Source organism: Furipterus horrens, unplaced genomic scaffold (genome assembly GCF_987537825.1).
Source record: "Furipterus horrens unplaced genomic scaffold, mFurHor1.1.pri manual_scaffold_13, whole genome shotgun sequence".
NCBI lineage: Eukaryota > Metazoa > Chordata > Mammalia > Chiroptera > Furipteridae > Furipterus > Furipterus horrens.
Window position 1 is genome coordinate 51510212 of NW_028327183.1, and position 70834 is coordinate 51581045.

Sequence of the window (70834 nt, forward strand, 5' to 3'; positions counted from 1 at the left end):
CAAACCTGAGATTAACAGTCCTGTGCTCCCCAGAGAAACTATAAGATACTGTATCATGAACCGAACGCCAGGCCGACGGGCATGTATTTCCCATTGAAGAGTTCTGGGGTGGAAATGACACCATCAATTTGCCACCATGTTTTCTATGGCTGAAGGAGAACTTGACACCAGGATTTTTCTGTTCAAAGAAAGACACAGGCAAGCCCTGGACCTGTGTTGATTCTTAATTTCTTTAATATTCACAGCCACTTAGAGTCGGATGTATGATTTGTGTTTACAGAACGAGAAACTGAAGAATGGAAAAACGAAGTGAACTTCTTGATGACAATGCCTTAGGAAGTGCTGAAGCCTGTACTTGAGCCCAAGGGTCTCCAACCTAGTTACCTTTCTTCTTTCTGCTCTGCATTCAGATGCTCTTCCAGTGATTAATGTGAATATCGCACAAGGTCTCCTCATGCTTCACCAATTAGTTTCTTACTCCTTTCCCCCAGAGAGGCTGTTATGCCTCCATCCAAAACCGAGATCGGACTGATTCCTTGTTTGCTGGTTTTCTTGATTTCTGAGTACATGCAGGTGCTGGTGGCCTCCTTGTTCTGAAGCTCCTGTGGCTTCCTCCCATGAAAGGTGATGTTAGAATACTGGACGTCTTGCTCCTCTCTCAACAGAGAGCCATCCTCTGGGAATGACACTTGGTCTGGGGGCCTCTCTGGCCCAGGGTTTTGCTGGAAACCCTGAGTGAAGGGGAGAGAAGAGAGTCAGAGAAGAGTAAGGTAGACATGGACCCAGGGGGAAGTTGGGCAGACCCAACAGTAATTCATTCATTTTCATATTCCACACAACTAATCATAAACTCAACTATTTGCTCAATCATTTAAAATTTTGTAATACTACGGTTGATTAGACCATATTGAGGGCTACTAATCACATTTCATCCTCACAGAAATCAAGTGTAAATGATAGTCTTATTATTTCCATTTACAGATAGAGAAACTGAGATGAGGAGAGGTGAGGCAAGATGCCCAGAAGAGTAGAAAGTAATAGTTTTGTGGCAATGGTTCTGGCAGGCTGTACCAGGCAGAGAGGTGAGGTGGGCTAAATGGTCAGCAGGGCTGGGGCAGGAGACTGACCGTTGGCTCCAGGAGATGGAGGGGAGGTCAGCTCCCAGCTCTCTGTTCAGCTGACCACAGAGGTGCAGGTTTGGTGAAATGCTGGGAAGTTCTGTCTGGACTTATTGAATGGATGTGCCCAACCTGGCTCCCTTCACTGCAGGAGAAGACACCCTCATCACTCACCAAGGAGACTGTTCCTATGACAGTGTCTTCATCATTTCTGACCTCTGGTTTCCTGGCTGCTTGCTTCCTTCTGGCTTTCACTCTAAGGGAAGAAGTCAGAGCCACAATGGCTCAGACACAGGTGGGCAGGCTGCCCCCACTCCCTGGTAACACAACTGAGCATCCAGACCCTGGAACCAGACTCAGAGATCCTCTTATTTGCAAGTGTGTGCTCCGTCCCCTGGATGACCAGGTGTTTGGCTAAGACGAAACTTACATCCCAATATGCCTCTATACAGAGAGAAACTTATTCACGAGAAATCATACAGTGTTAAGGATTGCCCCAATGTAGAATCAACCCAACTGTCCTTCGATGAACAAAGAGACAGATAAAATGTGCCCTATCCATATCATAGAGTCTTATTTGGAAATAAAAAGAAATAAAATAAAGAGACAGGAATCTTGAAAATATGCTAAGTGGAAATAAATCATTCACAAAGGACAGTGTATTGTAGGATTCCATTTCTATGAAATGTGGAGAATAAGCAAATCTAGAGACATGGGAAATAGATTAGTGGCTGCCTGGGGTTGGGAGGAGAATGAAGGCAAAACAACAAAGATGGGATTTTTTGTTCACTTTGTGTTAATGAAAATATTATAAATATGATTGTGGTGACTGGTGCACAACTCTGTGACTGAACTAGAAGCCATTGAGTGGTACACTTTAAACATACAGGAATTCTATCTCAATAGAGCGGCTACCCTATCCTCCCCGCCACCCCCAAAGATCTTTGTGTATGTACTCAGCTACACCTTGGACTCAGGTCCTCCATCTGTACCCCCTACAACAAAGCTTCCTGTACGTCCCCGGGACACAGGCTCACATGCGAAAGTAGATGAGACACAGACACAGCAACAGCAGGGCCATGGCACCAGCACCTCCAAGAGCCGCAGGAAGGGCTCCCGACACGGATGCCGACTGCCCTGCAGAGAAGAGGGGCATGAGCTCAACACTCACGGGACTCAGTGTCTTGTCTTCTCACCTCCTTGCAGAACCCGGGGTAGGTTCTGTGCAGACACTAAACGGAGGGTCCGGTCTTAGCAATCACGCCCTTCCCGGCCGCAGCCCCTCTCCCCGGTACCAGCTCCTCTCCGACCCCACCCTCTCTCCCTAAGCCTCTGTCCCCAGCAGGCCCCGACCTGGCGGCGGCGACAGCAGCAGGACAGAGGCGCTCTGGGCCCCGTGGACGTTCCCGGCCTCGCAGCTGAGTCGGAGGCCGGCGCCGAGCCCCGTGCGGAGGCTCAGGGCGCTGTGGGCCCAGGGCCCGGCTGAGCGGGAGGTGACCGTGTAGGAGCCGTCGCTGGGGGTCCCCTCCAGCAGCCGCTCCCCCAGCCGCCAGCGCAGCGAGGGGGGCGGCTGGGCTTGGGAGGAGCAGTTGCAGCGCAGACCCTCGTCCTCCTCCCAGGAGCAGGCGGGTCCCAGCAGCTGCGGGGGGTCTGCGGGGAGCGGGGAGAAGGTCAGCGGTGCCTCTGCCCCCCGGGGACCCAGGTCACCTGCCCCCAGGGGTCCCCACACTCACAGTGCACAGAGACGCTGAGAGAGATACTTTGGGAGCCCAGCGGGTGCCGAGCGCGGCAGGTGAGCTCTCCTTCTTCCCCCGACCCCACGCGAGGCAGCTCCAGGATCGCGGTGCTGGAGATGGGGGTGGCGTTCAGGGCTGGGGGACCCCGGAACCAGCTCAGCGCTGCAGGAGGGTTGCTGTCAGCCACACAGAGCAGCCGCGGCGCCTCGCCCTCCGGGATGGGAAGGAATGTGGTTTGCAGGATCTTGAGGGCTGGGGGAGAGAAGTGAAGGGAGTGGGGCGGTGGAGAGAGGGAGATGCCGCTATGGAACACAGAGGGGCAGATGCCCACCCATGGAGGTGAGGAAGGGAGGGTGATGACTTTCAGCCTTGCATCTCCCAAATCTGATCCCATTCAACTGTTCCCCCCTCAGCTCCATGGCGGCCCCAGGAGCAGGTCCCAGCACCAGAGACTGAGGTTCTTTCCTACCTGTGACATTTCTGAAGGACATGCCTATGGTGAGGTTCTGTGGGGCATCTGGGACAGAAAGACATGGCCCAGCTTCAGGGGGGAGGAGCGGATGGAAGTCACCCCAACTCAAGGAGGGACGGTTGGAACCAGGAAGGAAAGATAGGTGTTCTTCGGGCCCCCTTCCCGCCTGCACTCAGATCCGTGCACGGGTGTTCTCAGGGAGATCAGCCTCCAGTGCACACACACACACACACACACACACACACAAGCCAGTCCCACTGCCCCCAGGGAACCAGCCATCCCTCCAACACTCACAGGAGACATTGAGCCGGATGGTTCTCTGCGTGGTCACCCCAGTTACTTGGTGTGTCACCTGACAGGTGAGGTGGCAGCTGTGGTGCCAGGGCCTCGGGGTGAAGGTGAGCACAGAGGAGCGGAGGGTCCAGGGCTTCAGAGTCAACAGCGGCTCCCGCCCAGGAGAAGCTGAGAGGACGTCTCCCTTCGCAGGACCCTGGCAGGCTGCAGGTCAGCTGCGTGGGGCGGCCAGACTCCAGGGGCTCCGGAATGTGGATGTCTGGTTTCTGTGTCAGGTCTGAGGAGGCAAGAGGGAGGTGCTGGGGCCCCAGGGTTAGGTACCCAGACTGAGACCGTGCAAGGGACCCGGGCCTTGGTGCCCCCGATCACCCAGGTCCTGTGTCTCATATGAGCACCCGGGACTCAAGCCCTGAATCACAGAATGTCCCAGGGTCCTCTTCCTGTTCAAAAATGGGCTCACATGTCTCAGCCAGTGACCCTGGCGTACCTGTCACCTGCAGTGTCAGCGTCTTATCCTGGTAAGTATATTTCACAGCACTTCCTCTCTCCACTTGGAAGACGTAGGTTCCTGAGTCACTCCTCCTGGCGTCTCTGATGCTCAGGGAACAGTCGCTGGTCGTGGGGTCCGCGAGGAGGAATCGGCCGTGGGTTTCTCTCTTCACTGGTTTATTTGGGTTGTTTGTGGCCACAGGAGAATCATAATCTGTGTTGTCCCCACGCCGGTACCAGTAGGTGTAGGGATTGCTTATGGAATACCACGAACTCCCGGGGTAGGAGAAGGAGCAGGGCACGTGGACGCACAGACCCTCCTGCACACGCACCGATTCCTGCACTCGGAGCCCATAGCCTTGCTTCTCCTGCAGGGACCCTGGGGGGACACAGAGGCTCAGCTGTAACCCCTTCCCTTCCCCCACCTGCCCGTCCCCCGTCCTCAGCCCACTCACCCCCCCACAGCAGGGGCAGCAGCAGCAGGAGCACCATGTCTGCATCTGACAGGCAGAGAGGGTCCCGGTCCCCGTGTCGGGGAGGGGAATGCCCCGCTGTGGGGTGGGGCCGAGGACACCCCAACAGGAAGCCATGGGTGACAGACTGTGGCCAGGCCTGGAGGGGGAACTTGTGCTCAAGAGTGATAGGGGTGCATTGAGGGCTGAGAAATCGTCCTGTGTCACCTCTAACCTGAGCCTGCAGGTGATATACTGAAGCCTCCAGTGGGTGACAGGCTCGTTCACATGTGGATCTGAAAGTGATCGCCTTGTAGCTGATGTTTAAGTCAAGAGGTAGGTCGCCCAGGGGCCGTCATGGTCAGAGCTGGTCCTAGTGAATCCAGGCTCCCACTCTCTACCCAAAACCTTGAACGTTCTGGAAAAAGATGAGTTTAACTTTTATTTAGATCACCAACTGCTAAAAGAGAGGAAGAAATTTAATCTCAACTCCAGTGGAAGGTGGAACCCCGGGGAAAGCTGGGTCTCAAAGCCCTTTGCTCTGAGCGTTTTGGAGACATGAGATACACACATGTTCCTCTTCAAGTGTCGGAGGGCCTGTGGGACAGCGATGGCACACAGACACCCCCCAAATCAGGACATGTGCAGGCAGATCTGACCCCATTCAGCTGGGACCCCAGAGGCACAGCAGCAAGTTCGCCAACTTAAAACTTACCCAGTTCCATCCTCAGGGCCCCTCACGCATGCGTCCCTTTTCAAAGCTTCAGCAAGGGCTCCAGGGACGTGTGGAAATAACCTTCAAGCCCACTGCTCTTCCATGAAAGAAAAAACTTAAACTTTTCCCAAATATGACAATGATGTGAAACATTTCACATGTCCCAGTAACAAGCGGTGTGATTGAAAGATCGTTTCTTAAACTGTACAGGGGAAAAAGAACGTCAATCACTTGTGCTGCCGGAAATGCTGAATTCTCTTCTATTCTTTTATTATATGAGCATAATATTAATATTTATTACTGTGCGACAGAATTGTTCTCCTATAAAAAGGCAAAAGGGAGTATCAGTCAAAAACAGGTAGAGAGCATGTTTGCAGGTGTGCCAGACAGGAATGCCACACTATTAATAAAAATAGTCTCTCATTTTCTGAATTCTTTATATTTTCATTTTCAGCATTTTAGTTTTTCTTACTTGATGTGATGTGTTTTCTCACTTTAGAAAAGATCATAGGTGCCACATGTTGCTTTTTTTCTGAAGCAATGATCTCAACATTGGTGTAAATATCAGACTCCACAGAACCGGGGTCTGCTCCTGACACAGGGAACACGTGAACCAGTTCCACTCCACTCACCCCGGACTATTCATGTTTTCAAAGAAGATGATCTTGTGCAAGCAAAGGACTAAAGGAAGCATCATTTCCTTCGATGTGACCCCACAATTCACATCACCAGGCGGTCTAGCAAATCTCAAGCTGGACTATAAAAATGAGAAGAAAAAAGTGTTGGCACGAATATTCAGAGAGGAGAACACCCTTGCACTGTTTCTGAGAATGTAAATTGGGGATCATCGTGTCAATCAGTAGGGGACGTTTTTGATAATTACTAAAAAGCTGCCATAATATCCAGCAGTTCCACTTCTGGGTATTCATTTGGAGGAAATGAAAATACTAACTGAAAAAGACGTGTGCACGTCTATGTTCATTGCAGCATCGTTTACAACAGCCGTCTTGTCTGCCAATAAATGATGGGTGAAGAAAACGTGCACAGATACAATGGGATGTTTCTGTGCCATAAACAAGGAGGAAATCCTCCAATTCACATCTACTGTACACAAATGGAACGTGAGTGCATCCTGCTACGTGTAGTAAATCAGACAGAGAAAGACAAATACTGTGTGATTTCACTAGGATGTGGAAACTTTAAGAAATGAATCCATCTCACAGACAGAATAGATGGTTGGTGGCCAGACAGAGGGTGGCATTGGGCAAAATGGGTGTGGGGGTCAAAGGTACAGTCTTCGTTACAAAATAATTAAATCATGAAGACATCAGGTACAGCGTGGTGACTGTAGTTAATAGTAGTGGGTATTAGTATTATACTGGTAACTATAATGAGGTAGTTAATGATACTGTGTTGTACAGTTTAAAGTTACTAAGAGAGCCCTGGCTGGTGTGGCTCAGTGGACTGAGTGCTGGCCTGTGAAGTGGAGGGTCGCCGGTTTGATTCCCGGTCGGGGCACATGGCTGGGTTGCGGGCCGGGTCCCTGGGTGGGGGTGCACAAGAGGCAACCACGCATTGATGTTTCTCTCCCTCTCTTTCTCCCTCCCTTCTCTTCTTTCAAAAATAAATAAATAATACAGATAAATAAAATAATAAAATAGTACTACTCTTTCAAAATATATTAGTGAATAAAGTTTCTGAGACATAAGATTATTTAAAGGTCTCATTACAAGAAAAAAATAGTGGAAACTATGTGGTAATGGGTGTTAACAAGACATGTTGTGGTGACAACTTTACAATATATATGCATATCAAATCATTAAGTTATATGTCAATTATATCCCAATAATACATATATGTACTTAAAACAAGAACTCAGACTGGCTGCTTGGGTGACATTAGAGTGGCCCAAGTCTTCCACACAGAGTTCCACTTCTGCTCTGTTTGTGTTCCAACACCCTCATAACAAACTCTTCACATTGAATTCCCGCTGCTGGCCCTGGCACATGTGGCTCAGTGCATTGAGTGTCAGATGTGAACCAAAAGGTCTTTGCTTCAATTTGGGGCACACGCCTGGGTTGCAGGACCCCAGCTGGTGGCGTGTGAGAGGCAACTGATCAATGTATCTCTTGCACATTGATGTTTCTCTCCCTCTCTTTCTCCTGCCCCCTCTCACTGCCTCACTGAGAAAACCAGACTGCGCATCTACCAAGCCTGCGTACTCAGCACTCTCCTCTATGGCAGCGAGACGTGGACCACCTACGCAAGGCAAGAAAGGAAACTCAACAGCTTCCACATGAGGTGCCTGCGACGCGTCCTGCATGTCGCCTGGCATGATAAGGTCCCCAACACTGAGGTGCTGAAGCGAGCCAATATGAGCAGTTTGCATGCAGTTCTTAGCGAGAGACGCCTCAGGTGGCTCGGCCATGTCAAAAGAATGGGTGCAGGCCGTATCCCCAAAGACCTCCTCTATGGCGAGCTAGCAGAAGGCAAGAGGTTGACAGGGCGCCCAAAACTGCGGTTCAAAGACATCTGCAAAAAGGACATGACACAATGCTCCATCAATCTCAACACATGGGAAGTTCAAGCAGACGACCGCCTAGCCTGGAGGCTCGCGGTCAGGCAAGGTACGTCACGTGCAGAGGCTGCGCGCAACGAGGAGGCGGTCCAGAAAAGATCGAGGCGGAAGCAGCGTCAACAGCAGCAACAACGGCCATCTGCCTTCACCTGTAACAAGTGTGGCAGGGATTGTCACTCCCGAATCGGACTGCACAGCCATTCTCGGCGGTGCAGATAGACTCTCGGGAAGCTACGCCATCGTCTCTCGAGACGGACGGCTGCCGACGACGACATAGAGATGCACTTGGGGGCTTAATATGAAAATTAGCAAGGGCCTTAGAGACAAAATCGAATTCCAAAAATCAAATGTATTTTTCTATCAGCACAATAAACAAAAGGTAGGATTTTATAAAGGATGCCATTGACAAGAGCATCAGAATTTACAATACACCTGAAATATATCTGTTCATATATGTACAAAATAAAAATATAAAATGCACTTTTTCAGTGAAAGAGATGATAAATCTGTTTGAAGGACATTAAAGATGTTACTAAATAAAGAAATATGCGTGTGGATGGATAGTAAAACAATACAGTGTAGAAGTCCACTCTACCGGGATGAATGTGCAGAATTAAAGCAACATGTCACCCAGTCCCCAAGTTCACTTTTGGGAAACTTGATACCGCTCTTGTAAAATTTATATGAAAGTAAATTTTTCCAAATGCAGCCAATATAAACACAGAGAACAAAGTATAAGGACAGGCTCTGTAGGACTTCAGGACCCAGTAAAGGCTTACAGACAATAAGGCGGTGTTGCATTCACTGACACGGTGTTACACCACTAGACCACTGGGACGGAATAGGGCGTCTAGACCTAGACCACAGGAAATGTCATGCAGATAGAGGAGGTGATGCAGAGAAGTAACAAAAAGATAAACATCAGTTTTAGTTTTTCTTATGTATGGATTTTATTTTTTATTTAATTTTTATTTCATATTCCAGTACAATTTGGTCCCCTTATACCCCCTGCACCCAGCAATCACCGCACCGTTGTGCATGTCTATGAACCTTTTTCCTTTATGCTCAAACAACCTCCTCCCTCATTCCTCCCTTCCCTCCACCCCTCCCACCCCTCACCCACTTGCTGTCATCCTGCTGAGAGAGAGAGAGAGAGAAATATCAACTTCGTGTTTCACTTACTGATGCATTAATTGATAGATTCCTGCATGTTCCCTGACCTGGGATTGAACCGTGAACCTTGCTAATTGGAACAATGTTCTAATCAACTATGCTACCAGGCCAAGCATGATAAACATTTCAATAACACATGTGGGCAACTAGGCAGCCGAATGCAGTTGAATGAGATTGCACCCCTAGCTCCCACAATGCAATAAAATCAAGTGCAGATGGATTGAAGATCTATTGTTGTACAAGAAAAAGAAAATAGAGTTGTTAGAAGATAATAGAGCAGAGCTGTCTGCATGAATTTACAGTAGGGAGGGATTTCTGAAGAAGACATAAAAAGCACTAGTTATAAAGACAAACATCAAAACTTGGACTATGCTAAAACTACGGACTCCTCCTATAAGGCACCATAGGCAGACTTCTGGCCAAGTTGGAGGCGTAAACAAACACGCTGCATCTCCCTCCACAATTAAGAAGTAATACAACTACCTCAAAACTACAAACAATGAGAAGTTCCAGAAAGTCAAACTGCATGGACGTCCAACAAACAAACATACAAAGAAGAAATACTCATCCAGACATGTAGGAGGGGCGGAGCCGGGGCAGAGAGGATGCGGTGTGGTGGTGGCAGCAGCAGCAGCAGCATCAGGCTGGTGGAAAGCACAGTTACGTGTTTTAAAAAGTCAGAATGGACACCTGGGGAGCATTCTCAGCTCCTCACCAGACCACAGAACTCACGGTTCCAGCACCGGAGAAAATCAAGCCTCATTGCTTCTGACTGTGCAAACCAGTGGGGGTTGGGATGGAGGCAGAAGCAGCTGGTCTCTCAGCAGAGTCCGCTTGTTTAAAGGGCCCTCACCACCCTAGAATGTCCGCAGACCCACCCACTCTGGGAACGATGGCCAGGGCAAGAGCTACAGGGGTGCCAGTTCCATACGGAAGTGGGAGAAGTGCCTGGAAAAAGGGGCGAGTGCTGAACAGGCAGCATTGTTCCCTCCCAGACACCTCCCCCACATACAGCACCACAATGTGGTGAAACAGGTTGCTGTGTACTGATGAATACCTTAGGCTCCGCCTCTTACAACATAACAGGAGCAACAGCTCTACCTTAAACACAAGAGGCAAACAAACACGGGAGCCCGGCAAGATGAGGAGACAGAGAAGTATGGCCCAAAGGAGGGAGCGGATCAGTGTTCCGATGAGAGAAATGAGTGACGAGGAGATAGCCAACCTAACAGATGCATCGTTTAAAACACTGGTGATAAAGATGCTCACAGGCTTGACAGATATGCTTGAGTATGGCAAATGCATAAGAAAAGAAGTGAAGGCTATGCTAAGTTAAATGAAGGAAAATCCACACAAAACCAATGATGAAGGGAAGAAAATCAGGATTCAAATTGATGATTTGGAACATAAGGAGTAAAAAAACAGTCAACCAGCACCGACTGAGGAGACAGGCATTGAAAAAAATGAGGAGAGGCTTGGGAATCTCTGGGACACCTTTAAACATGCCAACATCTGAATCATAAGGATGCCAAAAGAAGAAGAGCAAGAAATTGGGAACTTATGTAAAGAAATAATGAAGGAAAACTTCCCAAATTTTGTGAAGAGAACGGACATACAAGTCCAGGAAGCACAGAGAGTCCCAGACGAGCTGGATCCAGAGGGGACCACACCAAGACACATCATGGTTAAAATGTTGAAGCTGAAAGATAAAGAGAGAATCCTAAAAGCAGCAAGAGAAAAGCAAAGAGTTGCCTACAAAGGGGTGTCTATAAGACTCTCAGCTGATTTCTCAAAAGCACTTTGCAGGCAAGAAGGGACTGGCAAGAAGTATTCAACATGGTGAAAAGCAAGGACCTACAACCAAGATTACTCTATCCAGCACAGCTATCATTTAGAATGGAAGGGCAGATGAAGTGCTTCCCAGACAAGGTGAAGCTAAAGAGTTCATCATCACTGAGCCATTATTATATGAAATGTCAACGAGACTTACTTAAGAGAAAAAAGATCAAAACTATGAACACTAAAATGACAAGAAACTCACTTATCAACAACTGAATCTAAAAATTAAAAACCAAATCCTACTAAGCAAACTAGAATAGGAACAGATCATAGGTGTGGAGATGATTTGGATGGTTTTCAGATGGGAGTGGGAGGGGGGACAGGTGGGGAAATGGTGCAGGGACTAAGAAGCATAATTGGTTGGTATGAAATAGACAGGGGAAGTTAAGAATAATACAGGAAAGGGTGAAGCCAAAGAACTTACATGCACGACCCATGGACATGAACTAAGGGGAGTGGAATTGCTGGAGGGAAGGGGGTAACTGGGCAGAGGGGAGCAAAGGGGGAATAATTGAAACTATTGTAACAACATAATCAATAAAATATACTTAAAAAAAAGAAACATAGGCCGTGCTCAATCATCAGCCGTCAAGTGAGAGAAAAACTTTACAACACATGTAAACATTAAAGTATCACTCTCAAGAATAGGAAAATATTTCTACACACACACACACACACACACACACACACACACACACTGGATTTGGAAGGCTGACTGCAAAAAAATGAATGTAAACTATTTTGGTTTCCAATGGGGGGGAAGGTGGGGAGTTGCTCCCACACCACCAAGTAATTCAGCTCAATTCTGACACTACCTACCTGAGGACAACCTCAGAGTCCACAATTAAAGCTTCAGTTCTTAACGTGTCCCCCCGAACCCAACGTCAGATGCCAGTGTCAAGTCCAGTTCTCACCTGTGCCTTCAACACACCAGCTATGAATCAGGGTCCCAAGACCTCCTCCTCTTTGAATTTATTAACTTGCCAGAATGGCTCACGGAATGCAGAGCACATCTTACTCACAAGGTCACAGGTTTGTTATAAAAGAATATGACTCGGGATGGAGCAGATGCAGAGGGCAGGGTGTGCAGTCAGGGGCGTGGAGCTTCCGTGGCCTCTCTGAGGTCCCTCCCGCCCAGCGCCAACGCGTGTTCACCAACCCGAGCGCTCCAAACCGCGTCCTTTTTGGTGTGTATGGAGGCTGCACGACATAGCCATGATCAGAAATCACTGAACGTTGGTGAGTGGTTCCACCCAGGCCCTCCTCCTGTCTGGTTCCCTCTGGCTTTTGTGCCACCCAGCACGGGAGGCTCCTCTCACACTGGAGATTGCAGATGTGGTCCCAACACTGCCCCATCCCCTAAGTCCACGTTCTGTCCCCTGGGTCAGGAGTGACAGACAGTTGGGGCGGTGAGAGGAGAGGAAGCTGTGACCACAGCCACAGGCACGGATGGAAGGACCTGCACCAGGCAACCAGGGCCTCAGAGCAGAGAGGAGGCCGGGCTGACCCACCTCTGAGCACGAGGCCACTGCGAACACAACCGACAGCCGTGACTCGGGGGAAAGGAGCAACCACTGTCGCATTCCAGAAGGGCCACAGAATCCATCTCAGGGATGGGAGTGTGTGTGTGAGTGTGTGTGAGTATTTTCCATGTGAACTAGAGAGAAAATTATTTGTGCAGGTGAAATTCACATGACATAAAATTTCTGTGCTGATTTCGGATGTGTAGACTGTGGGGCTGTTTATCGCGACACTTCCCCCATCACCGTCTTTTCCGCAGGGCTCCCGCACTCCTTCCCCACACCGCCTGCCATGCAGGGATCTGTGGGGGGCGATTAGAAATGATTAATGCACTGATGGGCCAAATAAATCCTACAGGCAGAAGGGTGTCTATTATTTTTAACTTAAATTTTATTTTTCAATTTCAGTTTACATTCAGTACTATTTTTTATTGGTTTTGAGTATACAACATGGTAGAAAGAGAATTGTATACATATTTTTTTATTTACTGATTTGAGTGAGAGAGGAAAAGAGAAATAAACATCGATGTGAGAGAGAAACATCGATCGACTCCCTTCCACAGGTGCCCCCATCTGGGATCTAATCTGCAAACTAGGCATGTGCCCTGACAGGATATAATACCCACAACTTTCGGTGGACAAGACAGCGCTCCAATCCAGGGAGCCACACTGGCCAGAACAAGAATCACGTGCTGTGAGAAGTGATTCCCCTGATATTTCCAGCACCCCCCGGGCACCATACCTAGTTGTTTCATTATTGTATCTATGTTCCTTATGGCGATTCTAAAAAGGGTGTCTCTGTAATTCAGATTCTCAGCCAGGGTCTGGCTCATTCAAATCCTGGATGGAAAACCAAGGTCATGACCTCTCTCTGCTGGACACGGTGACATCCACATTTCCAGGTTCCTGAGTCATCTCACCTGAGACGTTCTGCCTGGGAAACAAGCCCCTCCTGGATCCCAGTTTTCTGTTCTGACATCCGAGATGTAATAACCTCAGAGAATAAAGATTGTATGGTGATCCTTCAGGACATAAAATTATTTAAATCCTGTTTTGTGTATTTTTGTATCTGGAGTCGGCGAGACCCACTAGAGCAGAGGAATGAATTCATTGCAAACATGAGCTGATGTGTCAACTGAAATCCACAGGCCTAAGGGTGTCTCTTTTGTTAATTTAAGTTTTATTTTTGATTTATAGTTTACATTCAGTATTATTCTGTATTAGATTCAAGAACACAACATGGTCATCAGAGAATTATATACTTTATTATTTAATTATTTTTATTTATTGAATTTTGAGAGAGAGGAAGCAACAGAGAGAGAGAGGAAGGGAGAACGAGGGAGAAACAGAAAAGCATTGATGTGAGAGAGAAACACGGATCAGCTGCACCCACTGGGGCCCCAACTGGGCATCAAACTCACAGCCTAGGCATGTGTCTTGACCAAGAAGGAAAACCACAGCCTTTCGGTGTATGAAATGATGCTCAACCAACTGAGCCGCACTGGCCAGAGCAAGAATCATGTACTTGAAAAAGTGATTCCCTGATATTCCCAGCACCCACCGGGCACCACACACAGTTATGACATGTTGTCTGTGTCCCCCATGCTGCACTCTACATCCAGGTGACTATTCCGAAGGGTGTCTCTTTAATTCAGCTTCTCAGCAAGGGTCTGGCTCATTCAAATCCTGGATGGAAAACCAAGGTCACGACCTCCCTCTGCTGGACACGGTGCCATCCGCATTTCCAGGTTCCTGAGTCATCTCACCTGAGACGCTCTCCCTGTGAAACAAGCCCCTCCTGGATCCCAGTTTCCGACTCTGACATTGAAGAGATAATAACCTCAGAGAATAAGGGTGGATTTGTTGAACATTCAGAACCTGAAATTGATCTGCACGTGTAGTTCATCCTCCCAATTGCTAACCCAATGATCAACACCAACACCAAGCCCACCACCAGCCACCTGGCTCTGTCCTGACAGAGGCAGCAGCCACACAGAGGCAACAGCTTCCCTGGAACTTTCTGTGAGATTCCCCTTCAGACTCCATGTTGGCAACTGGACATCCTGGCTTTTCACATGCTGAGCCAGCTGTTTTGTGTCCACCCACACCTGTCCCTCAGGGGAGTTACTTCACGATGCTCTCTCTTACCCTCCTGCTCCCTCCAGAATATCACTTGCTGGCTCCTGTCACAATGTGTAAGGACTGGGTTTTCTAATAAATCCCTTCTCCTCATCATTCACTCAGTGGCTGTTTCCCTGGCCACATCCTGCCTGATGCAGCTATGACCCATGATACAGACCATGGTAGACTCTGGGTAGATTCTCTTCCTCCAGATACATTGACTGTTGCCTGTAGCAGGTGGGTCGCTGAAATCTGGTCAAGGGTTGAGGGAGTTCAAAACTCAATTTCAATGGCTGAGGGTTCTCATCTACTTCCAGTTCACCCTCACCTTTAGGGTCCCAACCACAAGGCTGTAACGTTTACCAGTGCCCCGCTCCTTGGCAAGACCCCTTTCCTGGCCCCATGAGACTCAGAAATGATCTCCTTAGGTTGGCAGTGAGTGCTCAGAATCAGCATTGATATGCTGGAAAAAGTGGCTCCAAATACTCTTCTCACACCTTTTCACTTTTTTGCTTGACTGCACAAATTATCTGTTCATTAACTCCAAACTTTTAAAAAATTTCATCCATCTCGTTTAGTTTTTTTTTTTCTAGGAGGAAGTTATGAAATAACATGGCAAGCCGCTGTCCTAATCACGTCATCTGAACTGGAGAATTTGCTCAAAGTTATTCCTTGCTCTAAGTGTGTTCTCCCCTAAAGTTCTATGGTGCCACGCATTGAGGAGCTTCCCCACAAGCCTGTCCTTCCCAGGACCAGCTGGCCTGTCCCCAACGAATGAGTCACAGCACGGGATTGTTTGCTCTATGACTGAACCAGCTTTGGGCCAAGTCACTATGCCCTGGCTGCTCTGGGTGCCACACACCCCGTCCCACGCATCCTCTTCCAGCCCACCCCAATGTGGACCTCTCATACTGAGAGAATTTGGATGTCCCCATCTCCACATCTGGGCACCTCTCATGCTTGGAGTTAATTGCTGGTCTGGGGGAGCTCGGAAGAGGAGCTTTGCCCTGGCCCTCTACTTACACATGTGGCCCCTTTTCATCCCTCCTGCATCATGTCACCTGTCTCAAGTGGTCATCTGCTCTCCCCTCAGTGAGTGCACAGAGCGTGGTATCTCTCCGCTCTCTAGAAATCTCAAAACATCGCTCTCAGAGCAGGAGGGTCTTGGGGTCAGGACCTACCTGAAACCTAATCCATCGCTGTCCTGGTCCTCAGCCCAGGCCTGGCCACACAAGAAGCCTCCAGAAGGGGTGACTGATCTCATATGGCAAGGGGCCCCTAATGGTCAGAGGCTATGACTGAGAAGTGCAGCCCTGACACCAGCCCCAGAGGTGAATGTGTTGGTGGCTTTCTGCTGGCAGTTTGACGTTAGAAAGCCACTGGACTCGTGTGGCTGTTAGCTCATCCTCAGCGTTCCCATCAACCCTGCACTCACACCTTCTAACTTCTATAAAGTCCCTCCAGCCACTAAAGGCCTCCGCTCTTTAGAGTATCTGTTGAATCTCCCTCTCCTGACCCCACTCCCATTTGCCCCTGGCCTTGCCTGGCTTTCCCTGCCCTTCATGACAATTCTCTTCATGAACTCTTTCCCTAATCTGAATGTTTACCCTTCATGTAGAATGACTTTAAATGTAGAATTGATTTGTGTGACCTATCAGCTGCAAACACAACATCTACACCCGTCTTCTAAAACTTCATTTCTTCAGGTGAGCTGAATCAGCACTGGGCCTACTGCCAGGCAAAGAAAAGGGGTCACAGATCACGATTCTGTTGCCCAGAGCTCTGTGACAGTACAAGGAAGGGATGAAAAACTGAAGAAAATATCAGCCCACTATTGTGAGGAAGGAAAGTAAAGGAAGGAAGGGCAAGAGGCTGGCATACGTTTTCTGGGGAGGGTGACAGTAGAGTCAGCCCTGAGGGGCAAAGAACCCAGGGGCCTCTGAGACATGCATTGTGTCTCTGAAGCTAAGGCTCCTCTTCCCTAGGATGTGAGGGCGTGAAGGGGGAAACAGAGAAAGGAGTTTGGGTGCACCTTTGTCCTGTAGGACAGAAGGTCACCAGGTGAAATCTTTGCCTCCAGAGGAAGCCAGACCCTGGAGTTCCTAGATGAAGGGTTGGCACTGTCCGTGGTCCTGGAGCACACCTGGGTCAACTCTGCCAAGGAACCAGGTTCACAGGCACAAGGGCAGAGCCTTAGGTAAGCAGGACACCTAGGTTGGGGTGCTTCGGAAAGGCTGGGTCCCTCTTGAGAAGGAGGAGGCAGGATTAGGCATGGCAGTGGGTTGGGTTCATGTTTGTTTTTTTCTCTCACACTTCTGATATGTCATCTTGCTATTTAATAATGTTATTCTTCTTTCAAAATTTTCTATAAAAGGTGACCATTGGGACATAAAAATTTCCTGGCTTAAATAGTTTTACATGTATTGGTTATGAAAAATATATTTATAGTTCACATTGTGTGAGCCTTACATATTTTTATAGTTTATATAATATAAATCTGTCTTATAAATATTTTAATAATATGTAACCAATCATTATGATTAATAACATAGTGCAATTCATCATATTGTATCTTATGTAATATAACAAAATGTTATAAGTTTATAAGTGCATAATATGATACCTCATTAATATAGTTTATATTATATAAATGTATACTTACAAGTTATGTGATCATATCTCAAGTTAAGATACAGAACATGAAGGCTCCACAGTAGCCTCAGAATATTTCTCTGTTTCCCATTCTCTCCAAGCTCCTCGTGGGTTACCATCATATTGACATTTGGGCTCATCTGTCTTTCTGCCTTTGCCTATAATCACAGCACCTGCTTTCTAATTCTTCAACAAGATAGTTGGCTTAGAATTTTATAGTAGTAGAATGATGTAGTAACATGTATTTTGTAAGACTTTAATAGGACTACTCCAGTATGTACTTTTGTCTTCTTTGACTTTTGACATTTGCTATCCTTATAATTTAGATGCATATATTACAAAAACATGACACCATTCCAAACTGACCCTCTCTTTTTCACTGAAGCCTTTATCCAATTGCATTCAACATAAGTATCCAAAATTATATTAATTTTATGTATGTGCCAGCAATGCCACATTACTTTCTCTCTTTCTTCTTGTTTTCTTTTGAGTCACTAAGTTTTTCACAGTATACTGTTGACTGTTACTAGTTCAAAAGTTATACATTAAGATTCTATTTGTATAGTCATAACCATAAAACTTACTGCATAAATAATTAACTCACCAAAGATTTAGTAAATGAAAAGCTCTCTCTCCTCCTAAGGAGTATGTAAACATCAGGAAGTGTAAAGTCCACTTATCCCACCACAACCACTTTGATCTTAGCTGTTATAACAGTCAAGGATTTAAAAATCACATTTTTATTCTACTAGCAATAATTTTCTTCATTTATTTGATTCAAATGATCTATACTACTTCCTCAGTTTTGAATTATCTCTACTAAGCATAGATTATAAAGGGATTTTTAAAGATAGTATTTGCTTTTTTCTGCTGTGCATGGCTGCTACTGACATTTCAATAAACTGCTCTTTTGAATGTAATCTGTCTTTTTTCCTCTGATTGCTGTTCAGTTTCTCTCCCTGTCTTTGTTTTGTTTTGTTTTGTTTTTTTACTCACCCTTACCCTGGTATAAATACAATGTGGGGATGGTCTCTTTGAAACTCCTCAGCTTAGATAGGGCCAGAGTCCTAATTTTTATTTCCAGGACACAAAGGTCACAGAACCAAGGCCACATGATCAATATGAGCAAATGTCATTGGCAACTATGGTATTTTGGCTTTGATATTCTAATTTTCTGGATTGACGTATTCCCCAAAATACTAGCCTAATCCGTTCCCATTTCTTTTCTTTTGAATTATTGTATACTTTTAAAATGAGGGATTTTACATTTTCTATACATTTTTTCAGAGAATTTTGTTATTTTGAGCACAAGTCTTGAGCAGATGATTTAACCAGTTATTACCAAAACAAGAGTCACTATTCAACTTCTTAGCCCACTGCAAACGGGGTTGGTGAAGGGGATGTGGGGAGCTGAAGTCATCCAAACCACACACTGTGATTGTCCACTTCTTTCCTCAAGGACATTTTTTAAAATTCAGGAGATAAGTCAGCTGTGTTTGGGTGCTTGTTCTGTGTCACTGGGGCACTCACCTGGGCCCATAATACTTGTGGCCACACCGCAGGCATTTCCCTCACTGCAGCCAATGTTGTGGCTGGCCCAGCCCTTGTGATTCTTATTATAAGACACACTTCATCGGCAACCATTAGAAAACTCCCACCAAACAAGTTTAGTAGCGTCATGTCCTCTTATCCGCGTTGTGCTCTCCGTGGCTTCAGTTAGCTGCGTTCAACCACGGTCCAAAAATACTAAGTGAAAGATTCCAGAAATAAACCATTGGCGTTTTCAATTTCACGATGGTCTGAATAGTATGATGAATCCTGTACGCCTCTGTCTGTCCTGCCAACATGAACCCTTTGACCAGTGTCTCCACACTGATACACTATCCACTATCCGTCACTTAAGCTGACTATGTTATCAGTTCCACTGTGGCAGTATCTGGGTGCTTGTATTCAAGTCACCCTTGTAGTAGCTTCGTGCTACATCACAATGCCTGTAACATTCACCTGCCTACAAATCATCACATAGGCATTGTGACATCTTACACCAGCACAGGAAGCAGGGTGAGTGCAAGTACAAGAAGATGTATTGAGAAAGGGAGACCACATTCCCATAACCTTCATCACAGTGTATTGTTATAATGCTTCTATTTCATTATTACTCATTGTTAATTCTTATTTGTGACTAATTTATAAATTAAACTTTTCAGAGATGTGTATAGAAAAAAATTATGTGTATATAGGATTCCGTACTATCTGTGATTACAAGCATCACTGGGCGTCTTGGAATATCTCTCCCAAAGATTAGGGGAATAATGGACTCACAATCAAAAGTGACTATTGATAGGTACTTGTGCTACACTACTGTTCTTGAATTTTGGCTGATTTTGTTTTAGAACTTTCTTTAAAAAATTAAATCAGATCAACTATATAGAAGTGGGAGAGTATGAGTTCTTTTCTTCAGTTCACCTTCTCAACACAAGTCTGTCCAAGAACTCATGTTGAAGGACAGGATGGTGTACACCAGAAGGAAGTGAGGTGGCATGGCCTCCAGGAAGGACACCTCAAATTTGTAAGACTTTGTAGGAACCACCATAGAAGGTTTAAGGAACAAAGACCACGGGGAGAGGGTGGGTGAGGAGGCAAATGTCAGGGGAAGATGCCTGTGATGTATTGTCTCAGGCCTGGGAGTCAGGAAGGGGTTTGTGTAGGAGAGAGGCAGGGTAAGATCTCTGGTGTGTCCCATTTTACCATGGAGGACTAACCCAGCCAGGAATTGGGAGGCCTATGGGGGTGCTGTGACACCCTATGTAGTGCTGACAACCCTACCAGAAACGCACTACACTCACAGCAGAGCTATATGGTCCTAACAGCCCCTTCCACGAACTTTCTCTTCTGCTACGTAAAGAAGGCTTCTGGCCTGCTGCTTCCTTACCAAGGGTGTGCACCTGGGTCACTGGGGCTGTGTTGACTGCCTCACAGCCTTCTCTTTTCTCTGAAAAAGAAAACTTTTTTGGTGATGAAGTACCCAGTCAGCTCTTGTTCACAGTCAACAGACTGTTGGAAAGATCCCAGTGGGACTGTTACTGGGATGGGGAAGGGATCGACAGTCAGGAGGGGCTGGAAGAATGGACAGGTCACAGTGAGGTGAGGTGGTCCCAGAGAAACTATAAGATACCGTTTCATTAACCGAATGCCAGGCTGACAGGCATGTATTTCCCTTTGAAGAGTTCTGGAATGGAAATGACACCATCAATTTACCACCATCTTTTCTAAGGTTGGCCAAACCTGGATGAAACAGAACTTGACACCAGGACATTTCTGGTCAAAGAAAGAGACAAGCAAGTTTTGGACCTCTCTTGGTTTTTAATTTCTTTAATATTCACAGCCATGTTTGAGTAGGATGCATAACTTGTGTTCTACAGAATGGGAAACTGAGTAACAGAAAAGTGAAGTGAACTTCTTGGTGACAATGCCTTAGGAAGTGATGAAGCCTGTACTTGAGCCCGTGTCTCCAATTTTGTAACCTTTCTCCTTTCTGCTCTGCATGCAGATGCTCTTACAGTGATTAATGTGAATATCACAAAGGTCTCCTCATTCTTCACCAATTAGTCCATAACTCTTTTCCCCCAGAGGGGCTGTGATGCCTCAATCCAAAACCGAGATCTGAGTGATGCCTCATTTGCTGGTCTTCTTGATCTCTGAGTACACGCAGGTGCTGGTGGCCTCCTTGTTCTGAGGCTCCTGCGGCTTCCTCCTGTGAAAGGTGAGGTTAGCATACTGGACATCCTTCTCTTCTCTTGACAGAGAGCCATCCTCTGGGAATGACACTTGGTCTGGGGGCCTCTCTGGCCCAGGGTTTTGCTGGGAACCCTGAGTGAAAGGGAGAGAAGAGAGTCAGAGAAGAGTAAGGTAGACATGGACCCAGGGGGAAGTTGGGCAGACCCAACAGTAATTCATTCATTTTCATATTCCACACAACTAATCATAAACTCAACTATTTGTTCAATCATTTAAATTTTTGTAGTACTACAGTTGATTAGACCATATTGAGGGCTACTAATCACATTTCATCCTCACAGAAATCAAGTGTAAATGATAGTCATTATTTCCATTTACAGATAGAGAATCTGAGATGAGGAGAGGTGAGGCAAGATGCCCAGAAGAATAGAAAGTAATAGTTTTGTGGCAATGGTTCTGGCAGGCTGTGCCTGGCAGAGAGGTGAGGTGGGCTAAATGGTCAGCAGGGCTGGGGCAGGAGACTGACCGTTGGCTTCAGGAGATGGAGGGGAGGTCAGCTCCCAGCTCTCTGTTCAGCTGACCACAGAGGTGCAGGTTTGGTGAAATGCTGGGAAGCTCTGTCTGGACTTATTGAATGGATGTGCCCAACCTCCCTCCCTTCACTGCAGGAGAAGACACCCTCATCACTCACCAAGGAGACTGTTCCTATGACAGTGTCTTCATCATTTCTGACCTCTGGTTTCTTGGCTGCTTGCTTCCTTCTGGCTTTCACTCTAAGGGAAGAAGTCAGAGCCACAATGGCTCAGACACAGGTGGGCAGGCTGCCCCCACTCCCTGGTAACACAACTGAGCATCCAGACCCTGGAACCAGACTTAGAGATCCTCTTATTTGCAAGTGTGTGCTCCGTCCCCTGGATGACCAGGTGTTTGGCTAAGACTAAACTTACATCACGATAGGCCCCTATACAGAGAGAAACTTATTCATGAGAAATCATACAGTGTTATTAAGGATTGCCCCAATGTAGAATCAACCCAACTGTCCTTCAATGAACAAAGAGACAGATAAAATGTGCCCTATCCATACCATAGAATCTTATTTGCAAATAAAAAGAAATAAAATAAAGAGACATGAATCTTGAAAATATGCTAAGGGGAAATAAATCATTCACAAAAGACAGTGTATTGTAGGATTCCATTTCTATGAAATGTGAAGAATAAGCAAATCTAGAGACGCGGGAAATACATTAGTGGCTGCCTGGGGTTGGGAGGAGAATGAAGGCAAAACGACAAATACGGGATTTTTTGTTCATTTTGTGTTAATGAAAATATTATAAATATGATTGTGGTGACTGGTGCACAACTCTGTGCCTGAACTAGAAGCCATTGAGTGGTACACTTTAAACATATAGGAATTCTATCGCAATAGAGCTGCTACCCTATTCTTCCCCCACCCCCACCACCACCAAAGATCTTTGTGTATGTACTCAGCTTCATCTTGGACTCAGGTCCTCCATCTGTACCCCCTAGAACACAGCTTCCTGTATGTCCCCGGGACGCAGGCTCACATGCGAAAGTAGATGAGACACAGACACAGCGACAGCAGGGCCATGGCACCAGCACCTCCAAGAGCCGCAGGAACAGCTCCCGACACGAATGCCGACTGCCCTGCAGAAAACAAGGGCATGAGCTCACCACTCACGGGACTCAGAGTCTTGTCTTCCCACCTCCTTGCGGAACCCGGGGTAGGTTCTGTTCAGACACCAAACGGAGGGTCCGGTCGTAGCAATCACGCCCTTCCCGGCCGCAGCCCCTGTCCCCGGTACCAGATCCTCTCCGATCCCACCCTCTCTCCCGAAGCCTCTGTCCCCAGCAGGCCCCGACCTGGCGGCGGCGACAGCAGCAGGACAGAGGCGCTCTGGGCCCCGTGGACGTTCCCGGCCTCGCAGCTGAGTCGGAGGCCGGCGCCGAGCCCCGTGCGGAGGCTCAGGGCGCTGTGGGCCCAGGGCCCGGCTGAGCGGGAGGTGACCGTGTAGGAGCCGTCGCTGGGGGTCCCCTCCAGCAGCTGCTCCCCCAGCCGCCAGCGCAGCGAGGGGCCCGGCTGGGCTCGGGAGGAGCAGTTGCAGCGCAGACCCTCGTCCTCCTCCCAGGAGCAGGCGGGGCCCAGCAGCTGTGGGGGGTCTGCGGGGAGCGAGGAGAAGGTCAGCGGTGCCCCTGCCCGCCGGGACCCAGGTCACCTGCCCAGGGGTCCCCGCACTCACAGACCACGGAGAGGTTTACAGAGACACTTTGGGAGCCCAGCGGGTGCCGAGCGCGGCAGGTGAGCTCTCCTTCGTCCCCCGAACCCACGCGAGGCAGCTCCAGGATCGCGGTGCTGGAGATGGGGGCGGCGTTCAGGGCTGGGGGACCCCGGAACCAGCTCAGCGCTGCAGGGGGGTTGCTGTCAGCCACACAGAGCAGCCGCAGCGCCTCGCCCTCCAGGATGGGAAGGGATGTGGTTTGCAGGATCTTGAGGGCTGGGGGAGAGAAGTGCTGGGAGAGGGGGGGAGGGCAGCGGGGGAGGAGAGAGAGAGAGAGAAACAGAAAGAGAACACAGGGGGCAACTGCCCACCCACAAAGGTGAGGGAGGGAGGGTGATGATTTCCATCCTTGCCTCCCCGGATATGATCCCATTCACACCCTGTTCCCCCCTCAGCTCCATGGCGGCCCCAGGGGCAGGTCCCAGCCCCAGAGACTGAGGTTCTTTCCTACCTGTGACATTTCTGAAGGACATGCCTATGGTGAGGTTCTGTGGGGCGTCTGGGACAGAAAGACATGGCCCAGCTTCAGAGGGGAGGAGCGGGTGGAAGTCACCCCAACTCAAGGAGGGGCGGTGGGAACCAGGAAGGAGCGATAGCTGTCCTTCCGCCCCCCCCCCACCTGCACCCAGATCCGTGCACGGGTGTTCTCAGGGAGCTCAGCCTCCTGTGCAGACAACACTCACACACACACACACACACACACACACACACACACACACACACACACAAGCCAGTCCCACTGCCCCCAGGGAACCAGCCATCCCTCCAACACTCACAGAAAACATTGAGCCGGATGGTTCTCTGCATGGTCACCCCAGTTACTTGGTGTGTCACCTGACAGGTGAGGTTGGTGCCGTGGTGCCAGGGACTCGGGGTGAAGGTGAGCACAGAGGAGTAAAGGGACAGTGGCTTCAGAGAGTCAACAGCGGCTCCCGCCCAGGAGAAGCTGAGAGGACGTCCCGCTTTGCAGGACCCAGGCAGGCTGCAGGTCAGCTGCGAGGGGCTGCCGGAATCCAGGGGCTCCAGAATGAGGATGTCTGGTTTCTGTGTGAGGTCTGAGGAGGCGAGAGGGAGGTGCTGGGGCCCCAGGGTTAGGGACCCAGACTTAGACCCTGCAAGGGACCCGGGCCTTGGTGCCCCAGATCACCTGAGGTCCTGTGTCTCATATGAGCACCCGGGGCCCAAGCCCTGAATCAGAGAATGTCCGAGGGTCCTCTTCCTGTTCAAAAATGGGCTCACATGTCTCAGCCAGTGACCCTGGCATACCTGTCACCTGCAGTGTCAGCCTCTTATCCAGGTAAGTATATTTCACAGCACTTCCTCTCTCCACTCGGAAGATGTAGGTTCCTGAGTCACTCCTCCTGGCGTCTCTGATGCTCAGGGAACAGTCATTGGTCGTGGGGTCCGTGAGGAGGAATCGGCCCCGGGTGTCTTTCTTCACTTCTTTATCTGAGTTTGTAGCCACAAGTACATCATAATTTCTGTTATACCCACGCCGGTACCAGTAGGTGTAGGGATTGCTAGTGGAATACCACGAACTCCACGGGTAGGAGAAGGAGCAGGGCACGTGGACGCACAGACCCTCCTGCACACTCACCGATTCCTGCACTCGGAGCTCATAGCCTTCCTGCTGCTGCAGCGACCCTGGGGGGACACAGAGGCTCAGCTGTAACCCCTTCCCTTCCCCCACCTGCCCGTCCCCCGTCCTCAGCCCACTCACCCCCCCACAGCAGGGGCAGCAGCAGCAGAGGCACCATGTCTGCATCTGACAGGCAGAGAGGGTCCCGGTCCCCGTGTCAGGGAGGGGAATGCCCCGCTGTGGGGTGGGGCCGAGGACACCCCAACAGGAAGCCATGGGTGACAGAGCTGTGGCCAGGCCTGGAAGGGGAACTTGGGCTCCACAGGCCATGGGGGTGGGGTGGGTGCTGTGAAATCACCCTGTCTCAACTTCAGCCCTCTGTCAGGTCCCTCAAGTCGATATACCGAGGCCCCCAGAGGTTGAGAGGCTTCTCCAGATGTGGTTCTGAAAGAGATCACCTTGTAGATGATGTTTAAGTCAAGAAGGAGGTCACCCAGGGGGCACCTATACTCAAAGGGGTCCTGGTGACTTGGGGGGACTCACCCTCCAGCTGACATCACTGAACATCCTGGAAAAGGATAATGTTAAGTTTTCTTTAGACCACACAAGTGCTGAAGGAGAGGAAGAAATTTAGACCAAACTCCAGTGGAGGATGGAACCCAGGGGAAAGCTGCACATTAAAGCCCTCTGTCCTGAGGATTTTGGGACATGGGATACACACGTGGTCCTCTTCAAGGGTCTGAGGGTCTGTGGGACAGTGACCACAAACATTCCCTCAAAACAGGATGTGTGCTATAAGATCTTGCCCAATCTGGCAGGGACCCCAAAGGCTGGCCCTCAGCATAGCAGGAAACTTGCCACCTGAATCCTCAGGAAGCTCCATTCTCAGGGCCCCTCATGTGCTCAGTCTCTTTTCAAAGCCCCAGCAAGGGCTCCAGGGATATGTGAACACCACCTGCAAGCTCACTGCTCTTTTATGAATGAAAGAAACTTGATAAACCTTTTCACAAATATGACATTGATGTGAAACAGGTCAGACATTCCTGTAACAAATTGTGTCATTGAAAAACAAGTTTTCTATACTGTACAGGAGAAAGGAAAATCAATCACTTGTGCTGAAGGAAATACTGAATTCTCTTCTATTGTCTATATTATATAAATGTAATATTTAATAAATAAAATTATTATTAATATTTATTACTCTAAGACACCATTATTCTCCTATGAAGAGGGAATAAAAGAGTATCAGTCAAAAACATAGGAAATTTGTGTCATGCAGGTCTGGACTTTAATACCTTACTCCTAATGAAAATAGTTTGCAATTTTTTGAATTGTCTTACATTTTGGTCTTCAGTATTTTTGCTGCAATGACTTAATGGAATGTGTTTTCTCATTTCAAGAAAATCCATGTGTGCTACATATACCTTTTTTTTTTTGAAGCAGTGACCTCAACATTAGTATACATGTCAGGTTCCACAAAACCTAGGGCTGCCCTTGCTGCAGGGAGCAGGTGAACCTGAAGGAACCAGCTCTATCCCGTACCCACAGAAAACTCCACACATATTGCAAAGAAGATGGTTTTGTACAAGCAAAGGTCTAAAGAAAGCAGGATTTCATGGTTGTGCCCCCACAACTCACATCACTGAGGGTTCTAGCAAATCTCAAGAAAAAGTAAGTGTTGGCAAGAATGTTCAGAAAGGAGAACCCCCTTGTACAGTTGGTAGAATGTAAATTGGGGGCCACTATGTAAATCAGTATGGCAGTTCCTCAAAAGTTAAAAATAGAGCTTCCATAAGATCCAGCAACTCCACTTCTGGGTATTTATTTGAAAACACTAACATGAAAAACCTAATGCATCCGTGTTCATTGCATCATTATTTATAATAGCCAAGATGTGGAAGCAACCTAAATATCCATCATGAAATGAATGGATAAATAATATGTGGTTGTGCACAATGGAATATTTTTGTACCATAAAAAAACAAAAAGAAAATCCTTCCATTTTTGATAGCATAGATGGATCATATGGGCATTATACTAAGTGAAGTAAATCAGAAATAGACTAATACCACATCAGTTTACTTATAGGTAAACATTTAAAAAAAAATCAAACTCATACATGCAGAGCATAGTTTGGTGGTTGCCAGAATCCAACTGGGGTAGTCAAAGGTACAAAGTTACAGCTATAAGAAAATAAAATCATGAGGAGTTCATGTATAGCATGGTGGCCATAGTTAATAGGAGTGGATATTAATACTATTTACTATAATAATATAGTTAATAGCATCATGATGTATATTTAAAAATTGTAAGAGTATATTGCTAAGAGAATAAATTGTTAAAAGTTCTCATCACAAGAAACAACTGTGTAATATATAGCAAGACACATTGTGATGAGCACATCACAATATATACATCTATCAAACCTTTAAGTTGGACTTGAAACTGCAGGAATGTTATGTATCAAGTATCTATCTCAATTACACATATATACTAAAAACGGTCAGGTTGGGCCAAGTCTTCCAGACAGAGTTCCTTTTCCTCCATTTGTGTTCCAACACCAGCATAGCCAATTTCTTACACTAAATTCCTGCAGCTGAAATACATAGTGGGGCATCTGTCTTCCTGATCTGCCTTTGACTGATTAAATCATGAGGTAAAACAAGGAGCAGTGGGTGATTATAAATGCCTTCATGATAAAACCGACAGGCAACTAAGAATAAAAAAGCATTTCCCTGGTCAGAGCCAAGATGGCAGAGTAACTGGAAGCTACACTAACCTCCTCCCAAGACCAAACTAGAATTACAACTCAATTATAGAAAAATCATCCTGAATAACCAACTGAGCACCAGATGATGAGAAGCCATATAACCAAGGATGGACAGAAGAAACCACTTCACCACAAGGAGACTGGTAGGAAGTGGAGGTGTGAGAGGGCAAACTGGGCTCCGATGAGCTTCAGCTGAAGTTCTGGAGGGATATTTTAGGTGCTGATGTGGGAAGGAAATCCCCTCTGAGAAATAAACCCCAAGGTGGGCTCCCCAGCCTAGACCACTAGAACTGGGGAAGGAACCAAAATAACATCCAGCTGTGCAAAGCAGTGGGGTTTCTGTCCATCGAGGAGAGAAATCTAAGGACTCCGAGACCCTCTTAAAGGGCAAACACTCAAAATTTTGTTGGCAGCCACTTACTCTGGGCTCCAGTAGAAGGAGAGCAAAGTGGGCTAGAGCCACGAGAGGAGAGTCTGAGGTTGGTGGCTCCGAGGAGAGAATTGAATTAAAGACGCCAGGATTCCCGTGCTGACTCACTCTCTGTACTGCAGGAGCCACCTTTCTCAGGCAGAGCACTCACCTCATTGCGGCATCAGCCTGAGGCAAAGGAATAGGCCCAGCCTCAGGAATTCCTCTCTCCCCATGCTGTGCAGCTTAACCCAGGCTGCTGAGGAGCACAGCTGGAGGCTGTTTCAGCCATTGAGTCTAACAGAAAGCCTGCAGGCAGAGGTGCATCTGTGGGAGGTCTGAGGCTTTAGCTGACCCTCCTCTGGGCCTGGTTCTGGTAAAAGCTGGCCTTGGTGTGCAGCTTGGTTCCTTCTGCGCGCACCCAGGACCAGCAGAGGGCGCCACGTGCTGTGCAATGCTGATAGCTCCAAACAGGTTGCCCAGGGCCAGTCACAGGCAGCAGGATACAAAATTAATATCCAGGAAACAGTTGCATTTTTATATCCCATAATGAACTCTCAGATAGGGAAATTAAGAAAACAATCCCATTCAAACTTGCTCCAAAAAGAATAAAATACCTAGGAATAAATCTTACCGTGGATGTAGAAGACCTGTGCTCAAAAAATTATAACACACTGAAGAAAGAATCAAAGATGATACAAATAATTGGAAGCACATATCATGTTCATGGATAGGAATATTTAACAGCATTACAATGTCCATGCTACCCAAAGCCATCTATAAATTCAATGCAATTCTATCAACATTCCAATGAAGTATTTCATAGAATTAGAAAAAATATTTCAAAATCTTATATGGAACCACCAAAGGCCCTGCATAGCCACAGCGACCCTGAGAAAGAACATATTTGGAGAAATCACACTACCTTATATCAAACTATACTATAAGGCCATTGTAATCAGAACTGCATGATACTAGCATAAAACAGACATGTAGATCAATGGACCAGACTAGAGAGCCCAGAAATGAACCCACACCGTTATAGTCAATTAGTATTTGAGAGAGGCAGCAAGTCCATACAATGGGCTAAAGATAGTTTATTCAATAAGTGGTGTTGGGGGAATTAAACAGATATATGCAGAAAAATGAAACTAGACCCCCTTCTTACACCACACACAAGATTAAACTCAAAATAGATTAAAAACTTAAATGTCAGACCCTAAACCATAAAAATCCTAGAAGAAAACATAGGCAGTAAAATCTCGAACTATGGCTGTAGCAATATTTTATCTGATGTATCTCCCCGGGCAAGGGAAACAAATAAAAGTTAACAAATGGGACTACATTGAACTTAAACGTTTTTGCCAGCAAAGGAAATGATCAACAAAATAAAAATACAACCCACTGAATGGGAGAACATGTATGCTGATATACCTGATCAGGGGTTACGACCCAAAATGTATAAAGACTTACAAAACTCAACACCAAAAAATAAACAATCTAATGAAAAATGGGCAAAGCACCTGCTTAGATGCTTCTCCTAAGAGGACGTACAGATGGCCCATAGACATATGAAAAGATGCTCAATGTTTCAAATCATCATAGAAATGCAAACTAAAACCCAATGAGATACCACCTCACACTGGTCAGAATGACTACCAGCAATAAATCAACAAACAGCAAGTGTTGGTGAGGATGTGAAGAAAGGGGAAACTTAGTGCATTGTTGGTAAGAATGCAGATTTGTGTGGCCACTGTGAAAAGCAGTACGGAGATTCCTAAAATATTAAAAAGGAATCTCCCTTTTGACTCCACATTACTACTTCTGGAAATTTACCTGAATAAATAGAAAACACTAATTTGAAAGAATATAAGCACTCTGCCCTGGCCGGTGTCACTCAGTGGGTTAAACATCATCCTGCAAAGCAAGGGGTCACTGGTTCGATTACAATCAGGACACATGTCTGGGTTGCGGGCTGGGTCCCTGGTTGGGGATGTGCAGTTGGCAATCAATCAATGTTTCCCTCTTGTATTGATGTTTCTTTCTTCCTCCCCTCCTCTCTCTCTAAAAGTAAGTATATAAAATCATAAAAGAGAGAATATAAGCACCTGAGTGTTAACTGCAGCATTATTTACAACTGCCGAGGTTAGGAAGCAGCCCAAGTGACCATCAGTAGATAAGTGGGCAGAACAGCTATGGGACATTTACACAGTGGAACACTACTTGGTTGTTAAAGAGAAGAAATGTTACCCTTTGTGACAGTAAGAATGAACCTGGAGAACATTATACTAAGTGAAATAAGCCAGTCAGAGAAAGACAAACACCATATGATTTCACTCAGATGTGGAATCTAATGAACAAACTGAACTAAGAATCGAAATACAGACAGACTCACAGACGGAGAGCAGGTGGCAGCTCTGGGGGGCGGTGGTTAGAGCGTAGAGGGGTCGAGCCGTTGGGAAAATGGGCTCACAGACATGGATGACAGTGTGGTGACTGCAAGGGGAGGGGGGTGTAAGAAAGATAAATAGTAATGGAAGAAAATACTATAAAAATAAATCTGAAAAATTACTGTGCCAATTTTGGATGCATAAACTGTGGGGCTGCTTATCATTACACATCCCCCATCACTGCCTTTACCACAGGCCTCCTGCACCTGTTCCCTTCCTGGTCGGAGTCTGAGCTGGGGGCTCCTGAAACCGTTCATGCGCTGGTGAGCCAACTGAAATCCTGCAGGCAGAGGGGTGTCTCCTTTTTAAATTTAAGTTTTCTCTTTCATTTATAGTTTACATTCAATATTATTTCATATTAGTTTTGAGTACATAACATGGTCATCAGAGAATTATATACTTTATTATTTACTTATTTTTATTTATTGAATTTAGAGAGAGAAGAAGGGACAGAGAGAGAGAGGAAGGCACAGGAGGTAGGAAGACAGAAAAACACTGATGTGAAGGAGAAACACGGATCAGCTGCCATCCACATGTGCCCCAACCAGGCATCAAACTCACAGCCTAGGTATGAGCCTTCACCATAAATGAAAACCACAACCTTTCGGTGTATGAAATGATGCTCAACCAACTGAGCCACACTGGCCAGAGCAAGAATCATGTACTTTAAACAGTGATTCCCTGATATTCCCAGCACCCACCGGGCACCACACACAGTTATGACGTATTATTGTCTGTGACCCACATGCTGCACTCTACATCCAGGTGACTATTCCGAAGGGTGTCTCTTTAATTCACCTTCTCAGCAAGGGTCTGGCTCATTCAAATCCTGGATGGAAAACCAAGGCCATGACCACCCTCTGCTGGACACGGTACCATCTCACCTGAGTCGCTCTCCCCGGGAAACAAGCCCCTCCTGGATCCCGGTTTCCTACTCTGAAACGGGAGAGATGCTAGTCCTCATAAAGCGGGAGTGGATTCGTTGGTCCTTCAGGGGCTAAAATTGGCCTGCACTCAGTTTTTTTTATATTTTAGATGTAGAGTCAGTGAGACCCACTAGGGGAGAGGAATGGATTCATTGCAAACTTCATTACAGGTTTGGCCCAGAACCGTTAGCTTAACCACAGTCATTCTCAGAATCCATAAGCGTGCTCAAGAAACTCCCACAGACACTAAATACGGCAGCAAAGTCAATCTTTATGTTGTAGTTCTTTTTTTTTAAGATTATTTTATTGATTATGTTGTTACAGTAGTCCCAATTTTCCCCCCTTTCCTGTCCTCCACCCAGTACCCCTCTTCCCTCCAGCAATCCCACCCCCTTAGTTCGTGTCCATGGGTCATGCATTTAAGTTCTTCGGCTTCACCCTTTCCTATATTATTCTTAACATCTCCCTGTCTATTTTGTATCAACCGATTATGTTTCTTAGTCCCTACACCATTTCCCCATTTCTCCCCCTTCCCCTCCCAGCTGATGACCCTCCAAATGATTCTTATACCTATGATTCTGTTCCTGTTCTGATTTGCTTAGTTGAATTTTTTTTATTTTTTAGATTCAGTTATTGGTAGTCGTGAGTTTCTTGTCATTTTAGTGTTCATAGTTTTGATCTTCTTTTCCTTAAATAAGTCCCTTTAACATTTCATATAATAATGGCTTGGTGATGATGAACTTTTTGAGCTTTACCTTGTCTGCGAAGCACTTCATCTGCCCTTCCATTCTAAATGATAGCTTTGCTGGATAGAGGAATCATGGCTGTAAGTCCCGTCTTGCCTGCAAAGTTTCTTGTGAGAAATCAGCTGATAGTCTTATGGGAGCTCCTTTCTAGGTAACTCTGCTTTTCTCCTGCTGCTTTTAAGATTCTCTCTTTATCTTTCATGTTTGGCATTTTAATTATGATGTGTCTTGTTGTGGTCCTTTTTCTGTCTAGCTTGTTTGGGACTCTCCGTGCTTCCTTGACTTATATGTCTATTTCCTTCAGCAAATCTTGGAAGTTTTCCTTCATTATTTTTTCACATAAGCTTTCAATTTCTTCCTCTTCCTCTTCTCCTTCTAGTACCCCAATGGTTCAGATGTTGGCATGTTTAAAGTTATCCCAGAGACTCATTCTGTACTGGTAGACTGGTTTTTTTTTTTATTCCCTATGTTGCAAATCATTGATTTGAACCCTGGTTTCATTTTCTTCATTATTGGTTTTGTGTGAATTTTTCTGTTTAACTTAGCATAGCCTTCACTTCTTCCCTTATGCGTTTGCCATACTCAGGCATATCTGTCAAGCCTGTGAGCATTTTTATCACCAGCGTTTTGAACTCTGCATCTGTTAGTTTGGCTTTAATCCTTGTTTGTTAGGTTGGCTATCTCTTTGTTGCTTAGTTCTCCCACTGGAACCTTGATCCGTTCCCCTGTTTGGGCCATACTTCTCTGTCTCCTCATCTTCACGAGCTCTGTGTTTGTTTTCCTCTGTGTCTTAGGTAGAGTTATTGCAACTGTTACATTGTAAGGGGTGAAGCGTTAGGTGTTCATTAGTATAAGGCAACCCGTTTCACCACGCTTTGGTGCTGTATGTGGGGGCGGGGTCAGAGTGGGAACAATGCTGCCGGCTCAGCACCCACACCTTTTTCAGGCACCTCTCTTACCTTCGCATGGGACTGGTGCCCCTCCAGCAGTCGCCCTGGCCGCCGCTCCCAGAGTTGGTGGGTCTGTGGATGTTCCTGGACCATGGGGACAGACCCAGGCCTCGGTGCCAGAGGCGGATTTAACAGCGGGCACACCAGCTGTGCGCCCTGGGCCCCAACTTCTGAAAGGCCCCGCAAAACCCCAACTTAAAACTTTTTTCTAGCGACACTGAGTTTGGTTTCGTAAGTGCAATTTTAATTACGTACATGTTTACAATTGGCAGTAAAGCCTGATAGTATGTTACATTCACTTACCTTTTTATTTCATTACCACTCTGCATGCTATACATACACTACGGTTCACAGGCCCCGTGCGGCCGCGCTACCGCTCATCGGAGCAAATATTTTTTATTTATTTAAAAATATGGTTAACATGTATTTTTATTTTCCCTGTTTCTCTCTTTTTGTTAAGGGGCCCAATATTTTCTTCTGTGCCCGGTGCCTCAACTGACCTTAATTTGCCTCCATTGGGCCCCTGATCACCTCAGCTCCTATTTCTCTTCTGAGCACCGGGGTCCAAGCCCTGCATCAGGGAGGGTCCCAGGGTCCTCTTCCTGCTCAAACACAGGCTCGCACATCTCAGTGTCCCCTCCCGCGACCCTGGCGTACCTGTCACCTGCAGTGTCAGCGTCTTATCCCGGTAAGTATATTTCACATGAATCCCTCTCTCCACTCGGAAGACGTAGATTCCTGAGTCATTCCTCCTGGCATCTCTGATGCTCAAGGAACAGTTGTTGGTCCTGGCGTCTGCGAGGAGGAATCGGCTCTGGGTCCCTTTCTTCACTGCTTTATTTGGGTTGTTTGTGGCCACAGGAGCAGCATAATCTGTGTCGTCCCCACTCCAGTACCAGTAGGTGTAGGGATTGCTAGTGGGATACCACGGAATCCACGGGTAGGAGAAGGAGCAGGGCACGTGGATGCACAGGCCCTCCTGCACCCTAACCCATTCCTGCACTCGGAGCTCATAGCCTTTCTGCTCCTGCAGGGACCCTGGGGGGACACAGAGGCTCAGCTGTAACCCCTTCCCCTCCCCCACCTGCCCGTCCCCCCGTCCTCAGCCCACTCACCCCCCCACAGCAGGGGCAGCAGCAGCAGAGGCACCATGTCTGCATCTGACAGGCAGAGAGGGTCCCGGTCCCCGTGTCGGGGAGGGAAATGCCCAGCTGTGGGGTGGGGCCGAGGACACCCCAACAGGAAGCCATGGGTGACAGACTGTAGCCAGGCCTGGAGGGGGAACTTGGGCTCCACAGGCCATGGGGGTGGTGTGGGTGCTGTGAAATGAACTTCAGCCCTCTGTCAGATCCTCCAAGTGGATATACCAAGGTGCCCAGAGGTTGAGAGGCTTCTCCAGATGTGGTTCTGAAAGAGATCACCTTGTAGATGATGTTTAAGTTGAGAAGAAGGTAACCCATTGGTTCCTACACTCAAAGGGGTCTTGGTGACTCGGGGGCTACCACCCTCCAGCTGAAATCACTGAACATTCTGGAAAAGGATAATGTTAAGTTTTCCTTAGACCACACAAGTGCTGAAGGAGAGGAAGGAATTTAGACCAAACTTCAGTGGAGGTTAAAACCCATGGGAAAGCTGCACATTAAAGCCCTCTGTCCTGAGGGTTTTGGGGACATGGGATACACATGTGTTTTTCTTGAAGGGTCTGAGGGTCTGTGGGACATCAACCACAAATGCCCCTTCAAAATGAGATGTGTGCAGAGACCCCAAAGGGTCTCTTTGGCAGGAACCCCAAAGGCTGGCCCTCAGCACAGCAGGAAACTTGCCCCCTGAATCCTCAGGGAACTTTATCCTCAGGGCGCCTCACATCCTCAGTCTCTTTTCAAAGCTCCAGCAAGGGCTCCAGGGATGTGTGAAAATAACCTGCAAGCCCACTGCTCTGTTATGAATGAAAGAAACCTGATAAATGTTTTCACAAATATGACAATGGTGTGAAACAATTCAGAAATTCCTGTAACAAGCTGAGTGACTGAAATAAAGTTTTTGATCCTGTACAGGAGAAAGAAACATCAATCAGTTCCGCTGGAGGAAATATTGAATTCTTTTCTACTCTCTACATTATATAAATATAATATTTAGTAAGGGAATGATTAATATGATATTAATATTTATAACTATCAGACACAATTATTTTCCTATGAAGAGGGAATCAGACTATTAGTTAGAAACACAGGGAAGTGTTGTCATGCAGGTGGACCAGACTGGAACACCTTACTCCTAATGAAAGTCGTCTGTAATGTTCTGAATTGTCTTATATTTTGGTTTTCAGCATTTTAGTTTTACTGACTTAACGGGATGTGTTTTCTCACTTCAAAAAAATCTATGTGTGCCACATATTGCATTTCTCTTTGAAGCAGTGATCTCAACATTAGTATACATATTATGTTCCACAAAATCCAGGTCTGCCCCTGCTGCAGGGAGCAGGTGAACAAGTAGGAACCAGCTCTACACCCCACTCACCACCGACTCCACACGGATTGCAAAGACGATGGTTTTGTGCCAGCAAAGGTCTAAAGAAAGCAGAATTTCATGGTTGTGCCCCCACAACTCACATCATTGAGGGTTCTAGCAAACCTCAAGAAATAGTAAGTGTTGGCAAGAATGTTCAGAAAGGAGAACCCCCTTGTACAGTTGGTGGAAATTAAATTGGAGGCCACTATGTAAATCAGTATGGCAGTTCCTCAAAAGTTAAAAACAGAACTTCCATAAGATCCAGCAATTTCACTTCTGGGTATTTATTTGGAGGAAATGAAAACACTAACATGAAAAAAACTAATGCATCCCCGTGTTTGTTGCAGCATTAATTACAATAGCCAGTATGTGGAAGCAACCTACGTGTGCATCCTCAAATAAATGGATAAATAATATGTGGTTGTGCACAACAGAATATTTTTGTACCTCCCCTAAAAAAAGAAAAGAAAATCCTTCCATTTTTGATAACATGATGGATCATATGGGCACTACGCTAAGTGAACTAAATCAGACAAAGACTAATACCACATCAGTTTACTTATAGGTAAACACTTTTTAAAAAATCAAACTGATACATGGAGAGAATAGATCAGCAGTTGCCAGAGGCAGAAGGTTTGGGGTAGTCAAATGTACAAACTTACAGCCATAAGAAAATTAAATCATGAGGAGTTCATGCACAGCATGGTGGCTGTAGTTAATAATAGTAGATATTAATACTATTGACTATAATAATATAGTTAATCACACCATGTTGTATATTTAAAAATTGCTAAGAGAATAAATTGTTAAAAGTTCTCATCACAAGAAACAAGTGTGTAACTTTATGTGGTTCCAGGTATATAGCAAGACACATTCTGATGAGCACATCACAATATATACATCTAACAGGCAAGGATGAATGCCAGGTATGTGGCCCAGCTTCTGTGCACTGAAGAGCAGACTGAGGGCCACCCTAAATGTTCCTTGGGTAAGTTCCAGCAAAACAGAACTAAAGATCATAAGTGATCATTTGCTGCTCTTGTTATGCTTATGCAAATGAACAGGATAAATTAAAAATGGACTTAATGTAGTCCCTTTAAAGACAAGGAGAGTAATCTTAGGGAGAAAAATCAGTATCCAAGGAAAATCACAATGATCAGTGGCAGACTGTAAAGTAGGGCAGCTAACCGTCTTAAAAGTTTCTTCTCATTTAAAAAATGGTTTCACTTGAAAATTAAACCATATCTGTGATATCACCAAAGAGATTCAAGTTGCAGGCAAGTAGAATGTCAAGTGCCTTGCAACTGTATGTCTTCCCAATAAGACAGTCTTACAGATTTAGAGACTTTTTTGTTGGTTATGTTACATAAATTAACATGTGTTTTCTGTTTTCAAAGAGCATAAGCCTATGACCGCATTACCTGAGTGATTGTCTGTACGCATAAGCCTCACTTAATCCTCTCTGCAGCACTGCCTCCGGAGACTCAACAGTTTGGCTGAACTAAATGGCTGAGTTGGTGAAGAATGGGGTGGTCTGTGGGCTTCACTTTAAAACTGAATTCTCTTTTCTATCCTAATGGCTTGGACAGAAAGGGCCCAGAGGTCTGAGAGGGGGGAAACATAAACTATTTCCCTCAGCCCAAACTAAATAAAATGGGCAAAAGGGTTTTGGACAGGAGAGATGTGCCTAGCACACCTTCCTCCAAAGAAGCCCTTTTTTTTTTTTTTTTTTTTTTTTCTCCTAATGTGGAACATTGAAAAATTAATCCCTGACTTTTGCCACCTAGTAGTTATGGATTGAAAGATGCTTTTTAACCCTTTTTGCCAAATCTGTTGCCCCCAGAACACAACAAGGATGCCAGCCTGCTAAACCAAGCACGCCGTTGTCCGGAGACAGTCAACTGACCTGGAGTCTGCATGATCCTTCCCCATGTGGGAAGGCCACCCTCCCCTCCACACCCCCACTCTTATTAGGGATTTCTGGACCCAAGGGTAGGTAGGACGACGACCACGTCCAGCTTGAAGCAGCTAGAGGAGCTTGAGACCTTCGCCCATTGTCCTTTACAAGATTACAAAGGGTCTTAATATCTGAGAGGGAGGGATAGTTATTTTTTACGAACCATGGGTATGGACTTGGGGGGGGATGCTGGGGGAGGGAGATACTGGGTGGAGGGGAGTAAAGGGGAAAAAATTGGAACTACTGTAACAGCATAATCAATAAAATATATTTAAAAAAAAAAAGAAAAAAAGAAAAAAAAAAAAAAAGAAAAAAAAAAAAAAACCTTTAAGTTGGACTTGAAGCTGCAGGAATGTTATGTATCAAGAATCTATCTCAATTGTACATATATACTAAAAACACTCAGGCTGGGCCAAGTCTTCCAGGCAGAGATCCTTTCTCCCTCATTTGTGCTCAAAAACCAGCATAGCAAATTCCTTACACTAAATTCCTGCAGCTGAAATACATAGTGGGGCATCTCTCTTCCTGATCTGCCCTTGACTGATTAAATCATGAGATAAAACAAGGAGCAGTGGGTGATTTCAAATGCCTTCATGTTAAAACTCACAGGCAACTAAGAATAAAAAAGAATTTCCCTGGTCAGATCCAAGATGGCAGAAGAGTAACTGGAAGCTACACTAACCTCCCAAAACCAAACTAGAATTACACTAAATTTTAGGACAATCATCCTGAATAACCAACCGAGCACTAGATGATGAGAAGCCATATAACCAGGGATGAACAGAAGAAACCATTTCTCCACAAGGAGACTTGTAACAGAACCCCTGGGCTGCTCTGATTGAAACAGAACCCACGAGCTGTTTAGTTAGGGGCCCGATTGCCCGCCGCCAGAATTATAACTCTCAATACCAGAGTTTGGTAAAAGAAAAAGAATTGTTTATTTGCACATAGTTCTGCCTCCCCCTCCCAGACCTGGCCAGTCTTAGGAAAGTCAGAAACACTGTTTCCCTACTTCCTAGGCACAGTTCAGCTTTACCAGTAGCTGCCAATCATTCAGTTCTGATTGGGGAGGTCCTTTCTGTGCTGTGGTGCCCTCCAGCTCTCAATGCAGGGCCGCCTGGATTCTCGGTCTCCTTGGAAACTGCCTTCTTCCTGCAAACCGCATGGATCTCCTCCCCTTCTCATAACCACATGGAGGAAGCACACCAGAGCCAGGGCCAGAGAGAGAGTGAGAGAAAGCCAGCCCCAGAGCCCAGCTAAAATGTCTGCAGCTGCTTATCTCCCTCCCTGCATCCTCTCATGCAGTGGGTGTTGCAAACAGTTCTGACCATTCACAGAACCCTACATAGGCTCTGTCTGCTTCTTCCGTACCAGCCCACTGTCCAAGACCCCTCCCATCTTCCTGAGCCTTGGAAGTAAAGCGGATCTTTGTGCAACAAGGTTTCCAGCCACTAGCCCCAGGCATGCAAGGGCATCCTGAAAGCTGCTTCCTTTTCCCTATCTCCCAGTGGCAAACTCTGGGGTTTGTTTTTGGACTCCCCTGTTTCTGTAACAGACTGGTAGGAAGTGCAGGAGCGAGAGGGCAAACTGGGCTCCAACGAGCTTCAGCTGAAGTTCTGGAGGGATATTTTAGGGGCCGACGTAGGAAGGGAATTCCCCCTGAGAAGTGTGGGGTTTAAACCCCAAGGTGGGCTGCGCAGCCTAGACCACCAGAGCTGGGGAAGGAACCCAAGTAACATCCAGCTGTGCAAGGCAGTGATGTTTCTGTCTACCAAGAAGGGACATCTAGAGACTCAGAGACCCTCTTAAGGGGCCAACACTCAAAATTTTGTTGGAAGCCACTTACTCTGGGCTCCAGTAGAAGAAGAGCAGAGTGGACTAGAGCCACAAGAGGAGAGTCTGGGGTTGGTGGCTCCGAGGAGAGAATTGAATTAAAGACGCCAGGATTCCCGTGCTGACTCACTCCCTGTACTGCAGGAGCCACCTTTCTCCGGCAGAGCACTCACCTCATTGCGGCATCAGCCTGAAGCAAAGGAATAGGCCCAGTCTCAGGAATTCCTCTCTCCCCACGCTGTGCAGCTTAACCCAGGCTGCTGAGGAGCACAGCTGGAGGCTGTTTCAGTCATTGAGTCTAACAGAAAGCCTGCAGGCAGAGGTGCATCTGTGGGAGGTCTGAGGCTTTAGCTGACCCTCCGCTGGGCCTGATTCTGGTAAAAGCTGGCCTTGGTGTGCAGCTTGGTTCCTTCTGCGCGCACCCAGGACCAGAAGAGGGCGCCACGTGCTGTGCAATGCTGATAGCTCCAAACAGGTTGCCCAGGGCCAGTCACAGGCAGCAGGATACAAAATTAATATCCAGGAAACAGTTGCATTTTTATATCCCATAATGAACTCTCAAGTAGGGAAATTAAGAAAACAATCCCATTCCCAATTGCTCCAAAAAGAATAAAATACCTAGGAATAAATCTTACCGTGGATGTAGAAGACCTGTGCTCAGAAAATTATAACACACTGAAGAAAGAATCAAAGATGATACAAATAATTGGAAGCACATATCATGTTCATGGATAGGAATATTTAACAGCATTACAATGTCCATGCTACCCAAAGCCATCTATTAATTCAATGCAATTCTATCAACATTCCAATGAAGTATTTCATAGAATTAGAAAAAATATCTCAAAATCTTATATGGAACCACCAAAGGCCTTGCATAGCCACAGCGACCCTGAGAAAGAACATATTTGGAGAAATCACACTACCTTATATCAAACTATACTATTAGGCCATTGTAATCAGAACTGCATGGTACTAGCATAAAACAGACACGTAGATCAATGGGACAGACTAGGAGCTCAGAAATGAACCCACACCTTTATAGTCAATTAGTATTTGAGAGAGGCAGCAAGTCCATACAAGGAGCTGAGGATATCTTGTTCAATAAATGGTGTTGGTGAAATTGGACAGATATGTGTAGAAAAATGAAACCAGACACTTTCTTGCACCACATACAAGATTAAATTCAAAGTGGAATAAAAACTTAAATGTTAGACCCTAAACCATAAAAATCCTAGAAGAAAACATAGGCAGTAAAATCTGAAACATTGCTTGTAGCAATATTTTATCTGATGTATCTCCTTGGGCAAGGGAAACACAAGAAAAATTAACAAATGGGAGACTACATTGAACTTCAAAGGTTTTGTGCAGCAAAGGAAACCATCAACAAAATAGAAAGACAACCCCCTGAATGGAAGAACATATATTCTGATATACCTGATAAGGGGTTACTACCCAAAATGAATATAGAACTTACAATACTCAACACCAAAAAACTAACAATCCAATAAAAAATGGGCAAAGGACCTGATTAGATGCTTCTTCAAAGATGGTCAATAAATATATGAAAAGATGCTCAATGTTATGAATCATAGGAATGCAAATTAAAACCAAAATGAGATACCACCTCACCCTGGTCAGAATGGCTACCAGCAATAAGTCAAAAAACAACAGGTGTTGGCGAGGATGTGGAGAAAGGGGAACCCTAGTGCACTTTTGGCGGGAATGCAGACTGGTGCAGACACTGAGGAAAGCAGTATGGAAATACCTATAAAAGTAAGAACAAATCTGTCATATGACCCCACGTTACTACTTCTGGGAATTTATACGAAGAAATCCAAAACACTAATTCAAAAATATAAGCATCCTGCCCTGGCCGGTGTGGCTCAGGGGGTTAGGTGTCATCCTGCAAAGCATGTGGTTGCTGGTTCAATTACGGTCAGGACACATGTCTGGGTTCAGGCCAGGTCTCCGGTTGCAGGGTGTACAGTAGGCAATCAAACAATGTTTCTCTCTCACGTTGATGTTTCTGTCTCCCTTTCTCTCTCTTTCTAAACATCAGTAAATAAAAAAATAAAAAAGAGACTATAAGCACCCCTATGTTCATTGCAGCATTATTTACAACCATCAAGATTGGGAGCAGCCCAAATGTCCTTCAGTAGGTGAGTGGACAGAACAGCTATGGACCGTTTACACAATGGAATACTACTAGGCTGTAAAAAAGAAGAAATATTACCCTTTGTGACAGTGTGGACGGACCTGGAGAATTTTATGCTAAGGGAAATAAGCCAGTCAGAGGAAGACAAAGACCATGTGACTTCACTCAGATGTGGAATCTAATGAACAAACTGAATTAAGAAGCGAAATACAGACAGACTCACAGACGGAGAGCCGGTGACAGCTGTGGGGGGCGGTGGTTAGGGGTGGAGGGATTGAGCCAATAGGAAAATAAGCTCATGGACATGGACAACCGTGTGGTGACTGCAAGGGGAGGGGGGGTGTAAGGGAGATAAATAGTAATGGAAGAAAATACAATAAAAATAAATCTTAAAAAATTACTAATGCTAATCTTGGATGAGTAAACTGTGAGGCTGTTTATTACTACACGTCCCCCATCACTATTTTTACGAGAGGCCTCCTGCACCATGTTTCCTTCCTGGTCGGAGTCTGACCTGGGGGCTCCTGAAACCGTTCATGCACTGAGGAGCCAACCGAAATCCTGCAGACCAAAGGATTATAGTTTACATTGAATATTATTTTGTATTAGATTCAAATACACAACATGGTCATCAGACACTCATATTCTTTATTATTTATTTATTTTTATATATTGAATTTAGAGAGAAAATAAGGGACAGAGAGGGGGGGAAGGGACAGAGAAGGGGAGACAGAAAGGCATCAATGTGAGAGAGAAACATGGATTATCTGCCACCCACATGTGCCCCAACCGGGTATCAAACCCACAGCCTAGATATGTGCCTTTACTAGGAATGAAAACCACAACCTATCGGTGTATGGGACGATGCTCAACCAGTGGAGCCGCACTGGCCAGAACAAAATCGTGCTTTGAGAAGTGATTCCCTGATATTCCCAGCACTCATCTGGCACCACACACAGTAATGACATATTATTGTCTGTGTCCCCCATTATGCACTCCCACAGACACTAAATACAACAGGAAAGTCAATTTTTATGTTGTTCCTTTTTTAAATTCGTCGTCGGCAGCCGTCCGTCTCGAGAGACGATGGTGTAGCTTCTTAAGAGTCTATCTGCACCGCCGAGAATGGCTGTGCAGTCCGACTCGGGAGTGACACGGTATCTGTCTCCTCCCGTGTTGAATCGACATCTTGCGATGACACTGGAGTGTCCTCTCCAGTGAAGCTGAAGCTACAGAGCCTGGGCAGGGTGATATGGAGGGTCTGCTGTTGCCCATGCAGCAGACCCCCCCTCTCTTCGCAGCTGAAGGGTCCAAGGGAAAGACGGAGTCGATACAGCTTGGCTTCAGGTGCGCCGCAGGAGTTGCCGGTGTTGACTACAACGTCAAACCGCCTTAGGGACTCCGGCTCCGGATTTTCTGTCGGGGTTTACTCCCTTAGCCTTTCCCCTGAAGAGGTATGCCGCAAGGCAGCGGAGGTTTTTTGGAGTCAGAGTTTTCCTTCTCTGATGTGCCCTGACTGGAAGATCGAACCAGCGACACTTAGCTCGCAGGCCGACGCTCAATCCACTGAGCCAAACCAGCCAGGGGTCCTTTTTTAAATTATACTTTATTAATTATGTGTTACAGTAGTCGCAATTTTTTTCTCCTTTGGACTTTACCCAAAAGCCCCCTTCCCTCCAGCAATGCCACACCCTTAGTTCATGTCCATGGCTCATGAATATAAGTTCTTTGGGTTCACCCTTTCCTGTACTATTCCTTAAAAAAAAAAAAGTATTTATTTATTTATTTGTTTATTTTATTTTTAGAGAGAAGGGAAAGGAGAAAGAGAGGGAGAGAAACATCACTGTGTGGTTGCCTCTCACTCGCGCCCCCAACTTGGGACCTGACATGCAACCTAATCATGGGCCCTGACTGGGAATCGAACCAGCAACATGTGGATCGCAGGCCGATGCTCAGTCCACTGAGCCACAGTACCAGAGCTCTTCCTATACTATTCTTAACTTCTCCCTGTCTATTTTGTACCAATCAATTATGCATTAATCCCTGCATCATTTCCTCATTTTTGCCCCCTTCCCCCTCCCAGCTGATAACCCTCCAAATGATCCTTATATCTATGATTCTCTTCCTATTCTGGTTTGCTTAGTTGGATTTTGTTTTTATTTTTTAGTTTCAGTTGTTGATAGTTGTGAGTTTCTTGTCATTTTAGTGTTCATAGTTTTGATTGTCTTTTCCTTAAATAAGTCGCTTTAACATTTCATACAATAATGGCTTGGTGATAATAAAGTCTTTTACCTTCACCTTGTCTAGGAAGAACTTCACCCGCCCTACGATCCTAACTGATAGCTTTGCTGGATAGAGTAATCTTGGTGGTAGGTCCTTGCTTTTCATCACATTGAATACTTCTTGCCAGTCCCTTCTTGCCTGAAAAGTTTCCTTTGAGAAATCAGCTGATAGTTTTATGGGTACCCCTTTGTAGGTAACTCTCTGCTTTTCTCTTGCTGCTTTTAAGATTCTCTCTTTATCTCCACGGTTGGCATTTTAATTATGATGTGTCTTGTGTGGTCCTCTTTGGGTCCAGCTTGTTTGGGACTCTTGTGCTTTCTGGGCTTCTATGTCTATTTCCTTCACCAAATTTGGTAAGTTTTCCTTCATTATTTTTTCACATAAGCTTTCAATTTTTTGCTCTTCCTATTCTCCTTCTGGCATCCCTATGATTTGAATGTTGGCATGTTTAAAGTTGTCTCAGAGGCTCCTAAGCCTCTCATCACTTTTTTTCAATTCTTGTTTCCTCATTCTGTACTGGTTGACTGTTTTTTTATTCCTTATTTTCCAAATCATTGATTTGAATCCCAGTTTTTTTTTCCTTCACCATTGGTTTTGTGTGGATTTTTCTTCGTTTAATTTAGCCTAGCCTTCACTTCTTCTCTTATGCATTTGCCATACTCAAACATATCTGTCAAGCCTGTGAGCATCTTTATCACCAGTGTTTTGAACTCTGAATCTGTTAGGTTGGCTATTTCCTCATCTGTTAGGCTGTCTATCTCCTTGTCGCTTAGTTCCCCCACTGGAACTTTGATCTATTCCCCTTTTTGAACCATACTTCTCTGTCCCCTAATCTTGACAGGCTCCTGTGATTGTTTGGCTCTGTGTCTTAAGTAGAGCTGTCACACCTGTTACATTGTAAGGGGCAGAGCCTTAGGTATTCGTCAGTACAGGCTGTGGTGCTGTATGTGGGGGAGGGGTCAGAGAGAGAACAAGGCACCCAATTCAGCACCAGCCCCCTTCCAGGCACCTTGCCCACCTTTACATGGGACTAGCACCCCTCCAGCCATTACCCTGTTTGTCACTCCCAGATTGGGTGGGTCTGCAGATTATCCAGGACCACAAGGGCCCTCCAAACAAGTGGACTCTGCTGAAAGACTGAAAGTTTCTTCCTCCGCCCCAATCCCTACTGGTTTGCACAGTCAGAAGCAATGAGGCTTGATTTTCCCTTGCACTGGGATCGTGAGCTGTGTGGTCTGGTCTGGTGCTGGCAATGTTCCCCAGGTGTTCCTCCCGACATTTTTAAATGTTTGACTGTGCTTTCTGCCGGCCTGCTCCTGTACCACTGCTACCACCACCACACCACATCCTCTTCACCTCGGCTCTGCCCCTCCTGCGTGTCTGAATGAGTATTTCTTCTTTATATCTTTGTTTGTTGGACTTCGGTGCAGCTCAATTTTCTTAGAACTTCTGGTTTTCTTTCATTTTGAGGTAGTTGTATTCCTTCTCAGTTGTGGAGGGAGCTGCAGTGTGTCTGTTTAGGCCTCCATCTTGGCCAGAAGTCTTTGAGCAGATGACTTAACCATTTATTACCAAAACAAAAGTCAGTATTCAACTTTTTATCCCCCTAAAAATGGGGTTGGTATAGTGATTGTGGAAACCAACGTCATCCAACTATCATGCTGTAATTGTCCACTTCTTTCCTCAAGAAAACTTTCAAAAGTTCAGGAAATAAGTCATTATGTATGGGTGCTTGTTTTGTGTCACTGGGGCACTCACCTGGGCCCATACTACTTGTGCCCACAGCACAGACATTTCCCCCACTGCAGTCAATTTTGTGGCTGGACCCGCTCTTGTTGTTTTTATTATGATTATAGGACACACTTCAGCAACAACCCTTAGAAACTTTGAAAAAAACGGATTTAGTAGCGTCATCTCCTCTCCTCTGCAGTTGTGTTTTCCATGGTTTCAGTTAACTGTGTTCAACCACAGTCTGTATGTACTAAATGGAAGTTTCCAGAACTAAATTACTCATGTTTTAAATTTCTCCATGAGCTGAAAAGTATGATGAATCCTTTATGCCTCTGTCTGTCCTGCCAATATGAACCCTTTGACCAGTGTCTCCATTCTGTATACACTGCCCACTTGTTAGTCACTTAAGCTGACTAGGTTATCAGTTGGACTGTGGCAGTATCTGGGCACTTGTGTTCAAGTCACCTTTTTTTTTTTTTTTTCAAGTCACCTTTATAGTAGCCTCGTGTTATGTCACAATGCCTGTAACATTCACCTGCCTACATCTCATCACAGAGGCATTGTGACATCTTACAGCAGCACAGGAAGAATGATAAGTAAAGGACAAGAAGATATTTTGAGAGATGGAGAGACCACATTCACAAAACCTTCATCACAGTATATTGTTATAATTCTTCTCTTTTGTTATTAGTCATTACTGTTAATCCCTAACTGTGCCTAATATATAAATTAAATTTTATCAGAGATGTGTGTAGAAAAAATCATGCATGTATCAGATTCTGTACTATCTGCGGTTTCAAGTACACACTGCGGGTATTGGAACATCTCTTCCAAAGATAAGGGGGACTGATGTTTTCACAATCAAAAGTGGTTATTGATAGCAACTTAGGCTATACCACTGCTCTTGAATTTTTGGGTGATTTCGTTGTGGAGATTTCTTTAAATAGTAAATTATATCAACTATATAGAGGTGTGAGAGTATGAGTTTTCAGTTCACCCTCTCAACCCAAGTCTGTCCAAGAACTCAGGTTTGAAGGACAGGTTGGTGTACGTCAGATGAAAGCAAGGTGGTGTGGCCTCCAGGAGGGGGACCTCAAATTGCTAACATTTTTGTAGGAATCACCATAGAAGGTTAAAGAACAAAGGCCACGAGGGAAGGCTGGTGAGGACAGAGGTGCCAGGAGAAGATGCCTGTGATGTACTGTCTCAGGCCAGGGAGTCTGAAGAGGTTTGTGTAGGAGAGGCAGCGTCAGGGCTCTGGCGTGTCCCGTTTTACCACGGAGGACTAACCCAGCCAGGAATCGGGAGGCCTGTGGGGGGCGCTGTCACACCGTCTGTAGTGCTGACAGCCCTACCGGAAATGCTCTATGGTCACGGCAGAGCTCTATGGTCATAACAGCCCCTCCCCTGAACTTCCTCTTCCGCTCCATAAAAAGGACTTCTTACCTGCTGCTTTCTTGCCTAGAGTATGCACGTGGGTCAGTGAAGCTGCGTCGACTGCCTTACAGCCTTTTGTTTTCTCTGAAAAAAACCCTTTTTGGTGATGAAGTACCCAGTCAGCTCTTGTTCACAGGCGACAGGCTGTTGGAAAGATCCCAGTGGGACCGTTAATGGGATGGGGAAGGGGTCGAGAGTCTGGAGTTGCTGGGAGAATGGACAGGTCCCGGTGAGGAGAGATGGCTCCAGAGAAACTATAAGATACTGTATCGTAAACTGAATGCCAGACTGATGGGCATATATTTCCCTGTGAAGAGTTCTGGGATGGAAATGACACCATCAATTTGTCACCATGTTTATTATGGTTGGTCACACGTGGCTGAAGGAGAACTTCACACCAGGACCTCTCTGGTCAAAAAAAGAGACAGGCAAGCCCTGGTCCTGTCTTGGTTCTTAATTTCTTTAATATCCACAGCCACTTAGAGTCGGATGTATAATTTGTGTTTAAGAATGGGAAATTGAGAAACAGAAAAGTGAAGTGAATTTGATGACAATGCTTTAAGAAGTGCTGAAGCCTGCACTTGAGCCCAAGTGTCTCCAATCTTGTTACCTTTCTTCTTCCTGCTCTGCGTGCTGACGCTCTTCCAGTGATTAATGTGAATATCTCACAAGGTCTCCTCATGCTTCACCAATTAGTCCCTGACTGCTTTCCCCCAGAGGGGTTGTGATGTCTCCATCCAAAACCGAGATCTGAGTGATGCCTCGTTTGCTGGTCTTCTTGATCTCTGAGTACACGCAGGTGCTGGTGGCCTCCTTGTTCTGAGGCTCCGGCGGCTTCCTCTCGTGAAAGGTGAAGTTCACGTACTGAACGTCCTGCTCCTCTCTCGCCAGAGAGCCATCCTGTGGCAATGACAGTTGGTCTGGGGGTCTGTCTGGCCAGGGATTTTGCTGGGAACCCTGAGTAAAGGGGAGAGAAGAGAGTCAGACAAGAATAAACAGACAAGGGGAAATCAGACTGATGGAAGTTCTTCATTGATCCTCTTACTCCACACGCACTTCTCATGAACGCAATGATTGGCTCATCACTTAAAAATATTGTAATACCACAAATGATTAGACCATATCGAGAGATCACTACTCACATTTCATCCTCACAGACACCAAGTATAAATGATACTCTTATTATTATTTCCATTTACAGATAGGGAAACTGAGGTTAGGAGAGCTGAAGTAACATGCCTGGAGTAGAAAGTAATAGTTTTGGAGAGACCATTCTGGCAGCCTGTCCCTGACATAGAGGTGAGGCAGGCTCAGTGGCCAGCAGGGCTGGGGCAGGAGGCTGACCCTGGGCTGCAGGAGATGAAGGAAAAGTCAACTCCCAGCTGTCTGTCCAGCTGACCACAGAGTGAGATTAGGGAAATGCTGGGAAGCACAGTCTGGACTCGCTGAATAAATATGCCCAGGACCCCTCCCTACATTGCAGGAGAAGACATCCTCATTCATCACTCACCCAGGTGGCTCCAGCCATGACAGGGCCTTCATCGTTCATTCCCTTTGGTCTCCCGGCTGCTTGCTTCCTGTGGGCTTTCACTCTAAGGGAAGAAGCCAGAAGCCACAGTGGCTCAGTCTCAGGAGGGCAGGCTTCCCCCACTCCCTGGTAACAAAACTGAGCATCCAAACCCTGGAACCAGACTCAGAGAACCTCCTGACATGCAAGTGAGTGCTCCATCCCCTGGATGACTAGATTTTTGGCCAACACTAAACTTACATCACGATAGGCCCCTATACAGGGAGAAACTGATTCACGAGTGATCATAACAGTGTTGTTGAGGACCACCCCAAAGTAGAATCAACCCAAGTGTCCTCCTATGAATGAAGAGACAGACAAAATGTGCCCCATCCATACCATGGAATCTTATTTGGGAATAAAAAGGAATAAAATAATGACATATGAACCTTGAAAAAATTATGCTATGTGAAAAGAAGAGTCATTCACAAAAGACAATGTACATAGGATTCTATTTATATGAAATGTCAAGAATAGGCAAATCTAGAGACACAGGAAATACATTAGTGGCTGCCTGGGGCTGGAGGAAGGATGAAGGCAAAATGACAAGTGATTTTTTTTTCATTTTGTGCTAATGAAAATATCTAAAAATTGATTGTGATGGTAGGTGCAGAACTCTGTGACTAAACTAAAAGTTATTGAATTGTACACTTTATGTCTACCAGAGTTTTGTTTCAGTAAAGCTGCTTCCTCATCCTGCCCCCAAAAGAGATTCCTTTGTATGTCCTCAGTTCTGCCTTTCTAGATTCAGGGACCTCCACCTTTACCCCTAGAACACAGCTCCCTGTACGTCCCGGGACGCAGGCTCACATGCGAAAGGACATGAGACACAGACACAGCGACAGCAGGGCCAGGGCACCAGCACCTCCAAGAGCCGCAGGAACCGCTCCCGACACGGATGCCGACTGCCCTGCAGAGAAAAGGGGCATGAGCCCACGCACTCATGGTACTCAATGTCTCGTCTTCCCACCTCCTTGCAGAACTGGTTGTAGGTGCTGTTCCGAAACTAAATGGAGGGTCTCATCATAGCAATCATGTCCTTCCCGCCGCAGCCCCTCTCCCCGGTACCAGCTCCTCTCCGACCCCACCCTCTCTCCCTAAGCCTCTGTCCCCAGCAGGCCCCGACCTGGCAGCGGCGACAGCAGCAGGACAGAGGCGCTCTGGGCCCCGTGGACGTTCCCGGCCTCGCAGCTGAGTCTGAGGCCGGCGCCGAGCCCCGTGCGGAGGCTCAGGGCGCTGTGGACCCAGGGCCCGGCTGAGCGGGAAGTGACCGTGTAGGAGCCGTCGCTGGGGGTCCCCTCCAGCAGCCCCTCCCCCAGCCGCCAGCGCAGCGAGGGGCCCGGCTGGGCTCGGGAGGAGCAGTTGCAGCGCAGACCCTCGTCCTCCTCCCAGGAGCAGGCGGGTCCCAGCAGCTGTGGGGGGTCTGCGGGGAGCGAGGAGAAGGTCAGCGGAGCCCCTGCCTGCCGGGACCCAGGACACCTGCCCCCAGGGGTCCCCACACTCACAGACCACAGAGAGGTTTACAGAGACACTTTGGGAGCCCAGCGGGTGCCGAGCGCGGCAGGTGAGCTCTCCTTCGTCCCCCGAGCCCACGTGAGGCAGCTCCAGGATCGCGGTGCTGGAGATGGGGGTGGCGTTCAGGGCTGGGGGACCCCGGAACCAGCTCAGCACTGCAGGGGGGTTGCTGTCAGCCACACAGAGCAGCCGCAGCGCCTCGCCCTCCAGGATGGGAAGGGATGTGGTTTGCAGGATCTTGAGGGCTGGGGGAGAGAAGTGCAGGGAGAGAGAGAGAGAGAGAGAGAAGAGAGAAGAGAAAACACAGGAGCAGGTGCCCGCACACAAGAAGTAAGGGAATAGGAAGAGTATTGATTTTCATCCTTGCCTCTCCTGTATCTGATTGTATTTGTAGTCTGTTCCCACCCCACCTCGAACTAGGTGGTGTCCCAGGGTTCAGATTCCAGCCCCAGAGATTGAGGTTCTTTCTTACCTGTGACATTTCTGAAGGACATGCCTATGGTGAGTTTCTGTGGGGCGTCTGGGACAGAAAGACATGACCCGGCTTCAGAGGGGAGGAGCTGAGGGAAGTCATCCCAACCCAAGGAGGAGCGGTGGGAACCAAGAAGGAGGGATAGCTGTCCTCTGGCCCCCTCCCCGCCTGCACTCAGATCCGTGCATGGGTGTTCTCAGGGAGCTCAGCCTCCTGTGCAGACAACACTCACACACACACAGGGAAAGCCACTGCCCCCAGGGAACCAGCCATCCCTTCAAAACTCACAGAAGACATTGAGCCAGATGGTTTTTTGCGTGGTCAGCCCAGATCCTGCAAGCTTCACCAGACAGGTGATTTTGGTTCCATGGTCCTGGGACCTCGGGGTGAAGGTGAGCACGGGGAAATAAAGGGTCTTGGAATTCAGAGAGCGCAGAGCATCCCCCACCCAGGAGAAGCTGAGAGGACGTCCCCCTTCGCAGGACCCTGGCAGGCTGCAGGTCAGCTGCGTGCGGCGGCCGGACTCCAGGGGCTCCGGAATGAGGATGTCAGGTTTCTGTGTGAGGTCTGCGGAGGAGAGAGGGGGTGTGTGGGACCTGAGGTTGGAAGGGGGAGCCTGACTGTGACCCTGCCTGAGACCCGGGCCTCAGGACCTGAGCTCACCCTGGTTCCTGTGTCTCTTTCAACCACCCTGTCCCCAAGACCTGAATCAAGTTGTGTCCCAGCATCCTGTTCTATTTCTAAGCAGGGTCCCATACCTCAGCGTCCTCTCCTGCGACCCTGGTGTACCTGTCACATGCAAATTCAGCCCCTTATCCTGGTAAGTGTATTTCACATCATTTCCTCTCCCCAGATGGAAGATGTAGGTTCCTGCGTCGTTCTTCCTGGCGTCTCTGATGCTCAGGGAACAGTTATTGGTCTTGGTATCCGCAAGGAGGAATCTAGCCTTGGTGTCTTCCTTCACTTTTCCCTTTGGGTCATTTGTGGCCACAATCTCCCAGTCATGTATGGAGTACCCACGCCGGTACCAGTAGGCGTAGCGTTGGCTAGAGGGAGACCACAAACTCCAAGAGTAGGAGAAGGAGCAGGGCACATGGACACACAGACCCTCCTGCACTCGGATCTCATACCCTCGCTGCTGCTGCAGGGACCCTGGGGGGACACAGACACTGACCATCAGCTCCTGTCCCTCCCCCACCTGCCCAACCCCCTCTCATGGTCCACTCACCTCCCCACAGCAGAGGCAGCAGCAGCAGCAGGGGCACCATGTCTGCTTCTCACAGCACAGAGTGGGTCCCGGTCCCCGTGTCAGGGAGGGAAGTGCACAGCTGTGTGATGGGGCCCAGACCGCCCCAACAGGAAGCCATGGGTGACAGACCCTGGCCAGGCCTGGAGGGGGAACTTGGGCTCCACAGGCCATGGGATGCGGTGGGTGCTGAGAAATCACCCTGCCTCATCTCCCCTAACCCGACAATGCAGGTACCTATACCGAGGCCCCCAGTGGTTTGAGAGGCTTGTTCAGATGTGGATCTGAAAGTGATCGTCTTGTAGATGATGTTTAAGTTGAGAAGGAGGTCACCCAGGGGTCATTGTGTTCAGAGCTGGTCCTGGTGACTTAAGGGAACCCTCCAACAGGAACACCTGAAAGTTCTGGGAAAGGCTGAGTTGAAATTTTAGTTAGAGCACCAATTGATGAAAGAGGGGAAGGAATTTAAACCCGACTCCCGTGGAGGGTGGAACCCTGGGGAAAGCTAAGCATTAAAGCCCTTTGCTCTGAGGGTTTTGGGGACATGGGCTACACATGGTCCTCTCAAGCATCTGAGGGTCTGTGGGCAGCAAGGGCACGCAGACCCCCCAAAACAGGACATGTGCAGAGATATCTCACCCCTTTCAGCAGGGACCCCAGAGGCTGGCCCTCAGCACAGCAGCGAATTCGCCAACTTTAAGATCATAGACCCCCACCCTCAGGGCCCCTCCCGCGCTGGGTCCCTTTCCAAAGCCCCAGCAAGGGCTCCAGGGACGTGTGGAAATAACCTGCAATCCTGCTGCTCTTTTAAGAAAGAACAGCACTTAACCCTTTTCCCAAATATGACAGTGATGTGAACCAGTTCACACATGCTAGTAACAAGTTGTGTGATTGAAAATGTTTCTTGAACTCTACAGGAGAAGAAAAAAAAAGTCAATCACGCGCACGGGAAAAAAATACTGAATTCTCTTTCTTTTCTCTGTAACAGAGGCCCCCAACTTCTTTGACACCAAGTACTGATTTCAAGGAAGACGATTTCTCCACTGTCTGGGGGTGGGGGAGGGCTTTATATTCCGCCACCAGATACAGCGTAATTGTCACGTGCCCCTCACTGATAAGGTTTTGATACGAGTCTGCAAGCCCTTGATCGGTTATGGTCTCCGTGCGGTCCGACCTCTCTGCTGAGGATCATCTGTGTTTGCAGCCGCTCCCCGGCGCCAGCATCGCCGCCTCGGCTGCACCGCAGGTCACCGGGCGTTAGATCCTCTTAGGGAGCGCGCGACCTAGGTCCCTCGTGCGCAGTTCACAGTAGGGTTCGTGCTCCTGTGAGAGTCTAATGCCCCGCTGATCGGACAGGAGGCGGAGCTCAGGCGGTTGTAAGTGCAAATGAAGCTTCGCTCACCCACCGCTAACCTCCTGCTGTGCGTCCCAGTCTGTGGCAGTGGGATTGGGGATCCCTGATCTATGTTATATAAATATAAATTATAACAATAATACTACCCTGGCTGGTTTGGCTCAGTGGATTGAGCGTCGGCCTGCGAGCTAAGTGTCGCTGGTTCGATCTTCCAGTCAGGGCACATCAGAGAAGGAAAACTCTGACTCCAAAAAACCTCCGCTGCCTTGCGGCATACCTCTTCAGGGGAAAGGCTAAGGGAGTAAACCCCGACAGAAAATCCGGAGCCGGAGTCTCTAAGGCGGTTTGACGTTGTAGTCAACACCGGCAACTCCTGCGGCGCACCTGAAGCCAAGCTGTATCGACTCCGTCTTTCCCTTGGACCCTTCAGCTGCGAAGAGAGGGGGGGTCTGCTGCATGGGCAACAGCAGACCCTCCATATTACCCTGCCCAGGCTCTGTAGCTTCAGCGTCATCGCAAGATGTCGATTCAACACGGGAGGAGACAGATACCGTGTCACTCCCGAGTCGGACTGCACAGCCATTCTCGGCAGTGCAGATAGACTCTTAAGAAGCTACACCATCGTCTCTCGAGACGGACGGCTGCCGACCCGATAACAATAATACTTACTAATATTATATGAATATTTATTACTATATGGCATAATTATTCTCCTCTTAAGTGGCAATCGAAGACTATCAGTCAAAAACTGTTAGGAACATGTGTCATGCAGGTGTGCCAGACGGGAATGCCATTTTACTAATGAAAATAGTCCGTCATATTTCTGGATTGTCTTATATTTTGGTTTTCAGCATTTTAGCTTTTCTTACTTCATGTGATGTGTTTTCTCATTTCAGAAAAATTCATATGTGCCACATGTTGGTTTTTGTGGAATCTGTGATGTCAACATTAGTCTAAATATGAGGCTCCACAAAACCTGGATCTGCCCCTCAATGGGGAGCAGGTGAACCAAAGGTAGCCAGCCCTACCCCAGCCACCCCAAACTCCTCACGGGTTGCTAATAAGGTGCAAGCAAAGGACTAAAGGAAGCAGGATTTTCATGGTTGTGCCCCCACAGTTCACACCCCCGAGTGATCTAGCAAATCTCAAGCTGGAATCATAAAAAAGACAAGAAATAATGTTGGCAAGGATGTTCAGAAAAAGGAACTGTCATGCACTGTTGCTGAGAATCTAAATTGGGGATCACTATGTAAATCAGACTGGCACTTCCTCAAAAATTAAAAATAGAGCTGCCAGAGAATGCAGCAATTCTGGGTATTTATTTGGAGGAAATAAAAACACTAACTTGAAAAGACATACTCACCACTGTGTTCACTGTAGCATCACTTACAACAGCCAAGGTGTGGAAGGAATCTAAGTGCCCCGCAATAATGAATAGGTGGCCCCCCAGCCCGGTGCTGGTGTTGCCCACCTCAGCCCAGTGTGGCGATGTATAAGGAGACCCCGCTGTCCCAGAACCCGGACACCCGGTGGGAGCTGGTGAAGCTCTTGAACTAGAAGCAGGAGCTGGAGGCTGCACTGGCAAACTTGGAGAGACAGATGTATGCTTTTGAAGGAAGCCGCCTGGAAGACACTCAGATGTATGGCAAAAGCATTCGTGGCTGGGATAGGTATCTGACCAACCAAAAAAAAAGAAAAAACTCCAATAGCCAAAATGGCTGAAGGAACCAGAAGGGGAAGGGCGCTGAGCGGCTTTGCAGTAAATCCTGTTACTTCTGCAGCTGCAGCAGGTGCATTGGCAGGAGTTCAGGACCAGCTCGTTGAACAGAGGGAGCCGGGACGTGGGACGGAAAGTGGTACTTCTCCAGATGTCCACCTCCAGGAAAATGAGCCCAACCAGGAGGACCCCAGGGATCTGGATGGATCTGTGCAGGCAGTGAAACCTCAGAGGTTGCATCTTCTACTTCCTCAGGGAGTCATCACAGCAGCCACAAAAAAACGGAAGAATAAAATCTGGCACCGATATGTATGTCAGGTTAGGCTGGGAAGTTTTTTACAAGACAGAAAAACATGATTGAGGATTGATCAGAAGTTAAACAAAGAAAGAAAACAAACCACGAGCTGAGCACTAGAAGATTCATTAGTACAGAAGCTTCCAGGCTGCAAAGCCCTGCTTCCCTCCTGTGACCTCACACAGACAAACATCCCTTATCTGAGTGCGTGACCATCCATCCACCTCTGCTTTCCCAGACCCAGTGCCTGTCACTCGGAGCACTTTCTTCTGAGATGTGGTGACAGACAATTCATTTCCGTACGACCACATTGGGTCATTTACTTTGTGTCATGTTTAGTAACAGAACTGCAGGAAGACCATGACATGGTTATGATCCGAGCAGGATGCTAACTGAACCTCTCCCTTCTTGGAACTAATACACCCCACCCCCCCAAACTGGCTGGCATCAGCTTCATCTGTGATACCCATCGACAAATAGTCTCTGCTTTTGTTCTATGCTGATAGTAGAGCTGTGACCACATTTCAGAGGGAGGCTGTAAATACCAGGCTTTTTCTTATTTTGTTTGTGTTTCATTCTTTTTCTATCGTTCTGACCGTATTCCTTTCTTTTGGGACTTTTGTAATGACTTTGTACAGCTCATACGTTCCTGCTCACATATCTAATAATCTGTTATCAGTATTCTTAGAGTGAAAGTACTCTGGTTTACCATAAATAAAATGGGGAACTTGGCTCTTTGGTTTTGTGCAGGGGAAAGGTAAAGAGTGTTTATTTAATAATTACCCTAAATCCTTCTCAACTGGAAGCAGTTTTCATGTTCAAGGAAAAAGAAAAGCTGAAAAACCTAAGTTTTAAGCAGTCCTTTTAAAATAGATTTTTGTGTAAATAAAAGATCATAGGGCTTGACTTCTCATGCTTTACTTTTAAACCTAAAAAAAAAAAAAAGGTGAAGAATATGTGGCATATATACAATGGAATATTATTCTGCCACAAAAAAGGAAATCCTGCATTTGCAACAACATGGATGGACCCTGAGGGCATTATGCTAAGTGAAGTAAGTCAGACAGAGAAATACAAATACCATATGATCTCACGTGTATGTGGAAATTTTTTTTTGGGGGGGGCAGCCTCCCTGGGTTTGTTTCTGTGTATTAAGCAGAGATGCTTTTATCCCTGTCTTAGTATTGTGGTCTATTTACAAAAGACACCTGTAAATTGTGTGGGGCGGAGCCTCAGGTAATTGCCAGGGCAGGGCCACCTGAAAATTTTTTAAAAAATCAAAATCATAGATAGGGAGAATAGATTGACGGTAGCCAGAGGCAGAGGGTGGGGTGTGAGTAAAATGGTGAGGGTGGTCACAGGCACAAACTTCTAGTTATAAAATAGTGAAATCATGAGAGCATAATGTACAGCAGGGTGACTGTGGTCAAAAATAGTGGGTATTAATACATTAACTATAATATTAGAGTTAATAATACTGCATGGTGTATTAGAAAATTGCTAAGAGAGCACACTTAAAAGGTCTCACCACAAGAAAATAGTGTGTAACTTTATGTGGTGATGGATGTTAACAAGACATATTGTGATCTGCACTTTACAATCAAATCATTAATTTGGACACTTGAAAGCAACATAATATTATATGTAAATTGTATCTCAATTATATATAACTTTCAAAACTCAGACTGTGTACTTGGATTAGATCTGAAGGTTCATGTCTTTCAGGCAGAGTCCCACTTTCTGCTCCATTTGTGTCCAACATTGGCATAACACATTCCTTACATTAAATTCCTACTGGTGAAATACATGTGGGGCTTCTGTGTTCCTGACTGGCCTCTGAGTATTCAATTAGCATGGATGGAACTAGATAGTATTATGCTAAGAGAAATAAGCCAAGTGGTGAAAGACAAATTCCATATGACCTCATATGTAAGTGGAACCTAATGAACAAAACAGATGAGAAAATAGAACCAATGTCATGGAAATAAGGAACAGACAGCGATCAGAGGGGAGGCAGGAGAGGGAAAATGGGAGAAAGAAGGGGAGCATCTAGTCAAGGATCAAGTATAAATGATCCATGGATAGGAACAACAGGGAGAGGATTGACTGTGGGAGTGGGTGTGGGTGTGGCAGGAGAGAGCAATGGGGGAAAAACTGGGTCAACTGTAATTGAACAACAATAAAATAAAATAAATGAAAAAAGTGATAGGCTCTTCCTCTTCCAGAAAGTGACCAGAGGTGACCTCTGAAAATGGTTCGCTATTCGCTTGACCCAGAAAACCCCACGAAGTCATGCAAATCGAGAGGTTTGAATCTTCATGTTCACTTTAAGAACACACGTGAAACTGCCCAAGCCATCAAGGGTATGCACATTCGGAAGGCCACCAAGTATCTGAAAGATGTCACTTTAAAGAAGCAGTGTGTCCCCTTCCGTCGATACAATGGGGGAGTTGGTAGGTGTGCCCAGGCCAAACAGTGGGGCTGGACACAGGGTCGATGGCCCAAAAAGAGTGCTGAGTTTTTGCTGCACGTGCTGAAAAACGCAGAGAGTAATGCTGAACTTAAGGGTTTAGATGTGGATTCTCTGGTCATCAAGCACATCCAGGTGAACAAAGCTCCCAAGATGTGACGCAGAACTTACAGAGCTCACGGGCGGATTAATCCGTACATGAGCTCTCCCTGCCACATTGAGATGATCCTCACTGAAAAGGAGCAGATCTTTCCTAAACCAGAAGAGGAGGTGGCACAGAAGAAAAAGATATCCCAGAAGAAACTGAAGAAACAAAAGCTATGGCCCGGGAGTAAATTCAGCATAAAATAAATACTAATAAAAGTTAAAAAAAAAAAAGGAAAAGAAAAGAAAAAAGAGATAAAACAATGAGTAGTGGGTTATTTCAAATGCCTTCATGATAAAATGCACCGTCAACTAGGAATAAAGGCAAATTTCCTTAATGGGATAGGGGATGACTTCAGCAAACATCACACCTAATGCAGTAGCATCAGGTCATAGTCTACAAAGGAAATAAGAAGTAAAAGCTATGAAAATGGAAAAGAAAACAAAGCTTTCTTAGTTCGTCAGTGATTGAATATATAGAAAAATCCACAAGTATGTGCAGATACATCTGGGGCTTTACTAAGAGAGTTTATCAAGGTTGCTAGAGACAAAAGCAGATTACAGAAATCAAGTGCATTCCTATACCACAGCAATACCAAAGACGGATGTTATACAAGATGCCATTGATGATAGCATCAAAAATCATGGTACGCCTCGAAGAGAGATATTCAGGTATGTACATGACAAAAATATATTATGTGCTTTTTCAATGGAAAAATTATAAATCTGCATAAAAGGACATAAAGATGTAAATAAATGCAAAAATACATATGTTTATGGATATGAAAACAATATTGTATAAAAGTCTATTTCACCCAAATTAGCCTGCAGAATTAAAGCAAATGTCACCATATCTTCCAGTTGATTTTGTGAAACTTGGTACTTCTGTTGTAAAATGTATATTAAAGTAAAATCTTCCAATTGTAGAAAAAACAATCATGAAGAACAATGTATGGACATGGTCACATGGCATCCAGGTGAAGGAGTGTCACGCATGGACCTTGTCATCAACACGATCAAGTAAATAGATGCTGGAAAAGGGAATTGCATTGTCAAATTGGAATATGTGAAATAAAGAACCATGCAGGATACAATGACTGGTACCAGACTACCCCTCCAGTTGTGAAAAACTGTCAAACCATATGTAACACGTGAGACAATTCACTCCACCTTGCTCCATGTGCATCTCACCTTCTCAATCACTGAACCCTGATGACCAAAACCAACATCAAGCCCACCACCAGCCACCTGGCTGTGTCCCAACAGAGGCAGTGGCCACAAAGAGGCAACAGCTTCCCCCTGGAAATTTCTGTGAGCTTCCCCTTCGGACTCCCATGTTGGCGATGGATATCTTGGCTTCTCACATCCTGGGCCAGCTCTCTCATGTCCACCCACACCTGTGCCTCAGGGGAGTTGCTTCATGATGCTCCCTTTTCCCCTCTTGCTCCCTCCAGAACATCACTTCCTGGCTCCTGGCATAATGTGTAAGGACTGGGTTTTCTACTAAATCCCTTCTCCTCATTATTCACCTGGTAGCTGTTTCCCTGGTCACATCCTGCCTGATGCAGCTATGACCCATGATACAGACCGCGTTAGATCTGGGCAGTATTCTCTTCCTCCAGATACATTTACTGTTGCCTGTAGCAGGTGGGTCGCTGCAATCCGGTCAAGGGTTGAGGAAATTCAAAATTGACTTCAGTCCCTAAGGGATCTCATCTCTCTCCAGTCCACCCTCATCTTTAGGGTCCCAACCACAGTATGCAATGTTTTCCAGTGCCCCCCTCTTTGGCAAGACCCCTTTCGTGGCCCCAGGAGACTTGTGAATGGTCTATTTAGGTCTCAGTGAGTGCTCAGAATCAGCAGTCAATACGCGGGAAAAGTGGCTCCAAACACTCTGCTTATAGCTTTCACTTCCTGATTCTTCCATCTTCACTATATAAATTCTCTTTCATTAACTCCAAACCTTTAACAGATTTAATCCATGTTACATGGTGTTTTAAAAAAATGTTTCTAGTAGAAAGATTTGAAATAACATGGCAAGCCACTGTCCGAATCATGTCACCTGAACTGGAATATGGGCTCAATATTCTTCTCTGCTCTGAGTGCCTTTTCCCCTGAAGTTCTGTGGTGCCACCACTGAGGGGCTTCCCCACAAGCCTGTCTCTCCCAGGACCAGCTGGCCTGTCCCCAACGAATGAGTCACAGCAGAGATTGCTTGCTCTATGCCCTCCCTGCTCTGTGTCCCACACACCCCATCCCCATGTCCTCTTCTACAGCCCACCCCAGTGAGGACCTGTTGTACCCAGAGAGTTGGGGTGTCCCCATGTCTACATGTGGGCACCCCTCATGCATGGGGGCAATCGCTGGTCTGGGTGAGCGCAGAGGAGGGCCTTGCCCTGGCCGTCTACTTACACAATTGAGACTGTTCTGTGTGGTCACTGGAGCCCCCAGGTGAGCACGGCTCTTTCCCAGAACCAGCAGCATAAACAAGAGCTGAGTTGAGCTGGGGTCCTGGGTGGAGAAGGTCCAAGGATGCACAGGCCTTTCTGCATCACAAGAGGTGTGTTGGTGGAGGGAGACTCAGGGCGAAATGTTGCCAGTGAAGGTTGAATGTCATACTCCCAACCAGGCGCCATTGTTCAGATCCCAGGGTTCCCAGAAGGTGAAGGTCATGTCTCTGAGTCAGCACGAGAAAAGAGACCAAGACACCATTAAGAAACATATGACACCTGGAGGGCTTTTCATGTCACAGTATCTCCTAAGCAGTCTTCACTCCCTAAAGAACAGTGTCCAGCTCTCCCCATCTAGGTACCTCTGTTGCTCAGGGTACGGTCATAGGTGGAGTTTCCCCAAAACGTGGAGTATGCCCAAGAGTGTTGGTCATCTCCTTCAGCTTTTGACCAGGTCCCTTTGGGCATAGCAGGACCGTGGTATATGTTGGCCTCTTCCTTAAGTGAGAAGATGTAGGCTATTCTAGAGTAAAGCCGCAGGTTTGAGGCTGAGAGAAGGTCAGAGCACAAGGACCTATAAGCACTTTGTCCTCACCATGTCCCCCATCCTCATACCTGCAGATCCTGCCCCGAGTGCTTCTCTAAGTTGTTCCCAATAAATAGGGAAGATGGTGTCCCACAGCCCTCTTATCCCACATACACACAGCAGGGACAGTGGCAACAGCCTGACCTTAGAGGGGGCAAGGCTGGGACACCAGACAGCACCAGATCAGTCCCTGCTCTCCGGGAAGCAGTAGATAAGTACACTCTTTTTAGAGGGGTCTCTTCCAAACCCGCCCTCTCTCAAAAGCTTCCCTTCTCCCCAGTAAAAAATAGGGAAGGGAAGGCAGAGCCAGAGCTCCTCTCACTGTAGATCTGGTGACAACCTGTCAGGATGGCCCCTTTACATCCCACCTCCATCATGTCACCTGTCCCAAGTGGTCATCCCCACACCCTTCAGAGAACAGACATATAGAGGTCTCTCTCTGCTCTCAGAATTTTCAAAACATTTCTCTCAGCAAAGGAGGGTCTAGGAGCCAGGATCTACTTGAAACCTAATCTATGTCCGTCCTGGTCCTCAGCCCAGGCCTGGTCACACAAAAAACCTCCAGAAGGGAGGGCTGATCTCACACTCATGGCAAGGGGTCCCTCAGGGTCAGAGGCTAGGACTGAGAAGGGCAGCTCTGACACCAGTTCCAGGAGTGAGTGTGTTGGTGGCTTCCTGCTGGCAGTTTGAGGTTAGAAAGTCACTGGACTGGAGCGTGGCTGTTAGCTCATTCTCAGCGTTCCCATGAATCCTGCATTCACTCCTTCTAACTTGTATAAAGTTCCTCCAGCCACAAAAGGCCTCCCCTCTTTAGGGTATCTATTGAATCTCCCTCTCCTGACCCCCCTTCCATTTGCCCCTGGCCTTGCCTGGCTTTCCCTGCCCTTCATGACAATTCTCTTCATGCTGCGTTCCCCCGAGGCCTCAGAATCCTTTCCCCAATCTGACTGTTTACCCCTCATGTGGGACCAGTTGAAACCCAGGGTGTGTTTGTGTGACCTATCAGCTCCAAACACGTCTCACCTGGTCTTCTGATGCCTCGTTTCTTCAGGTGAGCTGAATCAGCACTGGGCCTACTGCCACGCACAGAAAAGGATCACAGATCATGGTTCTGTTCTCCAGGGCTCCGTCCGTGACAGTACAAGGAAGGGATGAAAAGCAAGACAAAACGTCAGTCCACTGTTGTGAGGAAAGAAAGTGAAGGGAGGAAAGGCAGGAGGCTGGCACATGTTTTCTGGAGAGGGTGACAGTAGAATCAGCCCTGAGGGGCAAAGAACCCAGGGGCCTCTGAGACATGCATTGTGTCTCTGGAGCTAAGGCTCCTCTTCCCTAGGATGCGGAGGCATTCGGGGGGAAACTGAGACAGGAGTTTGGGTGCACCTCTGTCCTGTAGGACAGAATGTCACCAGGTCCAGGCTCTGCCTATAGGGGACGCACCACCCACCATGCCAGACCCAGGAGCTCGTTAAGGAAGGGTTGCCGCTGTCCGTGGTCCTGGAACACAGTTCAGAGGCACAAGGGCTGAGCCTCAGGTAAGCAGGGCACCTAAGTCAGGGCTGCTTCGGAAAGGCTGGGTCTCTCTTGATAAGGAGAGGCAGGCGTATGCGTGGCAGTGGGCTGGGTTCGTGCTTCTGCTTTTTCTCTCACACTTCTGATATGTCCTCCTTCTATTTCATAATGTTACTATTCCTTCAAATTTTTCTGCAAAATGTGACCATTGGAACATAAAACATTTCCTGGCTCAAATAGTTTTACATGTATTGGTTATGAAAAATATAGTTATAGTTCATATTGTGTAAACCTTATATATTTTTATAGTTTCTATTATGTAAATCTGACTTATAAACATTATAATTAATATGTAACTAATTATTATCATTAATAGTATGCTGCAATTCATCATATTGTATTTTATATAATGTAAAAATATAGGTTTATAAATATACTCAATGTATAATGCGATACCTCATTAATATAGTTTATATTATATAAATATATACTGATAAGTTTATTATGTGATCATATCTCAAGTTAAGATATAGAACAAGAAGGCTCTGCAGGAGACTCAGAATATTCTCTCCAAGTTCCTCGGAGGTTACCATCATATTGACATTTGGGGTCATCTATTTTTCTGCCTTTGCTTATAATCACAGCACCTGTCTATTATTCTTCAACAAGACAGTTGCTTTAGGACTTTACAGTAGTCAAATGATGTAGTAACATGTATTTTGTATGAGGTTAATAGGATAGGGTTACTCCAGCTTTCTTTCTCTTAATGTTGGCACAGTATTTACTTTCATCTACTTTGATTTTGACATTTGCTCTCCTTATAATTTAGATGCATATATTATAAAGAGCATGATATTGACCCAAGCTGACCCTCTGTTTTTCCCTGAAGCCTTTATCTAATTGTATTCAACATAAGTATCCCACATTCCATTTATTTTACATATGTGCCAGCAATGTCACATTACTTTTTCTCCTTTTTTCTTGTCTTATTTTGATTTACTAAGTTTTTCACAGTATATTGTTGACTGATTTTAGTTCATAAATTATACATTAGGATTCTATTTGTATAGTCATTACCATAAAACTTACTGCATAATTAACTGTTAGTAAGTGAAAAGCTCTCTCTCCTCCCAGAGAGTATACAAATATTAGAAAGTGTAAAGTTAATCGATCCCACCACACCCATTTTGGGCTTAGCTCTTATAACTGTCAAGGATTTTAAAACTATATTTTTATTCTACTGACAATGACTTTCCCCATTTCTTGGTTTCACAGGATCTGTATTACTTCCTCATTTTTGAATTGTCTCTACAGACCATAGATTAGAAAGTGCTTTTTTATGCTGTCCATGGTTACTAGTGACATTTCAATTAAACTGCTACTCTTTTGAATGCAATCTGTCTTTTTTCCTCTGGTTGCTGTTTATATTTTCTCCTTGACTGTGGTTTTCTTTGACTCACCGTTATCCTGATACAAACTCCCCACCTTGGGAAGAGCCAGAGTCCTGACTTTAATTTCCAAGACGCAAAGGCCACAGAACCAAAGCACACATGATCAGTATGGGCAAATGTCATTGGAAACTATGGTGTTATGACTTAGATATCTGTCTAATTTTCAGGATTCAAGCATTCCCCAAAATACAAGACTGTAAGTTCCCATTTTCAGTCTTTTAAATTATTCTATGCTTATAAAATGAGAGATTTTAATTTCTCTATTTATTTTTCAAAGATTTTTGTTGTTCTCAGCACAAATCTTGAGCAGATGATTTTTTAAAGTATGTTATATTGATTATGTTGTTACAGTTGTTCCAATTTTTTTCCTTTGCTCCCCTATGCCCAGTACCCCCTTCCCTCCAGCACTCTCACCCCCTTAGTTCATGTCCATGGGTCATGCATATAAGTTCTTTGGCTTTGCCCTTTCCTATATTATTCTTAACCTCTCCTTGTCTATTTTGTACCAACCAGTTATGCTTCTTAGTCTTTGTACCATTTCCCCATTTCTCCCCCTTCCCTCACCCAGCTGATAACCCTCCAAATGATCCCCATACCTATGATTCTGTTCCTGTTCTGGTTGTTTGCTTAGTTGGAGTTTGTTTTTATGTTTTAGATTCAGTTGTTGATAGTTGTGAGTTTGTTGTCATTTTAATGTTCATAGTTTTGATCTTTGTCTTAAATAAGTCCCTTTAACATTTTGTATAATAATAACTTGGTGATGATGAACTCCTTTAGCTTTAACTTCTCTGGGAAGCACCTTATCTGCCCTTCCATTCCAAATGATAGCCTTGCTGGATAGAGTAATCCTGGTTGCAGGTTGCCTTTCATCACATTGAATACTGCTTGCCAATCCCTTCCTGCCTGCAAAGTATCCTCTGAGAAACCAGCTGATAGTCCTACAGGCACCCCCCTGTAGGCAACTCTCCGCATCTCTCTTGCTGCCACCAGGACTCTCTCTTTATCTTTCACCTTTGGCGTCTCAGTCATGATGCACTCTGGTGTGGTCCCCTCTGGGTCCAGCTCACCCAGAACCCTCCGTGCTTCCTAGACCTGTATGTCCATCTCCTTCACAAAATTTGGGAAGTTTTTCTCATGTTTTTCAATTCTTGCCTCCTCATTCTGCACTGGTTGACTGTTTTTTTCTTCCTTAAGTTCCAAATCATTGATTTGAACCCTGGTTTCCTTCCCTTCAGCATTGCTTTTGTGTGGATTTTCCTTTGTTTCACTTAACATAGCCTTCACTTCTTACCTTATGCATTTGCGATACTCAAGCATATCTGTCAAGCCTGTGAGCATATTTATCACCAGTGTTTTGAATTCTGCATCTGTTAGGTTGTCTGTTTCCTCTTCTCTTAGGTGGTCTATCTCCTCGTCACTTAGATCTCCCACTGGAACCTTGATCCATTTCCCCTTTTGGGCCATACTTCTTTGTCTCCTCATTCTGACAGGCTCCTGTGTCCCAGGTAGAGCTGTCACTCCTGTTATAAGGGGAAGGGCCTTAGGGATTTCTTCAGTACAGGGCGACCTGTTTCACGATGTTGTGGCGCTGTATGTGGGGGGGGGGGTCCAAGAGAAACAATACCGCCAGCCCAGCACTCACCCCTTTTCCAGGGACCTCTCCCACTTCTGCACTGGACTGGCGCCCCTCTAGCTGCTACCCTTGCCATCGTTCCCAGAGTGGGTGGGTCTGTGAATGTTCTAGGACTGTGGGGGCCCCTTAAACAAGTGGACTCTGCTGAGACCAGCAGTTTCTTTCTCCGCCCCAACCCTACTGGTCTGCACAGTCAGAAGCAATGAGGCTTGATTTTCCCCAGTGCTGGGACCGTGAGCTGCGAGATCTGGTGAGGAGCTGGGAACACTCCCCAGGTGTCCCTCCTGACCTTTTAATATGTGTGACTGTGCTTCCCACCGACCCGCCGCTGCTGCTGCCACACTGCATCCTCTCTGCCCTGGCTCCACCACTGCTACCTGTCTGGATGAGTATTTCTTCTTTATATCTTTGTTTGCTGGATTTCCATGTAGTTTGATTTTCTGGAACTTCTGGTTGTTTCTAGTTTTGAGGTAGTTGTATTTCTTCTTAGTTGTGGAGGGAGACTCAGTGTGTCTGTCTACACCTCCATCTTGGCCAAAGGTCTCTGTCTCCACATCTTGACAGGCTCCTGTATTTGTTTGCCTGTGTCTTAGGCAGAGCTGCCACACCTGTTACATTTAAGGGGTGGAGCCTTAGGTGTTCGTCAGTACAGGGTGACCCATTTCACCATGTTGTGACGCTGTATGCGGGGAAGGGGTCTGAGAAGGAACAATGCCTCTTGCTCAGCACTTACTCCTTTCCCAGGCACTTCTCCCACTTCCATATGGGACTGGTGCCTCTAGCTGTTGCCCTGGCTGTCATGCCCAGAGTGAGTGGGTTTTCAGATGTTCTAGGATTGTTGGGGCCCTCTAAACAAGGGAACTCTACTGAGAGACTGGCAGTTTTTGCTTCTGCCTCAACCACCACTGGTTTGCACAGTCAGAAGCAATGAGCCTCTATTTTCCCCAGCTCTGGAACCATGAGCTGTGTGGTCTGGTGTGGTGCTGGGAGTGCTCCCCAGATGTTTCTCTCAACTTTTTCAAAATGTTTGACTGCGCTTTCCACTGGCCTGCCACTGCCACTGCTGCTGCTGCCACCACACCGCATCCTCTCTGCCCCATCTCTGTCTTTCCTACCTGTCTAGATGAGTATTTCTTATTTACATCTTTGTTTGTTGGAGTTCCATGCAGCTTGGTTTTCTGGAACTTCTGATTGTCTCTAGTTTTGAGGTAGTTGTATTCCTTCTTAGTTGTGCAGAAGACGCAGCATGTCGATCTAGGCCTCCATTTTGGCCAGAGATCTTGAGCAGATGATTTAACCAGTTATTACCAAAACAAGAGTCACTATTCAACTTCTTAGCCCACTGCAAACGGGGTTGGTATAGTGGATGTGGGGAACCAAAGTCATCCTACTTTCACACTGTAATTGCCCACTTCTTTCCTCAAGGACACTTTCAAAAGTTCAGGAAATAAGTCACCTGTGTTCAGGTGCTTGTTCTGTGTCACAGGAGCACTCACCTGGGCCCATAATACTTGTGGCCACACCAGACATTTCCCCCGCTGCAGCCAATGGTGTGGCTGGTCCAGACCTTGTCATTATTATTATGATTATAGGACACACTTCAGCAACAACTCGTAGAAACTTTGAAGAAACAGGTTTAGTAGCGTCATCTCCTCTTCTCTGCAGTTGTGTTTTCCATGGTTTCAGTTAACTGTGTTCAACCACAGTCCGAATATACTAAATGGAAGATTCCAGAACCAAATTTTTCCTGTTTTAAATTTCTCCATGGGCTGAATAGTACGATGAATCCTCTATGCCTCTGTCTGTCCTGCCAATATGAACCCTTTCACCAGTGTCTCCATGCTTACACACTGCCCGCTTGTTATCAGTTGGACTATTGCTGTATCTGGGTGCTGGTGTTCAAGTCACCTCTATAGTAGCCTCATGTTATGTCACAATGCCTGTAACATTCACCTGCCTACATCTCATGACAGAGGCATTGTGACATCTTACAGCAGCTCAGGAAGAAGGGTTAGTACAAGAGAAAAAGATATTTTGAGTGATGGGGAGACCACAATCACACAACCTTCATCACAGTATATTATTATAATTCTTCTACCTTATTATTAGTCATTATTGTTAATCGCTAATTGTGCCTAATATATAAATTAATCTTTATCAGAGATGTGTGTAGAAGATGTCATGTGTGTATCAGATTGTGTATTATCTGCAGTTTCAAGCACCCACTGTGGGTATTGGAACATCTCTTCCAAAAATAAGGAGGACTAATGTCCCCAATATCAAAAGCGATTACTGATAGCTACTTATGCTATGTGACTGCTCTTGAATTTTTGGCTGATTTTGTTTGAGATTTCTTTGAAAATTAAATTATATCAAGTATACAGGTGGGAGAATGAGTTTTCAGTTCACCCTCTCTACCCAAGTCTGTCCAAGAACTCAGGTTTGAAGGACAGGTTGGTGTAGGTCAGATGAAAGCAAGGTGGTGTGGCCTCCAGGAGGGGGACCTCAAATTGCTAAAATTTTTTAGGAAACACCATAGAAGGTTAAAGAACAAAGGCCACAAGGAGAAGATTGGTGAGGAGATAGATGCCAGGGGAAGATGCCTGTAATGTACTGTCTCAGGCCAGGGAGTCTGTAAGGGGTTTGTGTAGGAGAGGCAGCGTCAGGTCTCTGGCATGTCCCGTTTTACCACGGAGGACTAACCCGGCCAGGAATCGGGAGGCCTGTGGGGAGTGCTGTCACACCCTAAGTAGTTCTGAAAGCCCTATAGGAAACAGTCTATGGTCACAGCAGAGCTCTATGGTCATAACAGCCTCTCCCCTGAACTTCCTCTTCTGCTTTGTAAAAAGTGTTTCTTAGCTGCTTTCTTGCTTAGCATGTGCATGTGGCTCACTGGGGCTGCAATGGTTGCCTCACAGACTTTTGTTTTCTCCAAAAGAATCTTTTTTGGTGATGAAGTACCCAGTCAGCTCTTGTTCACAGTCGACAGGCTGTTGGAAAGATCCGAGTGGAACCGTTAATGGGATGGGGAAGGGGTCGACAGTCAGAAGGTGCTGGAAGAATGGACAGGTCACAGCGAGGTGAGATGGCCCCAGAGAAACTATAAGATACTGTATCATGAACCGAACGCCAGGCCGACAGGCATATATTTCCCTGTGAAGAGTTCTGGGATGGAAATGACACAATCAATTTGCCACGAAGTTTGTGGGAGACAGGCAGGCATGGTTCAAAAGACTTTGACGACCTCTGTGTGGAGCCCGGCCCGAAAACGGGAACCTGGGTCTTAACCAGCTGGTTTTTGTCTTTCATGCTTTCTATGAATCCCACGCTCTAGGGTGTTTTAAAGGTAGAAAAAAATGCAAAGTGGCTTTAATGCAAAAGGGAACCTGCTCTGTTTTTCTCTGAGTAGTCCCAAATTCTTGTCAGTAGACTATGAAAAACAGAACGATTAAGTAAAAGAAAATGTTTTTGAACTTGTGTGAAAAACCTAGGCGTTTCAACCCTGTATTGATCAGTGTTTCCCTTTGTTATTACTCCCAAACATTTGGTGAAGGGCTGCATGTTTTTCTTATGCAATTCCCATGTATAAAGTAGATAAAAACACTAGCTAATAAAGAAACAGGGGCGATTTTCCTCAGGAAAAAAACCCCTCCCTTCGTTCCTCAGATGGTGAGTTTCTGAGTAGTTTCTTCATCCACTCTGAGGGACCCAGAGTCTCTCTCAAGTGGCACCCAATGTGAGACTAGAACCCACAAACCTGAGATTAAGAGTCATGTGCTCCCCAGAGAAACTATAAGATACTGTATCATGAACCGAATGCTAGCCCAATGGGCATGTATTTCCCATTGAAGAGTTCTGGGGTGGAAATGACACCATCAATTTGCCACCATGTTTTCTATGGTTGGTTGCACCTGGCTGAAGGAGAACTTGACACCAGGACTTTTCTGTTCAAAGAAAGACACAGGCAAGCCCTGGACCTGTGTTGATTCTTAATTTCTTTAATATTCACAGCCACTTAGAGTCGGATGTATGATTTGTGTTTACAGAACGAGAAACTGAAGAACGGAAAAACGAAGTGAACTTCTTGATGACAATGCCTTAGGAAGTGCTGAAACCTGCACTTGAGCCCAAGGGTCTCCAACCTAGTTCTTCTTTCTGCTCTGCATTCAGATGCTCTTACAGTGATTAATGTGAATATCGCAAAAGGTCTCCTCATGCTTCACCAATTAGTTTCTTACTCCTTTCCCCCAGAGAGGCTGTGATGCCTCCATCCAAAACCGAGATCGGACTTATTCCTTGTTTGCTGGTTTTCTTGATTTCTGAGTACACATAGGTGCTGGTGGCCTCCTTGTTCTGAAGCTCCTATGGCTTCCTCCCATGAAAGGTAATGTTAGCATACTGGACGTCTTGCTCCTCTCTCAACAGAGAGCCATCCTCTGGGAATGACACTTGGTCTGGGGGCCTCTCTGGCCCAGGGTTTTGCTGGGAACCCTGAGTGAAGGGGAGAGAAGAGTCAGTGAAGAGTAAGGTAGACATGGACCCAGGGGGAAGTTGGGCAGACCCAACAGTAATTCATTCATTTTCATATTCCACACAACTAATCATAAACTCAACTATTTGCTCAATCATTTAAAATTTTGTAATACTAGGGTTGATTAGGCCATATTGAGGGCTACTAATCACATTTCATCCTCACAGAAATCAAGTGTAAATGATAGTCTTATTATTTCCATTTACAGATAGAGAATCTGAGATGAGGAGAGGTGAGGCAAGATGCCCAGAAGAGTAGAAAGTAATAGTTTTGTGGCAATGGTTCTGGCAGGCTGTACCAGGCAGAGAGGTGAGGTGGGCTAAATGGTCAGCAGGGCTGGGGCAGGAGACTGACCATTGGCTTCAGGAGATGAAGGGGAGGTCAGCTCCCAGCTCTCTGTTCAGCTGACCACAGAGGTGCAGGTTTGGTGAAATGCTGGGAAGCTCTGTCTGGACTTATTGAATGGATGTGCCCAACCTCCCTCCCTTCACTGCAGGAGAAGACACCCTCATCACTCACCAAGGAGACTGTTCCTATGACAGTGTCTTCATCATTTCTGACCTCTGGTTTCCTGGCTGCTTGTTTCCTTCTGGCTTTCACTCTAAGGGAAGAAGTCAGAGCCACAATGGCTCACGCACAGGTGGGCAGGCTGCCCCCACTCCCTGGTAACACAACTGAGCATCCAGACCCTGGAACCAGACTCAGAGATCCTCTTATTTGCAAGTGTGTGCTCCGTCCCCTGGATGACCAGGTGTTTGGCTAAGACTAAACTTACATCATGATAGGCCCCTATACAGAGAGAAACTTATTCATGAGAAATCATACAGTGTTATTAAGGATCGCCCCAATGTAGAATCAACCCAACTGTCCTTCGATGAACAAAGAGACAGATAAAATGTGCCCTATCCATACCATAGAATCTTATTTGGAAATAAAAAAATAAAATAAAGAGACATGAAACTT

The 70834-nt window shown here is 46.3% G+C and overlaps 2 protein-coding genes and 3 pseudogenes across 2 annotated transcripts; 2 read left to right on the forward strand and 3 right to left on the reverse strand.

Annotated features, from left to right (window-relative positions):
- Positions 1-2151: 2151 nt before the first annotated feature.
- On the reverse strand, positions 2152-4601 carry LOC149995232 (sialic acid-binding Ig-like lectin 5; annotated as a pseudogene).
- A 16233-nt stretch (positions 4602-20834) lies between these two features.
- LOC149995233 (sialic acid-binding Ig-like lectin 5) lies at positions 20835-34207 on the reverse strand. Its single transcript, XM_090259155.1, has 9 exons — positions 34140-34207; positions 33682-34062; positions 23971-24249; positions 23646-23693; positions 23156-23410; positions 22779-23075; positions 22463-22562; positions 21589-21670; positions 20835-21029 (listed from the first exon to the last, which is right to left on the reverse strand). Exons 1-9 carry the CDS (start codon positions 34174-34176, stop codon positions 20835-20837), a joined length of 1674 nt encoding a protein of 557 aa, XP_090115281.1. The 5' UTR covers positions 34177-34207.
- Positions 34208-49304: 15097 nt separating this feature from the next.
- Positions 49305-51783, reverse strand: LOC149995234 (sialic acid-binding Ig-like lectin 5). Its single transcript, XM_090260291.1, has 7 exons — positions 51714-51783; positions 51275-51637; positions 50774-51052; positions 50486-50533; positions 50004-50258; positions 49625-49921; positions 49305-49408 (listed from the first exon to the last, which is right to left on the reverse strand). Exons 1-7 carry the CDS (start codon positions 51751-51753, stop codon positions 49305-49307), a joined length of 1386 nt encoding a protein of 461 aa, XP_090116417.1. The 5' UTR covers positions 51754-51783.
- A 2790-nt stretch (positions 51784-54573) lies between these two features.
- On the forward strand, positions 54574-55159 carry LOC149995235 (chromatin modification-related protein MEAF6 pseudogene; annotated as a pseudogene).
- A 2153-nt stretch (positions 55160-57312) lies between these two features.
- Positions 57313-57918, forward strand: LOC149995236 (large ribosomal subunit protein uL22 pseudogene; annotated as a pseudogene).
- Positions 57919-70834: the final 12916 nt, after the last annotated feature.

What these genes read in the sequence shown, in the direction of transcription:
- LOC149995234 (XM_090260291.1), bottom strand. Translation starts at nt 51,753, where the DNA reads ATGGTGCCCCTGCTGCTGCTGCTGCCTCTGCTGTGGGGAG. An exon ending in CATCTGGCTCAATGTCTTCT is followed by an intron (nt 50,534 to 50,773) that starts GTGAGTTTTGAA and finishes TTTCTGTCCCAG; the next exon opens with ACGCCCCACAGAAACTCACC. An exon ending in GTCCTTCAGAAATGTCACAG is followed by an intron (nt 50,259 to 50,485) that starts GTAAGAAAGAAC and finishes TCTCTCCCCCAG; the next exon opens with CCCTCAAGATCCTGCAAACC.
- LOC149995233 (XM_090259155.1), bottom strand. Translation starts at nt 34,176, where the DNA reads ATGGTGCCTCTGCTGCTGCTGCCCCTGCTGTGGGGGG. An exon ending in CATCCGGCTCAATGTTTTCT is followed by an intron (nt 23,694 to 23,970) that starts GTGAGTGTTGGA and finishes TTTCTGTCCCAG; the next exon opens with ACGCCCCACAGAACCTCACC. An exon ending in TCATAGGAACAGTCTCCTTG is followed by an intron (nt 21,030 to 21,588) that starts GTGAGTGATGAG and finishes CCTTTCACTCAG; the next exon opens with GGTTCCCAGCAAAACCCTGG.